Genomic DNA, 69,760 nt, shown 5'->3' on the forward strand with positions numbered 1-69,760 from the left:
TAGTTAAGGGCGCGCTCGCCTCATATGGGAAGGTAATTAAGGTGTTGGTACATACGGTCACATATAATAACCGCAAATTTAAAACTGGGTCTTACCGCGTCATAATGAAGACGAGAAAGCTACTCCCCAACTTTATTGAAATCTTAGGCAACAAAGTCGAGCTATTCTATAATGGTCGCAAAAAACAATGTTGGAGATGCGGCAGTCTAAAACATGAGATCAAAGATTGTCAAGTTAAGCTCTGTTTTAGATGCAAAAGCCCCGAGCATTTAATAAGAGACCGCCCGGTATGCTATAACTGCAACCAGCTGCATGACATGTTAGATAATTGCCCCAAACCCACGTTCTCTGAGATTTGTAAAAGAGGCGGAAGAAACAAAAATAGAGAAAAAAGACGGGAGAAAAGCGTGGAACGCCACAGAGCAACACGCGCTGAACAGGAAAATATTCCGGACGATCCCAAAAAGTATGATAATAACACCAAAAACACGAAAGAACAAAAATCAGAGGAAGAAGGAAATAATAAAGTTGATACTATAGAGGGGGAAAAAACAGATAGTAGAGGGGAAGAACAAACCACGAGTGAACCCCAACAAACTAGTCAAATAGAGCTAATCGATGAAAACATTAGTCTAGAGGAAAGAATAGAGGAGGAAACAAATGTGGCGGAGGTAAGAGAAAAAATATTATCAATTGGTCTAGACGCCAGTCTTTCCAAGAAGGAGATATTCGAAGAAGTTGAAAAAGTTATAACTAGAGGAGAAAAAAAGAAATTAAGAAAAAGTAAAAGAACCACAGCCCAACCCAATATAATTAAAATTCATTAACCCAACCATAGACATCAAATCCGTAAACATCACGGGTCTGAGAGATGAAAGAAAAAAAATCTATCTTCTTAATCTGGTCTTAACTAATAATACTGATGTCCTTCTCATACAGGACACGAATATGTATGACTTTAATGATCTTAGGAACCTACGAAAGCTGTTCACCAACTATAACATATACATCTCCTTCGCCCCCAGAAGGAGCTCAGGGGTAATAACAATGATTAAAAAAAGAATTAAAGTCGACGATTTTAGGACGGATAGCAATGGAAGGGTTCTTGCAGTAGATATCCAGATAAATAAAAAATTAATTAGAATCATTAACATATATGCTCAACCGTTACTCTCGGCTAGAAAGGAACTCTTTACTAATTTACCCAACTTTTTCATTGGAGGGAGAGACATCTTGTTGGCAGGCGACTTCAATTGTGTCCTCGATCCTCTCGACAAAAATAGCCAACTTTTACCAGACGGCTCACGCAAAATCCTAAGCAACATAATCAATGACTATGAATTATGCGATGTCTATCGTAAAACATACCCCCACTCCCATGGATTTACATGGGAAGGAAGAGGCATCTGTGAACGCCTGGATAGAATGTACATGAGCACAAACATAGGTAGCATCAACGAAGTGAACATTAACTACCTAATCAACAACGGAATCAAGATCTCCGACCACAAAATGCTCAATGCTATAATAAAAATCGACAACAACATCAATAGGAAGCCCAAACTTAAAGTCACCAATGAAATTTTAACCGACAATACCTTCCAACAGGAGATCAAAATATTACTTGATAGGAACAAAACCAACACCGACTGGACAATATGGCAGGAAGAAAAGAAAGAGATAAAGAAAATAATAAGAGACACATGGCACAACATCAAGCGCAACAATTTCAACAAAATCAAACAACTCCAAAGAGAACTCAGTCAAAAAATAATGGAAAATAACAATGAAGCCATAAACAAGATTGAGAAAGAAATAAGTCTGGAATACGAAAGAAAAACCAAAAACAACTATCTAAACTATAAAATAAGCAAAATGGGCATCAACAGAGAAGCAGAAAATATAATATTTAAGAAAAGAAACAAAGCTAAAACAGACATTAACCTCAACAGCTTAACCATAAATAATAAAACAATCTCCGACGATAAAATAATCAGTAAAGCCTTTCAAAGTTACTATGCCAATATATACAAAAAGCCCACCACCGATTGGAAAATTTGGGACGACATCAATCACTTAATCAACCCCATTAAAGATAATAAAGATAATTACATTAATTCTAAAATATCCAAAGAAGACATAAAAAAAGCCATCTCAGATCTCCACAACAGAAAAGCCCCAGGTACCGACGACCTTCCCGCTGAGTTATACCGCTACTTTAGAGATGATTTTGCAGACATCCTTTATGTACTGTTCAACAAAGACACATTTAATACCAGCTTCAATTGGGGCAAGATGATCTTTATCGGAAAAAAAGACAATGAAGGAAACAAGATTGAAGACTTTAGACCCATAACGCTTCTTAACGTAGAATATAAAATATACAGTATTATTATTGCCAAGAGACTAGAGAACATGTTCCAGCCTCACATCAGCCCCACCCAAAGTGCGGGCATCAAAAACAGAGCAATTCAAAATAACACCATGCTTCTGAACTTAGTTAAAGATATATACATTGCAAGAAATGTCCCTCTGTCCATCCTCTCAGTCGATGTCAAGAAGGCGTTCGACACAATCAACAGAGATGTACTCTGGAAAACCCTCGAAGCTTACGGCTTGAACAGCAATGAAATCGACAGAATTAAACTTCTTTATCATGCACCAAAGACCACAATCAGCATAAATAGCCACACCTCTAGCTTCATCGAATGCGAAGCGGGTGTAAGACAGGGCTGTCCATGCTCGATGATCCTGTTTACAATTTATATCGACACCCTTCTAAAAATGATCAATAATGACAAACTCATAGCACCAATCTACATCCCTGGTCACAATAGCAACACCAAGTTCATAGCACATGCTGACGACATCAACATATTCATAACTGACAATATCACCCTCAAAAGAGCAATACAGAAAATAAACAGTTTCAGCAATCTCACTGGAATGATAATTAACGAAAATAAAACCAAAATACTCAGAATCAACGGCGATATAAAGCACGACACCCAAGGCTTCAGGACTGTAGACAGCACCAAAATACTCGGTGTGTGGTATGGCAAAAACAGCAACCAAATTAATATGAACAATATGATAAAAAACATTAAAGAAGCTATATCCGAATGGGAAACTATATGGCTCTATCTTCCCGAACGGGTCACCATAGCCAACAAAGTCCTCTTTGCTAGAACCATGTACACCCTTTATACAACCAACCTCCGTAAGCACGAAACTAAAAAATTGGACAAGCTTATTTTTAAATTCATCTGGAATAGCGATTACGAGCCACTCAACAGGAAAATAATGAAAAACTGCAACAATAAAGGTGGATGGAAAATCTGGGACATCAAGAATCTCGAGTGCTCTCTACAAATCTCGAACATGATCAACGCCACTCTCCAACATAATCACCCATTGTACGAAGCAACCTATTACCTGATCGGCCCAACGATGAAACGTATCGACAAATCCACCAACAGCAAGCCCTTCCTTCTAAAAAACTCTAGCAAACTCAGCCTATGGCGTAAGACCATCTGCAAGCTCCTCAACGACAACCTCATCAATGACAACGTAAGACCCAGTACCGTCTACAGAAATATTCACATACAAGCTACCAACCCCAACCTCAATGATCCATCCATCAACTGGTCAGACACCTGGTTTAATATAGAAAGGCTCCCTGCCGAATGGCAAGAAACCTCATGGAGGATAATCAACAATATTGTGATGACTAAAGACTACCTTCATACTTATTGCCATATGCGTAGCGCAAAATGCCCTCGCTGCTCTAGGGACGAAACCATCTTTCACACTTTCTACGAATGCCCCACTGCAAAAAGTGTTTGGAACTGGATCAACAAGATCTTCAAGACCAACATCTCTTGGAGCTGTGCCAAATTCCACAATAATCTTCCGGTCAGGAATCAAAATAAATATTGTCTAAATTGGATGCTAGCACTAACTAAAAGACTAATATGGAAAGCAAGATGCGCACTCCTTTTTGACAACAAAAAGTGGAACGCATCCCTAATTGTAAATAAAATCCGTGACGCTGCTAATATCAAAATCAGTTACGACAAAAAGCTACTTAGTGATAAAGACTTCTACATTCACTATGTTGGAACTATTGATGTTATATTTAAGGAAATCAATAATATTTATGTCTTCAATGACCAATGGTAAACTTTGTTCAGCACTTGGCTAGCAACTCATATCCAGCGTTGTTTTATCACCATGTACATAATTGTAACATTTAGTTATAAGCACGTTTTATATGATGTTTAATCTCATTATAACCTATGTTGCTGCACTTCTGCAGAGTCTCTCTTAATACCACTCTGTATATAATCTGTACATACTACCCCCTTGTAAATAGCCTCATGGTATTATGAGTTTTATGTTATATCACAATACAATATTTGTCTATCCTCTTTCTTTATATAAAATGTACGGGCTCCAGTATATATGTGATTATGTTCTCTCAGCTTGTCGCTGACATGTAACAATTTATTGGAATTAATAAACTTTATTTAAACAGTATCTGTAGTATCTGTTCTTATCAGCTTGATGGCTCCTCTTTAAGCTGATCTACCCAGGATTATAGCTGGATTCCGAGCCCACTTTGCTCCCTGGTTTTAGAGCCTACTTTGCTCCCTGGATTTGGACCTGGACCACCAGTGCGTAAGTATCGTTTTAGTTACTCTCTCTTTCCTCACTCTTCTCTCTTCCGCCGGAAGAGCGGCCTGCACGGTTTAAACGCACCGTGTATTCGCTGCTCAACCGGCACCCTTTCCCACCCTGTGGCTAGCAGTCCCCTGGATCTGTGCCACCTCTCTCCCTTCTCCCTAGTACTGGGACACGTCCCTATACTATACCTTTCTCTTCCCACGCCCCTCCTTGGTTGGCTGCTCTGCACCCCAGGGGGCGCTTCCGACCTATCTTCTTGTCTGTCACTACTGCACATTTGATCATAATGCCAACCATAACAGTTCTTGTCCCGCTGCAACCCCCTCATGGTTGCGAGCTCTGTTTGCCCATACCAAGGGACTATATTGATCATGCCGGCCTTGTCCGGCATTTGAAGAGGGAGCATGGCACTTCCTTACACTTTGAGTGCCGCGCATGCGGCCTCATTTCTGAGAAGCTCAAGGCTCTTAAGGCCCATCAACGCCGTGCCGAAGCCTGCCGCACTAGCATTGAAGCCTGCTCCCCTCCGCATCCTGTTCCAGCCGATCGCCGCAGAAGGAATATCCCACTCAGGCCCCGTAGGACCTACAACAAGGCACGACCTCAACAAGACAACACCACTCCTTCTTCGGCCAGCGACCAGTCCTCGCACTCTGTCGCCATGTCCTCTCCGTCTCCCGGCGCCAGCGCTCCACGACGTAGAAGAGTCACACGGCCCGTTCAGAGTAGTACTGACGACACCCAGACGTCTCCTATTCCACAGCAGCCCTCGCCGCCCACGGCACCTACCCCCCCCCAGCACTGGGAGAGGGGGCAACCTGTCCTACAGCCAGGTTGCCAGTTTGCCACCGCCGAGTCATCCCTGCGTCAACCCGAGACGAGACACCGTCGACTCTACTGAAGGCAACGCTCATAGTCCAACGTGCACTCGCGCTCTCATCGAAGCCTGCAATCGCCACACCGTTGGGCCCCCCCTGGCCTCCTCCTCTACCAGCCCATCTTCTCCTCCCTCCGCTGCAAGAAGGCCCAGGAGACGCCGACGGGTGCCCCGCCAAGTCAATGGCCGCACCCCCAGCCCTGCCAACGCTTCATGTCAGCCTACTACAGGTCCCGTGTCAGCCCCTACCACTCACCAGGACTCTCAACAGCCATGCAGCGCCCCGCAGACTCCTGTCAGCGGAACCACCTCGCCACCCTCCTCCGCCGGAACCTCTTCCACCCCCAGCTGGATTATAAACTGGAAGCACCGGTTCGACATGGCCATCGATGGAGACATGCTCGAGGTAATGATAAATGATCTTGTTGCTTTAGCCCAAGACATCTGCGCCGTAGCTGACACCACTATCCAGCCCAATGTACCATCCACACCGCAACATCCCATTGCGGCGGATGCTAGACGGATCCAGAGACTCTACAAAGTCAACAAGAAGAAGGCCGTCAGCTTCATCACCGAAGGACGACCCAACTACTGCAGCATTGACCGCCGAGACCTGCAGACCCACTTCAAACGTATATATGCCTACAACCAACAACACCATCCGTCAGCCCCCCCTGTGGCTCCACCCGACCCCACCTTTGATCTTAACAACCCACTGGCCGAGCCGTTTACTCCTGGGGAGGTAAGTTTCCGCCTAAGGCGCTGTCACAACACGGCCCCTGGCCCTGATGGCCTCCGCTATCACCACTGGGCCCGGGTCGACCCACAAGGAATCATACTCTCCAGCGTATTCAACGCCGTTCTACGCACCTCCTACATCCCACCTTGCTGGCAATCCTCCAATACCATCCTGATGCACAAAAAGGGCAATGTCAACCACATTGGCAACTGGCGCCCCATTGCCCTTTCCAACACCCTCGGAAAGATCTTCGCCACCTGCCTTGCCAACAGGCTGCTCAACTGGTGCAAAACCCACGACATCCTCTCCTGTGCCCAAAAGGCAAAACCCACGACATCCTCTCCTGTGTCTCCAACACGAAGGATGTCTCGACCACAACTTCCTCCTACAGACCACCATACAAGACGCCAGGAGGAAGCGTAAGTCGTGTCACATCGCGTGGTTGGACATCCGCAACGCCTTTGGGTCTGTGCCTCATGGCACAATCACCCAATGCCTCCAATGGTGTAACCTGCACGAGGACAGCGTGGACATCGTGAACAATCTTCTTCAAAATTGCACTACGAGAATCCGCGCCAGCGACGGCTATACAGAAGAAATTCCCATCCACTCTGGGGTCAAGCAGGGGTGCCCCTTAAGCCCTCTGCTCTTCAACATCGTGGTGGAGACAGCGGTCAAAAGCGTCCATGCCCTCCAGCTCGGCTACACTCTTGAGGGGGAGTGCATCGACATTTTAGCCTATGCCGACGACCTCGTACTCGTCAGCTCTACGCCTGAGGGATTGCAGCGCCAACTAGACTGTATTTCTCGCTGGGCAGACTGGGCAGGCCTGGAGTTCAACCCAGGTAAGTGTGCATCTCTATCTGTTTTAGGGAAGCAGCACAACACCGGCGACAACACGTTCAAAGTCCAGAATGCCGACATCCCACTACTGCAGGCCACAGACTCCTATTCCTATCTTGGCATACCCACGGGGTTCTCCACCCACCACACCGATGACAGCGTGGTCTCCAACCTGGAGAAGAGCGTCCAGAAGATCGACGAATCTAAGCTCGCCCCATGGCAGAAGATCGACGCGGTCAACACGATGCTTCTGCCAAAACTCACTTACCATCTGCTGCTGGGCTCTAACCCCAAAGGGCGCCTCCGCACTCTCGACCGTGTCATCAAAAGATGCACTAAGAAGTGGCTGTATTTGCCCCAACGGGCTAGCCCCGAAGTGGTGCATCTTCCACATGACCGCGGGGGGGCCAACATTACCCCCTGTGGCACTCTGGCAGACATCTGCCAGATCACACACGCCGCACACCTATTCACCTCGAGGGACGAGCGGGTAAGTGCCATAGCTTTAAACTCTCTTCGCAGTGTCACCCGCAAGCGTATCCGCCGGGACCCCACACTGCAGGACTTATGCACCTACCTCAACGGATCCACTGAAGGCGAATTTGGAGTTGATCCGGCCGACTACACATCTACTTGGACACGCCTTCGTATGGCTACCCGCAGACTTCGGAGATCCATCGACATCGCCTGGGCTACAGCTGACGACTCCATTGTCATCACCGCTGCCAACAACCCAGTCCCGAGGCACGCCACAACCAAACTCCTCACATCTATGTCCAAGAACGCACTCCTAAACCACCTACTGCAGAAACCAGATCAAGGCAAGGCGATTAAGCTCACCGCCCTGCACCCGGCCAGCAACCACTACCTCAAGGAAGGCCGTTACACTTCCTTCGCCGACTGGAGGTTCATTCATAGGGCCCGCCTCAGTGTGGTCCCCTTGCGTGGCCTCCGTCGCTTCGGACAGTTCTCCACCAGATGCCGCCGCTGTGGTTTCGAGAAAGAGACTTTAGCCCACGTATTGAACCACTGCAACAGAAATCTGCACATCGCCACCGAACGTCACAATGCCATCCTAAACCGTCTTCGCCGTGCAATCAACGATAAGGACTTAACTATCCGGTGCAATCAACGCGTCCAGGGATACGACGGCAACTGCAGACCAGACCTCGTGGCCATAAGTGAAACAACTAAAACTGCCACCATAGTGGATGTTGTCATCCCGTTTGAAAACGGTTATGACGCGTTCACAAACGCCAGGAACAAAAAGGTAGACAAATACTCGTCCCTCACCCAGTATTTCCGCTCCAAAGGCTACGACACCTTCTGCGACGCCTTTGTCATCGGCTCACTGGGTGCTTACGACCCCAGTAACATCGCAGTCCTACAACGTCTAGGGATCGGTCGTAAGTACTCAAAGACCATGATCAAGCTAATGGTCAGTGATAGTATTCGCTGGAGTCGCGAAATCTACATACATCACTTGACCCACGGACACTCATCATACCAACGCAGCCAACCGCCAACTAGACCCAACGTTCAACGACAGCCACGGAGGTCAACATCACCTCAAATCACCCAGCAATTGGACTCTTACTAACCTCTGGCCATACGCCATTGTATTTTTCATGTATATACCTTACGCACCATTGTACATAACCCTCTCTTGGCAGGCTATGCGCCCTTGTCGTCGGACCACTTTACCAGCTGGCTATGAGCCCATGTCGCGAAACCATATCTTTGTATTTATCCTCTCCTTTTTATCACACCCCAACCTTGTATATATTTTAAGGAATTTGAATAAAATCGTTTAAATCTGTTCTTATCAGCTTGATATCTGATACGGTCTCCATCGGAGACCTTCGATATTAACCTGATTTTTGGAACGGGGCGGGAAAGGGGGCTTGCTCCCTCCCCGCCGCGGGTTGCTCTGGCCTGGCACTTATTGCCAGAGATAGCCCACCCCCCTTTGGGGGGAAATAAATAATAAAAGATAGAGAAATTAATTATTGAAGAAAAAAATTTTTTTTCTTTTTCCAGTTGGTTGTCATTCACGGAAGATGCCAGAGGAGCGATTACAGTAATTGCAAGACATTCTCCAAGCGAGGATTAGCAGGAAAAAGAAATGTGGCGAATTGCAGAAGAAAAGGTAAGAGAAAATGCGGATGGCGATAAACCGCCATCGCCGCATACTTCCGGTACGCTACGATGAATCTGAGCGATGCGAGAAAGACGTTCCCGTGCTGTTGGTCGTTATCGCTAATCGGCGATTCGAAGTTATTGAAGAAAAATGAAATGTGCAATTTTTTCAGAGTGTGACTACTGTGGACAACACGCACGGCCTGCACGTAGAAGACCCAGGCACCCCAGGAAAGGTAAGCCTCACTCTTTACATTGAAGAAATGAAGTAGCGCGACATTTTTCTAAAATAACGGATAAAAGCGAATTGTTTCAAAATTATTGCATGGAATATATTGTAATATCGAATCGGCAAATATTCTACGTTACATACAGAAATTTCTAATGTATTTTGCTAGCGAAAAAATATTTAGCATCGAAATGCTATCAGTATTCGACCGACGCAACGCTGGTACGGGCTGCGGCATAATTTCCTCCTGTGATGATTGGTGACCAACAGGAGTTTTATGCCGTTGTCAGGCAACACCCATGCAATACCTGACATTTCCTGTAGCCTTTAGCATCGTCTGCTATCGTTTCCTGACGTTCTTTCGTGTGTATTAACGGATATTTGCCGATCGACGTCACCTGGACACACCACACGTGTATTGTACGTTTCCAGACTTGGCCCGTCGGCACCTTTGATGTGTTTTTTATCGCTTCTCGGCCTTATGGCTAAGATCAAATGTGTAGTATCTGTTCTTATCAGCTTGATGTTTTAAATTAAGCCTGATTCTGCCCCATTTCGACGACTCCAGGATTCCGAGCCGGATGCTCCCCGCCGAGTCGGTAAGTAGTTTTTAGCGTTTTTCTCTTTCCTATCACTCTTCCTACTTCCGCTGGAAGGGCGGCCTGCACTGTTTAAACGCACAGTGTATTCGCTGCCTGACCAGCAACCACTTTCCTGTCGCGGCGTGATCACTGATCACGACGCAACGTGTACTTCTACTACTGCCTGGGCCAACCCAAGCAGCAGTTCTTTCTTCCCCTTCCCGCCCCTCCTTGGTTGGCTGCTACGCACCCCAGGGGGCGCTTCACCCGTCTTTCCTCTTCCTACCACTTCGACTACACATTTGATCTATGGAGCCAAGTGGCGGTCCATCTACGGTCACTCTGTTAGTCCCATTGCGACCTCCATACCACTGCCCGGCATGCCTTCCAGTCTATAGAGACTATGTTGATCACGGTGGCCTTTCTCGGCACCTCCGTCGTGTGCATGGCAAGCGCCTCGACTTCGAGTGCCGCGCCTGCAAAACGCGATCTGACAAACTGAAGGCCATCAAGCTCCACCAGGCAAAGTCCGCCAGCTGCTCGGCCCAATTCCCATCTCTATCCCCGGACTGTTCAAGAAGAGACCCCAAGTACCGTCCCAAGGTCTATAACGGCCCTTGGAACCCGAGAGTTCCACGCCCTGGCCTTGATGAAGCTTACCTAGCCTCCTTGAACGCCACTACTAGCAGCCAGCCGACGCCGAGCACCTGCTTCAACCAGTCCACTACGTCCACCACTAATCCTACTCCTGTGTCACCTACTCCTACCATCACCTCCAGAACCGATTCCCCCTGCAGGCCTGTCGATGAGCACCCCCGCCTTGATTCTGGCAACGACTCTTCCTCTCCGCCTCTAGTGAGACGGCCCCGCCGTCCCAGACGCCGTCGTAGAAGGAAATCCACGCCCTCGCCTATATCACCGCCTGCCACAGACTCAGCAGTGGATCCTGCGCCCCCTCCAACGGCACCTGAGCCTGGGATCACCGCCTCGGACCCTGCGCCTCCTCCAACGGCACCTGAGCCTGGGATCACCACCTCGGACCCACCCAGCCACCCTGCCCAGTGCAGACCCCAGGTAAGCGTCCAACCTGATCCTCCAGCTCCTAATATCTCCACAGAGCCCCCGCCGCCCTGGGTCATCGCTTGGAGAGATAGATTCGACTGTGCCCTCGACATAGATATGTTAGAGGTAATGGTCCAAGATCTCACCTCTCTCGCCGAAAGCATGGCACCACAGCAGCAGCCCAACAACCGGCTACGACAACCAAGGTCCCAACATCTACGTGAGCGGCGACACTGCAGGTACAACGCCGCCGAGGCCGGCAGAATACAGCGGCTCTACCGAGCCAACAAACGGAAGGCATTCGACGAAATCACCCGTGGCCCGAGCCGTTACTGCAATATTGACAAGTCTACCATAACCGACCACTTCACCAGCACCTCCAGCCGTCTCCAGGTTCCGCAAGAGCCCCTACGAACTCTTCTACCACCAGGCTTACATCCCACCACCAGCGACCCGATACTCGACATCTTTACTCCACTCGAGGTTGCTGCTAGACTCACCAAATGCCATAACACCGCCCCTGGCCCGGACGGCATCCGCTACTACATCTGGCGGAGGCTCGACCCGCAGGGACACATCCTGTCTGCACTATTTAATGCAGTCCAACGTATTGGTGCAGTCCCCAACGCCTGGAAAACCTCCATGACGGTGCTCATTCACAAAAAGGGCGATCACGATAATATCCATAATTGGAGACCCATCGCCCTCGCCAACACGCTGGGTAAGCTCTACTCTGCGTGTATCGCTAACCGCCTCCTGCGCTGGTGCGAGGAAAACCACATCATATCCACAGCGCAGAAAGGCTTCATGCGATATGAGGGCTGCTCCGACCATAACTTCACGCTACAAACAGCCATCCAAGACGCCCGCAGGAAAAACCGAGGCTGCCATGTGGGATGGCTCGACCTGACCAACGCCTTCGGCTCCATTCCCCACGAGACGATCTTCACCTGCCTCGAATGGTGTGGCCTTAGCGAATCTGCAATCAACTGCATCAGGACCCTCCTGGATGGATGCCACACTCGCGTCCGTACAAGCTCCGGTCTCACTGATGCCATCCCTATCCACGCTGGTGTTAAGCAGGGCTGCCCCCTCAGCCCGATCCTGTTTAACATCGTTATGGAACCCGCCCTCCGGCTCGTCACCAATCTCAAGGTAGGCTACGAATTACATAACCAATCTATATCTATTCTAGCCTACGCAGACGACATTACCATCATCAGTAGCTCGCCAGCCGGACTCCAATCACAGCTCGACCTCCTCTCTACGTGGGCACTCCACAGCGGCCTGAGGTTCAACCCCTCGAAATGCGCCACCCTGTCCGTAGTCAACAAATATCACTGCGCAGAAGGCGACCACTTCAACATACAGGGAACTGCGATACCGCAACTAAAAAAGGACGAGCACTACCACCATCTTGGGATCCCAACAGGATTCACACTGGGCCTCTCAGCTGAATCTGTCATCGAGGGTATCATTGGCGACCTCCAACACGTCGACAGATCCCTCCTAGCCCCCTGGCAAAAAATTGACTGTGTGTCAACATTTCTAACGCCAAGACTCACGTTCCACCTAATGTTGGGCACCGTACGCAAGAAACCGCTGGGTAAGTTAGACAGAGCAATTAAGCGCAGCGTTAAAAAGTGGATGTACCTCCCACAGCGGGCCAGCCCCGAGGTAATCCACATGCCGCACGCACAAGGCGGTGCCAACATCACCCCGTGCAGCATCCTGGCTGACATTGCTCAAATCAGCCATGCCATCAACCTGCTACACTCTAAGGACCCCACTGTTGCTACCTTGGCTGACTGCACCCTCCGCCACGTCGTTGAGAAGCGCATCAAACGGCCCCCAACGGATGCTGACGTATGCACCTATCTGGCTGGGTCCATGGAGAACGAGTTCGGGCTCGACCCCTATGACATCCCCTCCACTTGGACCCGCCTCAGGATGGCTACGAGACGCCTTAGAAAACATCTTGAGCTCGAGTGGCACACGAACGCCGAAGGCGCCTTCATCCCCTCCATCAACGGGAAGCCGATCTCCAAGAACACCGCTATGAAGACCATCTCCGACGCTGCTAAGACCACCCTCGTAAGTAGCCTGCTCCGTAAGCCCGACCAAGGGAAGACCTACAAACTGATTGCCAGTAACCCGTGCAGCAATCACTTCCTGCGGAACGGCGACTTCACCAGGTTCGCTGACTGGCGTTTTATTCACCGGGCCAGACTTAGCGTCGTCCCTCTACGCGGCCTGAGACGGTTCGGTAACGCCAGCCAGACTTGTCGCCGCTGTCAGCGTCACCGGGAGACATTGGCCCACGTTGTGAACCATTGTCCACCCAACTACCACCTGATCACCAAGCGACACAACGCAGTGCTGGACCGTTTATGCAACGCCTTCAATCGTAAAAACTTGACTGTGTACAAAAATCAACAGGTACCTGACTTTCCCAGCACCCTCCGCCCGGACCTCGTCGTCATCAATAACAGCCCAAAGACTGTCACCATTATCGACGTGGCCACCCCATTTGAAAACGGGGAGGACGCATTCAACCGCGTCCGCGACGAAAAAGTGGCTAAATACTCGGACCTTGCCAACCATTTCAAGCGCCAGGGCTACGACACCTTCATTGATGCATTCCTTGTCGGCGCCCTCGGCGGTTACGACGCCGCCAATGAAGGTGTCCTTCAGAGACTCGGAATTACACGAAACTACTCCAAGCTAATGAAACGCTTGATGGTAAGTGACTGCATTCGTTGGTCACGGGATATATACACCAACCATCTCAGCAGCAACCGTAACTCGGCCCATAGGCCCATGTAACCGCGTGTCCTCCTGTTCTCACTGGCCCAATGGCCCATGTAATCGCGATCCATACCTACACTGTTTTCTCGGCCCAACGGCCCATGTAACCGCGTATCTTCTCCTGGCCCCATGGCCCTTGTAACCGCGACACTTCTTCTCCCGGCCTAAGGGCCTTGTGTTTTTGCCCTATTTTGGCAACCTCCAACTGGCACACATGCCCATGTCATCGCGTCCAGAGGTTTATCTACCTCACTTTAATTCATCTCAACCTTTAACCCTTGTATCTCCACTAGCAGGCTTGAGCCCATGTCTTATCCATTCTCTGCCTCCATTGGCAACTTGTAAATATTTTTTCGATTAATAATAAATGGCTTTTAAATCTGTTCTTATCAGCTTAATATCTGATACGGCTTCCATCGGAGGCCATGATATTAAACTGATTTTTGGAAGGCGGCGGAGTGCTCGGAGCTTGCTCCACCTCTGCCACGGGTTGACCCGGTATTGCAGTACCTCCGGGAATGGCCCACTCCCCTTTGGGGGATCTTAATTTAATCAAAAATAGATCTGTTAAAACTTTACATATTCAAATTATCCACTACCAATGATACTGTCTTCTCTAAAGTCTGTAATTTTGTCTTCCAGCATCATTTCTTAATTGTCATTCAACAACTGTGAAAGAAGTGCATTTTGAATATTGATTGGGTAAGTTGATATGTTTATTAACATTTATTATTATATTTTATATTAAATTTTGTTAATAAATTACTTGAAATAGGATATTTTAAAATTTCCATCATTTATTGAATTTTAAGTTTGATTTCTTTATAGTGTACATTATTGGAAGCAATATTAAAAACAGTTACTTTTTAATATTGTTTTTAATTAAACTGAAACAGCTAAAATTAAATACATTTTGTCATATTAAAAATCGTAAAATTTTAGTATGTTACAGTTTAAACTTCTTTGTTAAGAAAGTTCATTTTTAAGACATTGATGTAAAAATTACATGATATGATGTTCAAATTTGAAATATATCTTTGATTATTAAAATATTATAATTTATTTCATGTACTAAATTACTAATGAAACAATAGAACAAATAAAAGAATCATTTTGGTATTCGAAATAAGTTTTTTAAAATTTAAAATTTTGAACATTTTTAAACTAGACAAAATCATGGAGAACATAATAGTAATAAATTAATTCTAGATTTGTCTTTTCATGAAATCTTAATCCGAAAATGTGTCTTAAAATAAGTTTTGATTTCTGTGAGAGAGTATTTCAAGAGGGAAAGTTTTCTGTGTAAAAATTATATAGATGTATGTATAAGATGGTATTTTTCCTAATCAGATTAAAGTAGAACTCAACTTCCATTATATTTCTAAAATTTACAAAGCTCTTTTGATTACAGTACTGTTTTTTTATTTTTGACAAATTTTTAAAAAATTTTGTCAAGCAACATTACACAAATCTGTTCTTTTTTTGAAATTCAATAAAAACAAAGTAATTGTAATAGAAACCCTTAAATAATCTTACATAAAACTGCATGTAGCAATTAAAATTAACAATGGAAAATTTAACATAATTACAATAGCTTTTATCAAACATATATCAAAAAATTCGGATAAGTAGAGAAAAAAGTAATCATTTTTTATGTAATGAATTTTATGTTCATTACAATAAAGTATTGGCTATTTTTAAAAGTACAATTAATGTCATTAAAAGCAGTGATATTTCCATTGATTGAGAATGTACCTAAAATATACCTAATACTACAATTTATTATGCAGGAATTGTGTCGATCATTCTGCAGACTGACTTTATATTACTGTAAAGTCATATTTAGTGTGTTGAATGTAACGGAAATTACTATATTTTACAGTAATGTAACAAATAATAAAGCTATAAACTTTATTGACATGAATTGTTTTGCTACATTAATGTTCAGTACATTATACAAAATAAAAAAGTAAAAACAGTTTACTGTTAACATTCTACTTTCATTAAGAAGAATATTCACTATGAAGCAATTATTAGTTTAGTTAGGCTTAACAATTAAGCTTTCTTTTAAAGACTTGTTTATTTCCTTTAAATCACCAAAAAAGAGTATTAGTTGAAACTTGTATATATTAACAGTTTGAGCTTTACCTTGAGGTATGTTGTTTTATTATTAATGTTATCACTTATTGCAATATATCAGTTTATGCATTATTGTACATATAGCATAGAAATTATTAAATGAGCTATTAATTTAATAAACTATTTGAAAAAGTTTTTAATACATTATATCCTCACTCTGTTGATAAAAGTTTGAAGTGTTTGACATGCTAAACATTTATTTTATATTTAAAGAATCTGTACTTCAGGAAAAAGACAAATTTTTTTCACTATAAAATAATAAAAAATATTTAACATAATTATAGCAGTTATGATTATGTTTGATAAAGATGATAAAATATTAGAATAAGTAAAATTAAAAGTTTTGTTTTTACATTTGCTATCATTTATGTTAAATGTAATCTGGCATTATTAATTTGCTTATATAATAATAATTTAAAGCCTTTTAAAAAAGAGGGATTATTTTAAAGGTTGTTATATTTCCCTAATTATTTTCAACCAATAAAGAAAATGTCTAACTATTTTAAAGATAATGTCATTAAACAGTCATATGTCATTGTAACAAATCAGTTTTCTGAATGTGAGATAAACAGAGCAAAACATTCAAGATAGAAACTTATATAGTTTTCTTTTTGAAATATTTTCAACATTACAAAAGTTTGTGCAAGAATGGAAATTTAAAATATCTGAATATTTTTCATTCAAAATTACTTTTACACTTGAACTTCACATTCACATTTACGGTTTGAAAATTACAAAAATTGGGATTAAAAAAAATTAAATACAGAGAATATTAAAAATAATTACAATAATTTCTGTGATGATGTATGGAATTAAAGTACCAAAAATGAGTTACTTAAATTTTGGGTTACAACAGTTTAAAGGAGAAAAATGTATTTCTATTCTGAATGTTGGTTTTGATCTGTTTATCTCAACCCAGAAAACTGATTTCTGTAAACAAGAAATTCATAAATATGGTGTATAGTACAGCCTTTTACAAATCAGTAAAGTCATATTTCCATCAGATTAAAATGGTTAATAAAACATGATAGTTCATGAATAATAATTTATTACTAGATATGTGTTCAATCATTCTACATACTGAATGACTTTAATCACATTACATTCTACACTAAATTTGATTTAAAGAAAGTATTGTGCTGCTGTTACTTTTCATCGTACAAAATATCTTTATACACAATCTCACAAAATATGTCACAGAAATTAGTAAGTAGTTTGCTATTGATATTGCACTTTATTATGAACACACTGTAATTATTAATTTAGGCTTAACAATTAAGCTTTTTCTAACTTACAGTAACAAAAGGGCTACCTAGTTTCTTGTTATACCATGCAAAAATGTAAATATCAGCAAATTGTGCATATAAATAGATTGAGTTTTGTCCAACATGAAGTATGGTATCATATTATTCATATTGTCACTTATATGCACAAATTGATAAGTTACAAACATTCAGTAAACATTTTAGCATACATACAAAAGGAACTATTAAATGAATAGTTAACTTGATAAACTATTTCAAAGATTTTTAATAGATTGTAATGCTTAACTTATAATGAAAATGTGATCTTTTAATTTTTTATATTTAAAGCATACATATATACAAATATATACAAAATATATACAAAACAAATAGCTTAATTACATTCAGAAATACTACAAAAATATTTTTGCTGTGTAGTGCTGCACTACTTTATTATTGTTGTTTTATGTATGCTTAAATATCAATATAATTTGTGTATATAAATTATCTTCCATTACCACATGGCGGGATCTACTTTTTGTATAATTGTCTGCGGAATAGTATGCTGTATTACCTTTCTTGCTACACCAACTGGTGTAGACTAATTGGTCAAGAACGGGGTCTCGTGTTAAGAGAGTATTCATGAATGAGGGGGGGAGTATAAATTGGACCGTCTCGTGTGTTGAAGGATCTTTTTTGGTTTTGCTGCATGGTTCGATATAGTTTGTCTGGTAGCAGGAGATAGAAGAGGCAGCCAAAGATTGAATACATCGAGTGGAGGTACTGTACTGTAATCTGTTTCCATCCTTAAGAACTTATCATCAACAGCTTCGTGGTGTGCATGTACAGACAGTTTATAGTTAATGGGCCCAAGTAATATTGATATTGTAAACGTATGATAGATATATATGAGATATGTGTACATATAGAAAGTGCATTAGTGGAGAGTCGTGAACTGTTGTCTGACGATTGATGAGATTTGGAAGTTTGTCTAGCGGAAGAACAAAGGAAAGTTGTGGCAGCACATGTTTATCGTCTTGTAAATAATTATATTTAGATTTAATGCAAATTAGTTTAGTATTTTAGTCATATCTCATATATATCTAACCTACGTTTACAATTAGAATTATATCGTGTCATCACTAAACTGTAGTACATTTGTACCTCGTCAGCCATACTGATAGTTGGCACTGATCCTTAGTTGTTATTAAAATCATCATTTTGTTCTAAGTAGAATTGTACATTCCTTAATTTGAATAACATACATTCAGACTCAATATATTCCGATATATTAGAGATTGAAATAGTTGGTATGAAAAAATAATCTTGCATTCATTCAAAAAAAGAAAGTCAGGACACTCTTTAAGGATTTCTAGAATAAGGAAGGAATTAAATAAAACTAGTTTTTTTAAACTTTTCCTATTTTAAAATTTACTATTTGTCTTTGTGGTTTTATATTTATTAATTTTTATTAATAAATATAAGAAATTATAAGAAATTTTTTTAATAAATAAAAGTGATTACTGTTAATAGTACTTTGATTGAAATACTTAAATAGAATATTATGCAATCCAGCAAAATCTATATTTAAAAATGCATATGTTTTTGCATATGTTTTTTAAAGAATTAAAAGCTATTTGCTTTTTCCTAGTAACACATCACACAAGGAGCATTTGTTGATATAGATTTTAAAATCTATATCAACAAATATAGATATTTCTTTGTAATATAAATAATATACTTTGTAAATAAATAATATAAATAACACCTTTAACTATCCAGCAATAAAAATACTTAATATGACAAAAATGTTTTCAACTGTTTTTTTAATGGCCATCATCAGTTGGACCAATATTAAAAAAGAACATTAAAATGGAATGTATGAAATACAAATTAAACAGAATCCAAAATACACATGCGCAGTTCATCTGACTTACGTCTTCAGATTATCTATAAATAACATACAAATACCATAAAAATAAGAGCCGCCAACGGGAAAATATACATTGATTACATCGTATTAATCTGCTTTATTGTAAAAAGATTTCCAGGCATAAGATAACCCTTCCACATTAATGCATCCGTTGCTTATGTACTCCTTGTGTATCTTTATCTTTTCAAGATGCTTCACTGCTTGTTTGGAATTTGTGGTTCTAATAATTGAGGCTTGATCCCAATATACCTTGACCTCCTGCTGTTTGGCAAATGCTGCAAGCACTGTGCTATCCATGTTCTTACTCAGAGTATTTGTGTTCATTGAGTCTTTGCTTTAACTACTGCATAGTTGCACCAACATAAACAAGGTCAGAGTTGAAATGCTGATCCTTTATAGGTATAGAATATATTCCTGGTAAATTATTTCACTTTTCCTTTCTCTTATCGTTTCTTAACATTCTGTAGATCATTGGATTACGTCGGTATACTATTCGTAGATTATTACTATTAGCAACACTCCTAATCATTTTGTTTAAAAAAGGAAAATAATTAAGTACTACTATTCTTTCCTGGGTCATTTTGGGAGGATGCCGATTCTGCTTCCGAAACTTCGTAATAAGCTCGTCCACCTCTCTTCTCCGGTAAGAGTAGTCTTACAGTATTCCAGTATAAGTTCTTGTTTTATTTATGATGTAATAAAGACAGAAATTTTTCCAGTTCAATAAGAGTGACTGAAAAGTTGTCAATTTTGGAAATTTCTGAGGACACTTGGTCCTAAAACGAATTAATTAGAAAACAAATGACTGTTAAGTTTAACATATTTAGATTTTTACAGCTATGGCGAGAAATGTTTAAAATCTACAACAACCCTGTCATGTCCTTTCAGTTATACTAGTGATGCAACAAAAGAGGTATTTGACATTGACCAGTATCAGCACCCTCGGGATTTGGCAGTCCACATTGTATGCACGCACTGCAACCTACTCTGATTCCATCCATTAGCCACTCGTAGGGATCTATTTGACTAAGTGGATTGTTTTAAGATTTAAAAAGTAAAGAATATTTTGTTATTTTTATGTACATTTCTTTACAAAGCTATATTTAATTATAATTTTGTTTAAAAGTATAATCATACAATTGAATAATATTTTGTATCAGGTTTGTATATGAACCACATATTTTATTTCACCAAGTAAGTTTTTATTATTTTATTTTTAATTTTAGCCCTTATATCATGGCTAGTGATTCAGAATGTAATTGTGATATTAAAAATACATTTAGAGAAGTCTATGGTTTTTACTGACTTATAACAAACAATACGAATGAACCCCAGACATCACTGACGCGCATTTAACTGATTGCCACTGGAAGTCGGCTTCTTACAGAAACACAGCTTCCCTATCATCAAATGTCACGGCATGCAACTGTAAACTAGCTGAATTATGTATGATAAAAATAGATCATATTATTAGGAACCTCAGTGGCATAATAAAATACAATAGATACATAGATGACTGCTTCTTAATTTACAATAATACTTCAACCAACCCTCAAACCGTACTTAACTCTGCTAATAATATAGTAATCAACATAGCCTTTGAATGTCTCATAACAGCTTAAATTTTAAAAATATTGTGTGTGTGGATTCCTTGTAATTCAAACAATAATTCTGATAGACAACCAAACAGCAATTAGTTAGAAAATGTTATGGTTTATTTAAAACAATTTTTTTAATTCAGATGCATTTCAGGTTGGCTTGTATTCCCAACCCCTCTTCAGTGCTGTTAAAATTACAGAAAACAAGGTAAGTTTTACGACATTGGTAAGTATGACGTAAAGAAAAGAGGGGTAAACAATAACATAAAAAAACTAACATGTCATATAATGGTACATCATAGAATTGTGTTACTATATTTTTATTACATAGATGTATGACTAGTTTCTATAATATGAAAAATGTATAAAACATTGCTGTTTAACACATCATTTATGTAAAAAATATAATACAGATTATTAATTCGTTTTCTAACTAATTGCTGTTTGGTCATCTACCAAAATTATTGTTTGGATTACAAGGATGCTACATACAGAATTTGAAGATACAGCAACCATACCTTCTACGTTTAAAAAATATATTAAACCGTGTATTGTAAGGAAAGTCGTTAACTATGATTCCAGTACACCTATGTATATCAAGAAATATTTTTAACATGTATATCACAAAAATTAAAATACGTATAAGCAATTACCTTGAACAAACTAAAGAAATAAAACATCTTTATAAAATCTTTCAACTAAACAACTATCCAAATAAGATACTACAAAACTGGCTTACCAACACCAACTACAACTCAAAATATAATACCAACTCAAATGACTTATGAAAAACTTACATCCCCATAGTATTCAAAAAAATAAAAATACTATTAAAACCACATAATATAACTCTAGCCCCAGTATTTACTAATAATAATAGAGTTACTATTAATTAAAGAAAATATTGATATCATTCAAAATATTGATATAATGCAACAAAATAACATTATATACAGTATAGAATATCCTGCAGCTGCCAACCAAATTATCAATATATAGATGAAACTGGAAGAACCCTAAAAATCAGGCTAAAAGAACATTCAAAGGTAGTATCTGCAAGTGATCCCATTTTGCTCCACCTTCCTCAGATGGCCCCATATAGATTCTGATGAAGTTATTCTGCCTTCCCATATAGAACTGCATTCTGTAAGTGCAATCATGAACTTAAGGATGATCCAAACTCAGCCTGATTCTACCCTATGTAACATTAAATACTTAGCTTACTCTTTTGGTATTTTAAACATCACCCACCTCATATCTTTTACCCATCTACAGGTAATAAGAATCTATACCATTTTATAACAACCGTCTTAAACTTTATTTACTTTATAACTGTTTTACTTATCCCCTCTATTTTATCTTATACAGAAAACCTTCTAAACAGATAATACTAGTCAATTACCCAATATTTTCTTTAATGTTATTGTTAATTTTTAACTAACAATCAACTCTATGTTATTTAAAAAAAATTTTTTAAATATTAGACTAGGATTACATGATACATAATAATACATATATCTTCCTTTTGTAAAGTCTAAGTACTGAAGAGGAGACATTAAGACTTGAAATGCATTTCCTCCAATAAAATCAATATCAAGAAATGCTCCTTGTGTGATGTGTTTTTGAAGAAAAAAGCCCATAGCTTTTAATTCTTTAAAATCCACAACAAAAAAACCAGTAATGGAACATTTACTGAACTATTTTCTTATTCAGTCTGCCCAAGCTGGAGAATTATTTAGTAAAACATGAATTGCAAAATTTCAGAATAATAATTATACATGTAGTTTGGTTACTTGTAATGTCAATANTCAGGTAATTGACAGTCAATTACCTAATATTTTCTTTGATGTTAATGTCAATTTGTAACCAACAACCAACCATGTAAGTTATAAATTAAAAATATATGTATTATTATGTATCATGTAATCCTTGTCTATCTTACTTTTGTAAAGTATAAGTACTGAGGAGGAGTCATTAAGACTTGAAATGCATTTCCTCCAATAAAATCAGTATCAACAAATGCTCCTTGTGTGATGTGTTACTGAAGAAAAAAAAAGCCCATAGCTTTTGTTACATTTGATATACAACTAGACAGAATTAAAAATAAAGATTCATTTAAAAGATAAACCAACAAAAATTGATTCTTTATATATATAGATAATTCTCAAGAAACTGTTTTCATGAACTACAGAATTGTCACACGTATCAGCTGTTTATGTAATTGTATGCTTAAGAATGTGGGGTGAGATTTTCCCACCTGAAGAGGGAGAAATTGTGTGCTTTCCTTTGGTGTGTCAGGTCAGTGCTGACCAGGGTGTGTAGCTGTGTGGTTGGTAAGGAACCAGTTTTGTGCTTATTAATTAATTGTCGGGTAGCCAGTGTTGCTCGCTTGTGGAAAAAATAAATTTCAAATACATTTTTGTTGTGTTATAAAGAATTTGTATACTGTGTTTAGAATGTGTAAATGTTCCCATTTACATGTTCTAAACACAGTACACAAATTTTGCAAATTTAAAAAAACTTTGCATTAATTTTAAAAGTTTTTAAATTTTGCATTATTTTCTGGTTTGTCAAGATGGTAGGGATAGTGTTGAGTGCAGTGGAGTAAATTGGATAGAGATGGACTTTCAGTTGGAGTGAAAGTGAAGGTCTTAAAGAGTTAGACGTTGGACTATTGCTTTAGTTAAAGGTGTTCAGGTACAATATTTCTAGTGTTTATTAAAAATGGATCTAAAAACATTGTGTATAAAAAAGAGTTGCCAAGAGTAGTCTTACTAGACTAAGGGAGAAAATTCTGGGGAATGTTGAAGATTCTGATAGTGTGCAAATAGATCTATACAGTTCGAAATTGGGTGCAATTGCTAATGACTTAAAAGGAAGTCTTTGATAGACTGTTTGATATTTGTAAGGAGGATGAAAGAGAACAATATATTGAGGAAAGTGAAATAGCACATGATTCGATTGATGAGTTGATATTAGTGATAGATAGAACAAATCTAAAATTGAAAAATAGTACAGCTCTCCCTTGATAGTCCATGTTTTTTAATCCGACATGCTCAGTAGTTTGACACACCTCCCGACAAGGTACCCGTCCCCGTTACATGTCTGCTTGCACAGAAGCATGTCGCGATGTGAATCTCCCCATCCAATTCTTACACGATGACACACATTTCATGTGTTTTCTGTGAGCAGTTCTGTTCTAACAGTTGGAGTAGGGAATATTGTAAGCTACTGCTAGCAAAACAATGCAAAATATGTAATTATTTTCGGTAGTCTGGACACTTTTGGTAATCCAACACCCCTTTGGTCCCATACCTGTCGGACTATTAAGGGAGAGCTGTAATAGTATCTCCAGTGCTGATAAAGCTAGTGAAATCTCAGATTTAAAATTACCTAAATTGACATTGTCTTCATTTAGTGGCAGTTTTGAGGAATGGCAGCCATTCAGTGACCTGTTTCAAGCAGCTATTATAAACAATGGAAAATTGTCAGGTGCTCAGAAACTACAGTATCTAAAGTGTTCATTAAGAGAAGCTTTAAAAATCATACAATCCGTATCCATTTGTGATTGAAATTGCATTTAAACTACTTTTCCAACTGTATTCTTGGAAAAGAGAATTGGTAGCTTCGTTAATTAAGAATATATTGAGTTTGCCAACATTAAAATATGAAAATGTGGTACAGATTTTAATAATTCAACTCCCCTAAAGCCTCAAATTTTGGTGGATTGTGGGAAACAGGGATTAAATCTTTCAAGTATCACTTAAAAAGAGTTGTAGATGGTACAATCTTGACATTGGAAGAGTTTCTCACCATCACCAATCAAATCGAGGGAATTTTAAACAATCTTGAGGTATTAACACCAGCTCGTTTTCTTATAGGTAGACCAATTGACACTATACCAGACATTGATCTCAAATATCTATCAGAGAACAGATTTTCACGTTGGCAACATGTAACAGAAATGACTCAAATCATTTGGAAATGATCGACTAATACATACTTAAATAATTTACAACAACAGAGTAAATGGATGATTGAGAGAGATAATATTAAAATAGGGACATTAGTCATTATCAAGGAAGATAATATACCTATCTTTAAGTGGTTAGTGAGAAGAATTACAGAAGTTTTTCCAGGCTCTATGGTAAAGTAAGAGTTGTAAGTGTTAGTGTTGCTCGTTTGTGGAGAAAATAAATTTCGAATACATTTTTGTTGTTATAAAAAATTTGTGTACTTTGTTTAGAATGTGTAAATGGGAACATTTAAAACATTTTACAGATTTTAGTTCTTTAAAATATACAACAAAACCAATAATGGAAAATTTATTTAACTATTTTCTTGCTCAGTCTGCCCAAGCTAGAGAATTATTTAGTAAAACATGAATTGAAAAATTTCAGAATAATAATTTATACATGTAGTTTGGTTATTTGTAATGTCAATATTTTATGATGGAATAGATTTTTTGAAAATTATTCTTATCCTACATTAATTCCAAATTGTAGTTTTTTTTTTTTTTTTAAGATTGCTCCTTGTTGTTTTAACATTTAATTCAAAATTAAATTCTAAAATTTAAATTAACTTAGAATTTATTAAAAAAAATTATTTAGGTATTTTTTTTAAAATAAAAATATTCCTATCATTCATACATATCTTGTTTTTTTACAGAAGAAAATCTTTGGAAGATTCTGAATATAGTACAACAAAACTATGGAATCTAAAATAAGATGCAGAATATCTGTAAGGAATTGCATCCTTATATGCAATTTATAAACTTCTAGTAGTACCCATCAGTGGCCAAGTGGTCTTCGTATCCCAAACACTGGGATACGAAGTGTTCCCAGTGTTTGGGATACAAACACTGGGGTCCAAGCAGGGCACAAACCTACGAGTTCAGTCGTAGGTTTGTGCCCTGCTTGGACGGGCTGGCCATGTGGAGTTTTATGGATTTTCTCCATGTCTGTAATGCCTAAATAAGGGCCAGTTTCCGTTATAAAAGACCTCCCGGAAGGCATCCTCCTAGGCAGATCACCCAAGTGTTGCATTGCCATAATAAACAAACAAACATCAAGTAGTACAAAATTCTTTTATTCAATCATTCATAATTTACACTTCAAAGAATCTGTGTTGGAATACTATAGAATTGGTAAAATTAATAGAATATGCAATATTTATATAAAACAAATTTTGATGGAGAGTCACAAATTTATAAAGGGAAATAAAGATAATAGTTGTGTAGGAGGAAATAAAATAAGCAAATACTGTAATGTTTCAACTCTGAATACTCAAAGGACATGGCTAAACTCTTCCAGTTGTCAGACTCGCTGTAGGAAAATCTTTGCCAAGTTTTCATATGATTTTATATTGGAACAAGTTGAGTAACGATTTAAGAGAAGTGTCAAGTTATAGAGTCTACAAAAATGTAAAAAATCGGTTTGTTATAATTATTGTTGTTAACTAATGATTTAATTTTTTTGTTTTCAATTGTTTGACACTTGTAAAAGACCCAACAGCCACAATGTCTTTTTTCAAATAAATAAAAACAAAAAACTTGTAATCACTCATTTTTTATCTGTTTCATCAAATGTGTTTAATAATTTTTAACAAAAATTCCTATTTTATCTTTTAAAAAAAATAAAGCTCATTAAAATAGTACCATATATAAACTTACTGTATACACGTGTGATATAATTCTTCAACTGAGAAATACTTAAGTCTTGAATTTTTTTATTCCAATACAGGTATACCTCGACTTATGTCATTTCGAGTTACGTCGTTCCCGATTATATGTCATTTGTCAAAAAAGTATATGGAAAAATAAAAATCAAGTTTAAGTAATTTTATTCGACTTTACATCTATCCGCCACAAATATTGAAAGTCGTAATATCACTAGAAAAGCACTTAAAGCACATAAAATCATATTAAAATATATACATTTACAAGTATGTACTGTATTTACAGTACATGCATTTGTAAATTTAGATTACTTTTTTCTATACAATATATACACATCTATTGCAATTCAGTTTCTTTTTCTGTTGATATATCAAAAAAATTATTAATTAAGAATTTTTATTATCTTCCATTGTGCTATCTAACTGCATACATACTGTTTTCTTTCTGAGTCAGGGATTTACAATTGAATTATTTATCTGGAAAAATTTTCATTCCCTTTAAGCAATGCATTGTTTTGCATTACCTTCCTTCTTCAACAGATTGTTCTTTTCTATAACCACATGCTTCCTTCAGCTAATCCATTTTTCATTATTCCACTCTCCACAAGTGCACAAACTCCACTGCCTTGTGTATTAATAAATGATTCCACAGTGAGAATGTTGTTGTTGCATTACCTGGAAGTGAAAAAATGCTTTGTTTCCAGGTTAGAGATTTTGTTCAATAGAATATTTTTAACATAAAAATCCTGTATTTCTAGCCAGTGGAAACAAAATTTCCTTAACAAGATTTCTGTTGAATGGAGTGTCCATTATATGACAGTGTTGTATTGGTTGCATCACATTTTCTATGTTGATTTTTAGAAAAGAAAATATTCTTCACAGTATACAATACACCTGGCTCACAAGATACATCCTGATTTAGGCTGTATATCAAATTGCAGACTTATACATTCTCACTGTCTTCGGTCTGTCTGTCTGTTCTTTGTTAATCTTGAGAACAGAGATAAAATTTGGACCAGGTACGAAAAGTTTTTTAAAATTATAATACAATTAAAAATTGCAGACTGACATTGTGATACTATCACAATAAGTAATTGTTCATGTGTCAAGATAAATTTATACATCTTACTAGGCAACAAAATATGGTAATTAATGTAATTAGCAATTCAATTTCTATGCATGATTAAGCTGATACCTTCCCTATCTTGGCCATCTATCTGAAAAACTAATTTAATCAAGTTAAATTATTAACTTAAGTTTTATTAATGTTACAATTTTCAAGTTCTTTCAGAAGGAACTGTTGATACTTATTAGATAACCATTTTAAAAATAGTAAACCCTTCATTTAACAAATTAATTGGAGGAAGGGGTAACTGCTATTGCCAAAAGTATGTTAAATCCAATGAATTATTGATGTGTTTTTAAAACAAGTCATGTGTATTTTCTTATTGTGTGAATAAAATTTATGCTGAATGATGTTTACTGATTGACTCACTGATCCAACCTTTTCACATGAAAAAAAAGTTTTAAATTTTTTCCTATGGGACAAAAATTTTTGTCCATTAAATTGACTGTATTTAAAAAACTTATACATGTATAGGTTATCTGGAAATCTGAAAAACTGAGTAAACTATTTTATATTTGCAACTCGATATTTAATTTTACTGTTTTCATTGTTTATATCAGAATTCATATACTGGTACTCTGTTCTAATGTTCCTTATATTATAATTTAGTTTTTTTTATTTTTTATTTTTGCAATGTGTATAATTTTTAATAAAAGATATAACATATAAAACAAGAGATGTTTAAATATTTAATTTCTACTCCACAATGTACAATGATGGCTTACTTTCTTCTTCATTACTTAACAATTGTCAATCCTTTGAAAAATTCAACCATATCGATGATATCTTCTTGAACAGAAGTCCCTAATTGGCGAATTAGTTCTGACAATGTCTTTTCTGCACACTTGGAAATATTTTTGGCTTCCAATCGACTCGAGATGGCATATACCACTTCATTAACTTCTTCGGCAATGGATTTTGAAAACATTACATTAAATATTGAAGAAAGATTCGAATACACATTCTTTTTAATTTGCTGATTACGACAAGCCAAATTCAAAATTAAAATTCCTATTGGAAAAGAAATATATTTTATTGAGTTGCATTTGGATCTTGAAAAAGACTTCTATACAAAATGGAAATAGATAAAATATTAGTACAGTGTGCTCAGAAAGTCTCTCCAGTGATTGTATGCTTTTAGTTCTGCATAAATCCATCATGTGAGATACTCTTGTTTTTGAAAAGAAGGCAAGAATAATTGTTTTGTGTCTGGAGAATGATAGGTTATGATGGTAGTATAACAGTATTAGTTTTCTGTTACATTTATATTATTAAAGCACTAAAATCATTGTGGAGGGACTTTCCAATCACTCTGTTATAAATGAATCAGTTCAATAATGCACAAATATAGCTTTTATGTATAGTTGTGATACTAGAAATTTATAAATATTTTTAAAGAAAATAAGATTATTAGATCACAACTAGGAGAGCTCTGCCATCCTGACTGTGGCAGCCCAACTTCCCACTTGTTTCCAATAGAAAAGGTGTACATATTGAAATTTTTATATCTGATTTTGAGCAAGGATTCTGTAACATAAATTCAGTCTGTTTCGAAATGTACAGTACCTCCACACTCAAATTAATTAGGAAAAAAAAATTTTTTATTCAAATCGCAAAAATTTTTCAGACTCCATTAAATCAAAGAATAACCTTCAGATTCTTGAACAAAAAAATGAATTTTTTAAAATTGGTTGAACATATGACTAACTTCTCACAAAAAAAGTTCCAATTCTGTGGTTGCATGGTTCTCTTTGCTTGTTTGCCCCACTTGTTTCAATACAGACTATTCATAATAATAATTTTGTGATGATCAACTCACTAAAGGCTAACCAATCACCACTCACACTTTGCTCAACCTTCCTTGGTCAATCCCAAACCTTGCTTTTGCTTGCTTGTTCAAAAATTTTGTGAGGGTTTGTCAATTTCCAGTGTCACTATTTCTATTTTATTTTTTGATGATGTTTTTAACCTAAGTATATATCTACTCTATATATATATATTCTTGAATCCCTCCATATTTTTAAAAAAAATCTTAGCTTGGTGCTTCTATAAATTGGATTTCAATCAGTGATGTTTCTCTAAACATCTCATTTCACTCCTAGACACATTTCCAAGAAACCACATATTTACCAAACAGGATTGAAAATGAATAAAACTTTTATTTCATTATTGAACCTGTCTCATAAATGATTTCCAAATTCAACTCATATTACATATGATTCTATATTGCCTGGACCACTTCCATTCCTGTCTATACGAGATAACTGAACATGATGCATATGAAATAAATGATTATTTGTAAGTTATATCATTAGATTTACAATTTATGGAAAATTATGTTAGAGATTTTTTAAATTTTAAATAATTATTTCCAATGAGATACCTACCTTTTGAATCAATCAATTTCCTGATTTGTTGTAGGAAATGTTCTTGAACAAAAGATAATGGTGGACAACTTATACCAGCACTGGTATCCTTGTTATCAACATCTAACATCACTATGTCATATTTTTCTTCTGCAAAAATTATTACATGTCAAATTTTCAATAAATATTTAAGAATTATATTATTAACTAACCTCTCTGGGCACAGTTATTAATAAAGTCTATTCCATCAGCAATATGAACTTTCAGCTTTTCACTTAGTTCTAATCCAAACCACTCGACTGCAATTTTTAAAATTTCTTCATCTAATTCGACAACATCTATATAAATCTGAAATTAGGAAATTATCCTGATTTAACAATTTATAATACAAATCAAAACATTTCTATAAAATAATTAACTGATAATATTTTACAGTTTATTATTAACTCTTGATATATATAAATATTTGAATGCTATTTCTAGGTATCAGGAAGATTTGATGCTATCCCAGCACACTAGTTGGTTGCAAAGGTTAATGTATCAAACAGCCATTTCAATTTCTTGATGCATTTCAGTTTCTTCATTTTGGAAACCTCCTTGGCCAAGGAAATAACAGATTAGGATCCTCTTGTACCTGGAGAATCCTAATCTGACATATTATTGTCTGAGGCAGACCATAATGCAAACTACTGACCCTGCTCAGGATTGGACTGGACAATCCCCTTAAAAGTGAAGGACACAGACTCCCAGACAATTTTTTGAAGTCTCTTGACCAAGTTGGAAGATGTGTGCGTGATTAGGTCTAGACTCAAACAGCAGCCATCCAATCATTTGAAACCAGCATCAAGAGCTGACAGATTCTACAGATGATCTCGCCAAAGTGGCCCATCTCCAAGTAAAGGAAACTGTGCTCAAAGAAAGACCATAAGGTGGCTTTTGAATGAACTTTGAATGAACACATTCTAACTGAAAAGGGAGAAAGAGAAGATCATTCAATTAGAAACAGTCAACCCTTATGTATGTCATTACTAATATTTGGCAACACTAGCATTTTGTAGATTTCAGTATGGTGGCACCCAGTTTACAAGTCTATGTGGTATTAAAAGATGAAAATACTGCAGGAAAAAATTAATTATTTGTATATCCAATACGGATACTTTATCTGCAAATTACAGTAATGTATTTTATAATGAATTAACCTAATAATTAAGTGAAAGTAAGACTTCAAGTTGTTTAATTCAAATTGAAGGTGAAACAGCTTAAACTAAGAGTAATTTAGATACAAAAGTTATGTAATGTTGGTCTCAGTTCTATACAATAACTTATTTATAATGTTTTCATGCATTGATTTCATGAAAATGAGTATATCATGTTGTGTTAAAGGTGTCAAGGTGTGTTAAAATGTTAAGTCTGTTATTAATATATGTTTTTAAAACATTTGATTAAATCAAGGGTTTACTGTATTGCCATTAACAGTATTATGGCAAGAATAAGATGTTTGTTTTGGGTGCAGTAATGTTAAAAGTGCAAAAAAATGCTTTTTAAAGACAAAAAATGCTTTTTAAAGACAAAAGTGGATTTTACATTCTGAAACTTAAATGTATATTTCAATAAATATTTTGTAAAATTAATAAAAATACTGTTTACTGTTACTCTGAGAGCTACAGAGAGAACTTGATAATCTAGAAACTCACTTTTGTATTTTGTGTACATCAAGCACTGTGCATTTAAAGTTTCACAAACAACAAATACTGTAGGCGACTACTGTACCTGAAGTTAAATTAATTTACTCAAAATCTAATGTAATGTTATACGAACAACCTAATTTTGTGATACTACAATTGTCAGATGACTTAGTGATTTCCAGTTACGTGGTGAGTTTGATCTCTGTGGTATGTACAGTACAACGCTACACATTCTGGGTTTCAATAAGATGTTTTAGATAATAGAGTTTCCACTATACATAGTGATAGTTTAATAGTTTACTCAAAGTACATAAAATCCTAGTTATGGCAATGATAACTGAACTGCCAAATTAGTTTGCCATTTATAATTAATTCATGATAAAAATAATCTATAACATAATATAAATAATGTCAAAATTTTTTAATTTTTTCAAGTTAATTATTGATAGAAGACTACCCGTAATTGCTTTTAAATTTAATTTAGACATTGTATATACTGAAATATCTTCTGTTTTCTGTATTTAATTGAGAACACACATATGTAAAAATTTTTTTTTAAAGTGTACAAATGTGCATATAAATGCATGTTACAATTTGAATAACTTATAGAAAAAAAATTTACTTACTTGCTAGATTAATATGTTTTATAAAATTGTTCTTTTTTATATTTAAATTAAATAAAAAAATTATTTAATAAATACCTGTTTTATGTGGCTTGTCATGAACATAGGCAATAAACCTCCTCCTAATCCAACCATTAAAACACGAATTTTTTCTAAAATAAAGATTTTAAAATCCAATTATTTAATACATATCTTATTTAAAAGTGTGATTCGAAAATTCATAATGTCACCTTACCAGTAATTTGAGACGAAAGAAATGATAAACCAGAAAACATGTAAATGTGGTGTTGACATGATAAATAATTGAAATCAATATTCTTCGTGACTTTACCTTTCTTTGTCTTCTTATTTTTCTTTACTATTTCTGAAATAAAACTTACAGCTTGCCATCTACAAACAATTTATATAAACTGAAATTTTTTTAATAATTAAAATATTATTTTCTTGGATACTAGTTGCCAGGCTTTATCCTTACAGACCAAATTGCTATTTTCAAAAGTAAATAAAAAGTTCTTGTTGAAGCCATAAATGATTAAAATATGTTTTAAAAATCAAAATCCATTCAGACTCGTTGTGTTAACTTCTAAAAATTCTACATTTGTTATAATTTGTTTATAAAATTTAACTTTTAAATTTTTAAAAATTTTTTATTTTGTTAATAAGAATATATTTTGAATATGCAATTTACCGATGGTTAATCGTGCTTCCGACTGAATCACATATTGATTCTGAAGAAACACGAGTCTCCGAAAAGTCTGTTTTCCTTCACCCTGAACATCTTCAATAATGTACTCTCCACTTAGTTCACTTTTACCATTATAACAAATCGTTCTATGTCCGATATCCGGACCAACAGACATGAATGGTACCTAAAAATATTAATATTTTAATTATATAAAGTAAATAATGATAAAGATTTAATAGTCTAATCTGACTATTTTATGTATAAAAAGTTGCAAAAATTAACAGCAAAATTTATACATTTTTAGAATTATAAAACACATTGTAGCTCCATAAATATAAAGTTATTTTCTTAGAGTTTGAAGCAAAAGATTCTCATGTTCAGAAATGCTACTATATTCTTGTGAAAATAAGAGCAAGCTCTAACAGGTGAAAATTTCTTGTTTTTGCAGTTTTGAAACATAGAACATGCTCTTGTGTTTACCAGCTTGTCTTGGCACTGTATTACCATGTCAATGTAAATTAAATGTAAATGTAACTATTTTGCAACATCTCTGAAGTAACCATTATTAAAAATAAAAAAATTATTCCAATACTGTAAAACTTTTTTAAAATAGCGAGTTTTTTAGATACTTCAGAATATATTGTCGATTTTGTATTCAAATTTCTACATTAATAATGATTGTAATGGATTAATAGTTTTAGATATTTCTTATATCTCACCTTNTTAAAATTTCTTCATCTAATTCGACAACATCTATATAAATCTGAAATTAGGAAATTATCCTGATTTAACAATTTATAATACAAATCAAAACATTTCTATAAAATAATTAACTGATAATATTTTACAGTTTATTATTAACTCTTGATATATATAAATATTTTTTCTTTATGAACTTTTCAAAGTTTTCTTCTAGATTATTGAAATAATTTTAAATTTAAAACATTTGGCAATGTTAAAAAAAAGGCAAAATGCTTATGTTCATGAACAATGCTTCTAGATAAAAATAATAAAGTACCGAATTACTTATTTTGTATATAATGCAAATATAGTGTATATTCTTGCATAGCTTTAATACTTTTAAGAACTTCATCACTAGTTTCTACTCGAATCAGCTCTCCATCCATATCTAATTCAATTAGCTGTAAAAAAAAAGTATAATAAAATATTTAATAAATTAAAAAAATTAAATGTGTAAAATAACCTTACTGATTTCATTGTTTTAGATGATTTCATTTTAGTGCAAATAACAAAAAATGTTGGAAATGCATAAGCTGAATTCGGTTCCTCGGGATCACGTTCAATTTCTGTACACTTGTGAATGCGAATCATCCAGCCCCTACAAAATCAATTCTTTTATATATTTCAAAAATAAATAAATAAAGAATTAAGTTATATTCAATAAAATAAATATGTGAATTAAGAACAATATGACAAAATAAAGAATACTTCTGGTAACAACTTTCATTCTTAATCTTTAAGTATATACATAACAAACCAATGCAATATCAAAATGGATAAAATTAATATAAAAACAAAAAATCTTTATAATCCAGCATTTAATTTTGGATAAACAGACTTTTTCAGCTCACTTAACTAGCCATCACCAGTTTGAATCACATGAAACTACAGGATTTTAGAACACGGCTGAAAATTTTTGGAATGTAGTATATATTCCAGTATATTTTTTAATGTTGTTATTAATACTGTTGTAATTTTTATTGTCACTGTTATAATCCTGTAGTTTCAATGCTAATATTTTATTATAGAACAGCTTAAATGTACTGTAATATATACTATGTTTGAATAATTTTCAACCAATGTTCTAGAATCCTGTATTAATGTGTGGTTCAAATCTGACAATGACTAGTTAAGCTAGCCAAATAAATTTGTTTATCCTAAATTAAATGCTGGATTGTAAAGACTTTGTTGTTATTTTTATTATTATATAATTTCAATAAAAATAGAATAATCTGATTAATGCAGTTGATTAGAATAGTTTTCTTTTAAAAAACATACTGATTATATCTTATTCATTTGTATTTTTATTTTGTTTTATAAGAAATATGCTATTTATGAAAAATGACCAACTTTTATCTTGTCTTAATTTATATAAATTTATTGTCATTTTTATAAATACAGTAATTACATTAAATTATATATGAAAAATATAATTTAATGTAATTACTGTATTTATTCAAATATAAGACACCATTGAGTCTAAGATGCATCTTAATTTCTATATATTCATCACAGACTTTTTAAAAATGGCAATTTGATGCAAATTTATTGTAAACTAAACTATATATTGATGTCTTCACAGAAACCTCTTCATTGTGTTAAGTTCTTCTGGATTTGACAAGCTGATTAACTTAGCTTTTAGTTTTTGTGGTAAACAAAATGAATAGTATTAGAGGGTATGATAATTATTTCATACTAAATTATATGCAAATATTCTATGTGGAAAATATTATTAAACAAAAAACACTGGAACATAGAAAATATAACTTAAATAATTTAAGTTATATAATATATAATTGAAAACAGAATTTTATATATATGTATAGGTAGTATGTATAATATAAGAATGAACTGTCCACTGTGGTTACTCAACTGAATTAATGCATCTTTTACAATGGGTAAAGTTTAAAGAACACTAACAGTAAAATGTTAGTGTTCTTTAAACTCCACCCATTGTTAGGGTGATTGGTCAAAAAATGACCCCCAAGAATTTTACATTTTTTGGACTTAGGACACCTTGAAACATTGTGAAATGCAAAAAAGTTTGAGGGTAATTTCCGTATGTATGGATGTTAATGTAGGGAGGGCACAATTTTGTTCATTCTCTTTGAAGCTTAATTAATACTACTTTTGTGCTTTTTGTCAAAAATTTCTGAAATTTTGCAGATAGGTTTATTTATTAGAGGGATTGGTGCTATTGAACTTTGGTGGTTAAAGGTCAAGGGAGTAGAGAGATAATGGGAGCCGTATGTATCTCCAGTAGGGTTGGACTTAATGAGAATTTTACTAGTTATTAGCATTTACAATTTTTTATAAAACTCATCCTCAAAATTAAGCTTTTTGCCATTTTATAATAGTTAAAAATATAAAAAGCTTTTAAAATTTTGGTCGCATATTTTATATAAGCTACCAAAATTTTAAATGTTACCAGGAAAATTGAGCAACTTGTTGCTGGTTTATTTGATCTAGTTAACAGACAATCTTTAGAAGTAGAGTTGAAAATGGAATGCCAGGGCATATGGACATTTTACTTTCAGCTGGAAAAAGTAAATTTTTATCTGATGAATTTATAAATTCAACTTACTCATTTGTGAACCAATTCAACATTTTCTTTAATATAAAATCTTGAAGAAGAGAAACACAAATGTAACGGCCACAAGGTCTCAAAACTCTCTTAATTTCAGAAAACATTGCTTCAGCTCGTCTGTTAACTTCTTCAGTGTCTTCGCTCAATAATGCATCCAAAGTTCCTTTATCCAATACAACACTAAATTCTTCATCATCAAATGTCATCTTTTCATGAAAAATTTAAAACTATAATTCATAATATGAATTAATACCAAAATATATTTTTATTTTGATTTAATATTATCAAATTTCTTTAGTCATAGTCTATTGTAATATCAAACAAACAGTCAGATTGTTTATAGAGCTGTAAGGCTAAATAATTACAGATCAATTTGGTAAGAAGCAGCCTATCGGCCATGTCATCTCTTCTTAAATATAATTAATGAATTAAATTTAAGAATATTTTAGAAAAGACCTGAACCAGAATGGGACTTGAACCTGCAACTCCTACTTACTGTGAAGATAGGTTGCCTGTCACACTATCCAGACTAATTTTATTATATTTAAGAAGAGACAGTGACCTGCCTCCTGCCAAATTATTTAGTAATTATTTAGCCTTATAGCCCAATAAAAAATCTGGCCATAATGTCACAAATGTGATATTATGGTCACAAATGTGATATTATGGTCACAAGTTATAAATATAGTCATAAGTTAATTTATTTGAATGTGTAAAACTGGAATTTGTTAATTATGACTAATACCTGAAGCATATCCATTTTTTTGAATTCTAGACCTTTCCTGCCAGGAACGTGCTTGTCATTCATCTGTTTGATAACAATGCTACTAATGTCAATATTAACATTATTGTGAAAACCAACATCATACAGGTCCACACTTAACTGTGAATTTCCACATCCAATGTTTAATAGCTTGTCTTTTGGACGAATGTACTTATGTAAAAGACCACAAAGCTGTGGATATTCTCCATACCTAAAAAAATATATAACACATAGAAAGTTAGTAACATTATATTGGTATTTACATGACATGAGGAGAAGTCAGTAATTATGTTAAAGATAGTTATGATAATACGATATATATACACGTGTGTGTATGAGGTGTTCAAAAAGTTCTCAGAAAGTAATTATTATTTGTAAACAGAATTTTACATTTATAATTAATTGATGCAAGCATAAACTTGTTAAGACTTCAATTAAAATGGCTAATGGTATTTATACATTAAAAATACTTGGAAGAAACTAAAATATTCTCATATGTTTATCTTGTCCAAGTACCAGAAACAATCAGCCCTCTGTTATGGGCTGTCTGTAAATTATGTCTGTATTTTCTTAAAAGTTTTACTCTCTTCCCTTGTCTGTTTCCATAACCTCTCAAAACCTTTATCACTTTAAAAATGATAGATACCATAAGTAGAAACAAAAAAATCTAGAAATGAGTTGCATAACTTTCCTGGCTTTTGAGATTTTATTTTAAAAATAACATTTGTAATGTGATGACTGTACATAGCATCATCTGTTATGAGATTTTGTTATAAAAACTTTATATATTTTTAACTATTATAAAACAGCAAAAGACTTAATTTTGAGGGTAGAGATAAGTTTTATAAAACACTGTAAATGCTAATAAGTAAAATCTTTATTAAGTCTGACTCTTNTGGCACTGTATTACCATGTCAATGTAAATTAAATGTAAATGTAACTATTTTGCAACATCTCTGAAGTAACCATTATTAAAAATAAAAAAATTATTCCAATACTGTAAAACTTTTTTAAAATAGCGAGTTTTTTAGATACTTCAGAATATATTGTCGATTTTGTATTCAAATTTCTACATTAATAATGATTGTAATGGATTAATAGTTTTAGATATTTCTTATATCTCACCTTTTTTTTTATTGTAAGTGTGGATTTTAAATATATGCAGACTAGACATTGGTCTGCTATAGGATCCTAGCCAATACTGGATCAATACTGAGTGTCTTGATGTGCATGTTGACACTCAGACTTGATCCTAGATCTTCTATAATATCACACATTATCTGATACAAATCTTTATATAATATAAAGTTATATAAAGGGTCTCATAAGTCTGTGCTTGTCAAGTGTCTCACACTCACACAATGTAAAACTGCCATTAAATTCAGTATTGTATAAATACAGTAAATCCCTACTATCTCAGACTAATAGGGGGGGTGAAGGTTGTCCAAGTTAGAAGGATATTTTCTCCAATGACCAAAGGATTTTTGAGATACCTTGTATCTAACTCTTAAATGTAGATTTTTTCCACATAAATTTTATTTAACTTTTATATAAAAAGTTTTTGAACAAAGTCAAAAACATTATTCACTCACCTTTACATTCTTTGTAAAATCACTCTGTGCAAATTCCATTACTTTAGAAGACAATTCCCTTTTAACTTCATCCAGATTAGTATAATTATGATTTCGATTCAAATGAACAACAACCAATCTTTCACATCCTGCATTTTCAATTAACTGCTTTCTACCAGCCGTAGTTGCAAACATCCACTCCATTTCTCTACAGACCATAAGAAAATCATCATCATATAAGAAAAATTTCATTTATTTATTTAAAAATTGATACATTACCTGCCTTGAGGAACTATGAAGACTGCAAACTTTACGGGTGCATATGATTTTTGATCAATAATATAAAATACATAACGTGGATTTGGATTTTTTGAATCGTACAATTCTAGATTAACGTCTTCGTCCACAAATTTTCTAAGATTAAAAAATTAGAAAATAAAGATTTATATGTATTTATTATTTATAAAACTTTTAACAAAAATTATTTTTTCTATGTTAATTTTTTCATATTGATATAGCAAGTAATTGTAATTAAAGTATCTCTATTCAATGCTATTTAGAGAGATATATATCGATCCAAATGCAAACAAATCTAGTACAATTATATCTCAGAGTATGCAGAACACATTTCTACATACTCTGAGATATAATTGTAAAAAATCAGTACCAAAACTCAGCACTATGGCTCTTTTGGTCATACAGGCAATGCAGTGCAAAAATGCCATAAAGGAATCCACTTAAAGTGTAGTTTATCAAGGGCATGTTGCAAATTTGGCAGCCTGATAGACAGTATCATACTGCGTTTAGGAAGCATTACAGAAAATCTATGATGCTTCTCACAATTATGGCCATCTGTTGAACATACTGTTCATTACTTTCAGATTTTACATCTTTGGAGAAGAGACCACACAGAGCAGTATATCTCCTGCATTGCTAAGGTCTCTATATAGCAAGAGTGTCTTGTGCAAATAAATTGTTTGTTGCTTGCAGTGCCAAAAGTGCCATAGTTGGCAACTTTGATACTAATTTTTTTTTTACAGAAATGACTTTCACATACCCAGAAATGTTACTATACTAGATTTGATTGTATTTGGGCTGCTAAATGTATAGTTATAATAAACTTTCACTTTAGATTACCTGTAAAAATCATAAAAAGAGGATATATTCCAATAAATATATTGAAAGTATTATTTAAATGATAAGAGTAAGCTTTGTTCATACATAATTAATATATTTTTCTAGTATATTGTATCATTGTTCGAGAAGTACTATGGCATAATACTTACTACAATGTAATACAATATACATTGCATTCAATTATTGTAAAGTTGAAAATAAAGTTTGAAAAGTAAATCAAGGTATAAAAACATTGAGAGCAAGTAAAATGGCAAGGCCGATTTTTGGGACAAGACTATGTCTCAGAGACTCAGGGCTTGATACGATCATTCAAACTTCACTGACCTCAGCCACGAAAAAGGCTCATGGACGACTCCATGAGCCATTTTCGGTTAAATTTACCTACCCAATGTTGAAATTTCTGCCTGTTGCATGTCGCCCCGGATGGAATTTTTACTGATGCCTAATGTAAATTTCCTGTTTTTGAATAAAATAATTGTGGCTATTGTACCATCTGAAATTATTTTTTTATTTTGCACAAACAAAATAAATATGTTAGTAAATGTAAAAACAAAACAATTATATTTTGGAAGTTACTTTTAATATAAAATTATAACAATTAGCGCCATCTAATTTCAAAAACATTCTGATACTGAAACGAAATATCCTGGGTCAAGTGGTCAAGGTCAGCAGGTCACAACCAGAGAAGTAAATGTGTTTTTTCAAAGATTTGTTTGTCAAAATTCAATTTCACAATGTTCAGATTTCCAACTTCCCAACGATTTGCATGTGCAAATCTTGCACTCTTGCCTGTTTGTAGAAAAATGTTGCCATTTTGTATTTTATTTTGACTCGGTTCTTGGTTCCCAGAGTACCTACAAGTCTGATTTTTTTGTGTGTGCATGATTTGGGCACCTAATACTCTGTGCCAAATTGCAACTCCAGACATGTTTCCCTTATAACTCTAAGGTGTGCACTCGTAATGGCACCACGATTTTATAAACAAGATAGTCTTGTCAAAAAATTATGCCATATATTATTATAATGTTTTGGAAAAAAAGAATCAGCCCGGAGCAGGGCTGAACCAGTAATTCCTGCTTATCGTATAGATGCATTGCCAGTTATAAGAGTATTACTCAGATTTCCATTCAATCTTCATTTTTAGAACTATTTGTTCATTTAAATATAACTGTAATCGTCAGTTACACACTATACAGCAGAACTAGCAAAACCTGGTATCAGAGAGGAACCATATATTGCATATCAGAAATACAAGAGCCACATTCTCTATTGAAGCTTTATTTTATATAATGGATATGTATTCCTATATATTTAATTACAATAATTAAATATNTTTTAGATAATTTAATAATTTTTATAATTCTATATCCTTATTTTAGCCATGCAAACTACTCGGATAAGTAAAGATACAGCTACGAACTCACAGAGTTAATAGGTTAAAGTGAACGAATTATGAATGTTTTTTAAGATTAAGTTCGTTTATTATTATTTTAAATTGAGTTAATTTGAAAAAAAAAATAGCGAATAAGCTTAAAATATCTAAAATTTAGGTCGGAATTTTTCTGTATAAATTTTTAAAATCGTCAACGAAGCTAGAACCGTGCGATGTGGTGGAGTAAAATATTCGGTCTATGAAATTTACAAGAGGAAAAAAAAGACTTATAATTCGAATTTATAATAAAAATATGTATTTAAATAATCCTGAATAATGAATGATTATTTTAACATCCTATTTTGTACTAGAAACGAAAGATCAAACCTTGAACTTTGGAAGAAGGTAAGTAAAATGCCAAGTCGATGTGAACAGATAAGATTTACCAATGGAATTTTTATCTACACAGCTATAAAAATATTTATATATTAACATATTACTAATATATATATACTGTATATATTTTTAATATATGAAATAATTCTATACATTTTTATAAAAATTAAGCCAGTTTACTACGCGTATTAACAGACACGGGGTGGCTCAAAAATCGGTTAACCATTGTAAAAACTAAATTTCTGTCTTATTCAAATACTTAAGCGAGACATAAATAGCTAGAGTAGACCTCCCCCCAAAAAAAACACGAAGTTAACTGACTTTTGGGCAATCCTGTAAAAAAATATGTGTATATATATATATATATATTAATAGTTAAATTCGATGTCTCTCTCTTCACACGTCTTCTCCCCGCCAGTTTATAAATTTTAAAATACAAATAAATAAAATTAATTATTAAATTTGATAATAAAAAAATCTATTTTAATAATTCGTAAATGTTTCTAAATTAATTTTATTTATTCTTCTTCTTCTTTTTTTTTAATATATAAAGAAGCATTAATGAATAATGTGACTAACAAAGCTAAAGTATAATTTTGCAATCAACTGACTTTTGGGCCACCTTATGATCAAACCCATACGATGGCCCAAAAGTCAGTTGATCGCAGATTTCTACATAGTTTATGTACAGTGCGAGCGTAGATATTTTACGTGCACATGCAGGGTGGCCTAAAAGTCAGTTAACCGCGCGTTGTCTTCCGTGTTTCGCGCGTATTTGTGAACGTGGATCTTAAAATAGACTTAGAGCGACCGTATTTTTATGTAATTAGTAGAAAAGTTATTTTTAAAACTATTAAATAAGATATAAATTTAGATTTTTACAACGGTTAACTGACTTTTGGGCCACCTTGTATACTCATATGATTTGTGTGGATATATTCTACACATAATAGTTGGCTTAAATAAGCTTAAATAAGAAAAAAAAAACGAGGGGAAGGTCAAAATTAATAAACAGATTAAATAGGATTTAAACTTTTCCCTGTATAATCATAATTAACGTTATATGCTGTATAATTAACTTCTATAGAAAAATTTGGAGTTTATTTTTTTTTATTAAAATTCGCTCCCCTGCTAGCAATTCACTGCTCATTAATTGAATAAAGAGTTCAAATTGGATGGGAGTTGCCCAATTGCTGATAGTCTATAATTATGGGTAGGAGAAGTTAGCGGCAATTACATGCAAATATATGTCATTTGTGCTTCCGCTTTACAGTATAGAATTACAGTTATCAATTTTTAATGCTTTCTATCCGTACATCAACACACTTTTCCCTTATTTTTATTATTTATTTAAACATATAATGACTAATTATCCATAAAAATGCTTACAAGAGAGCACATACCGTGTACATTAGTAGTAAACGTGGTAAAAGATTAATAAAAATTGTCACATGCATTCCAATATGTTACACCTCTCTGAGGCTTTAAGTACTTGGGACTGATTCTCTAGTGTTACGGTATGGGAAAGATGACCTGCTAAATGATATCTCCATACATAAAGAACGTGAGTGGCAGAGATGCCTCAATGAGATAGAACCACACAAGTATAAATTGTGAGTGCATCATGCATACAAAACACATGAATGGAACAACATATGCCCCATTAGGAGAGTTAATTTAAAGTTCTGCAATGTTCTAGTTCAATGAAAAATAATCATTTAGTTTGATGAAGCATGCAGTAATAGGATAAGTTGCCCAAAGTAATGTTATGTACAGTACAATGCAGTCAATAACATTAAGCACAACTAACAGAAGAAGAAAACAGTATCATCGGGCTAAGGAAAGCATTATGGTAGTTTCGCCAAATTTCCTGCCTTCTGGGATGTTCTGATCTGAGTGTGATGAAGTGCTGAAGAAATGCAAACGTCATGGCGCAGGCCGAACGTACACGGCAGCCAGGCTATGTACTGTACAGTACGTCCTAGATAGGTCACCATGAAAGATAAATTCTGATCACAAACAGCTGCAACAGCGTCTTTCTCCACTATTCAGAGCAGTGTCGTAATTAGATAGGTGCAACGGGTGCACAGACCTAGAGGGGGGTGAACTCTGAAATGAAGTATCAAAAATTATCAATATTATATTATATATATTATCAATAATATATATTATATATATATATATTACACGAAAAGCTACTATCGGCACTGATCCACAGACAGGTAGAAACCTTGCTACAGAACATGTCCCCTTCCGTAACATTGGCTGGTGACTACAAATTTATATGGCATTCTGCCATTGGCATCCCAACATTGTCGGCTTCCTTTGCAGTGGTGCCGTGACAGCGAAGCATGAAGTGCTACGAAATGGCAGAGTATCGGCTTTAGCAATGAATCCCAATTCCGCTCGGACGACCACCATGTTAATGTGGAGGAACGCTTCAATCCCGCCTTTATTGAATGACAACTGCCCCCACTGCTGACTTGCACTGGTCTGGATTGCTATCTCGTATGATAGTCAGTCCCTGTAGCAGTGGTGCGAGAGATAATTAATTCCTCGCACCACTTGATGGCACAGCGGAAATCCAGCAACCTCTTTGCTGCCTTCCACCGAAGGGCTGCAAACAACCATTTTCAGCCGCTCATAATGCTTGGCCGCACTCAACTAGAATTTCTTAAGAATTTCTCCGTCACGTTTTCAAACTTCTTTGGCTTAATTTGTCTCCAGATTTGTTGTCCGTCGAGCATTTGTGGAACAAATGGAATGCCGGCTTTCGGCCACCTTCATGTGTAGTAGCAGAAGCAACATCTGTGGAAAAATCTATCATGGAATACCATACGTTATCTGTATACCTCTATGCCCAATCTTATTGCCGTATACTGTATATCCAAGCGAGAAGAGGTCCTACAAAGTATTATACATTTCTTTAAATTATACACCATTGTTGAACAGGAAATTGCCCGTTTGCTAGAATATCGTAATCACTCATTATCATAGTCACTGCATTTACACTAATAAAGTTTCATTCGATTCCAACGCTGCCTTCTTGGTGCGTAACTTTTTATTGTTAATGAATGTATATTGTCTATTAGAAAGTGAGGAGGAATCTATTCCATTGTAAAAATATATTGCGCATTTAGTGGACAGTTACTAGAATCGTAGGATTGGGAGAATTCTTTTGTTCATTATAAAATATATTGCTAAACAGTAAAGTCATAGAAACGAAACCACATACTCTAGAGCAGTCACGAGCAAACCCCGGCCTTTGTAACATGATTTCATTTTCCTGTTTTCTGTCTCGTGTCATTATGCAACCCTAATTAAGCGACACTCATGATGAAAAATATTCAAAACTTAACGTGACCAATGAAAAGACAATAAACTATATATTACTAATTTGCTACGTCGGTTTAAAGCATGCAACTTCGTAAGGAAAAAAAATCCAGAAACGAGTTGCTTAACTTTCCCGGCGACATTTGGTGTCGTCATCTGTTATCAATTTTTAAAACTTTATATATTTTTAACTATTATAAAATGGCAGAAAGCTTGATTTTGTGAGTTGGAATGAAAAAAAATCCAGAAACGAGTTGCTTAACTTTCCCGGCGACATTTGGTGTCGTCATCTGTTATCAATTATAAAAACTTTATATATTTTTAACTATTATAAAACAGCAAAAGACTTAATTTTGAGGGTAGAGATAAGTTTTATAAAACACTGTAAATGCTAATAAGTAAAATCTTTATTAAGTCTGACTCTTTGTGAGATATGGCACATGACCACCCTCCATCTATCCATCCGCTTGACCTTTTACAACCAAAATTTAATAGCAACAATACCCCTTACATACAAGCTGCCATGCCAAATTTTGTTTCTTTATCTTCACCCTGTCCTGTAATATTAAGCGAAATAGATGCTAAAACACACACACATTCATGAAATTTTTTTGCCCCCTCCCTTTTTTTTATTTTTTTGGGTTCAGGAGTCTCAAAATGTAAAGATTTGCAAAAGCTCAGAGGGTCAAATTTGACACAATTCCAATACTTTCCTTGTTATTTATACATAACAGCTGGAAAAGTAATATAGAAGAAATTTTGAAATAAATATAACAAAATGCATAAATTGTATAAAATGTAATGAAACAAAACAGATGTCAACTGAAGCTCAACCCCTCCACTCTTCCTTCTCCAACCTTATCTGATTTGTCATAACCCCTTTCTCCCTTCCAGTGTGGAAATGATTTATGGATAGCCCCTTACAGAACAACTTCCTGTAATGGAATACTGATTATAACAGAAGACATATTATTCTTGTAACAAGACTATTATGTTCGATCACCAGACCAATCAAGACTACCAATTCCCAGAAAAAACTTTATTCCTGATGACTGGTTGAGTGTCATCTACAAATAAAATTGTTGTTGTTTGTAGTGCCAAAAGTGCCATAATAGTGAGTTTTAATATCTTCCACACCCTGAAATGTCACCATACTAAATATGGTCACATTTGGACTGCTATATATCTCTCTAGACTGCATTGAATAGAGTATATTTTAATTACAATCACCTGGTTTATGTAGTATACAAATTATAATATTCCTTTTAAAAATGGCCAATGAATTTACATTATATGGAAGACTCTTGTTCCTGGTGATTGGACATGGCAAAAGTGTAGACATTTTAGTCGTTCTATGTATTTTATTAATGTAAATTCATCAGCCAATTTTTAAAAAAATATTGTAATTTTTAATTGTTTGACTGCTTTGCATGTTTTTTGCAGAAGCGTAGCCTCTAATAAAAATTGTTTCTGCAATGGAAGACTGTTGTTCCTGATGATTGGACATGGTGAAAGTGTAATTTTAGTCTTTCTACATATTTTACAAGATTTATCTTAGAAACACTTGAGAGAAAACTTTAAAACTCAAAAAAATATTTTTTGTGTGTGTCTCGCAAAAGAGAAAGGATATAAGAAAAATTTCTTTGGTATCTTTTGGTGTTTTTCCTGTTTAGACATGGACTAAACATACAGAGATAAAATCTTGTCCTGAAATGATTACTAGTTTGTCACTATGGTACAAAGAAGCACTAAAGGAGGTAGTTGGGATCTTATCAGAGCTGTACACTATACTCATAGGAGCAAAAAAAGTCAAAGGAGCCATACCTCTACATGTGACCCTTTGAGAGATATAGTCCCCCAAAATCAGGTTGCATGCAATTGTAATTGTAAGATTATCACATTTAACTATTTAGCCCATGTGATGGCTTTGAGTGACTCATTTGACTGTTCATTGAGTACTTGATGTTATCTAGTTTTAGGGGGTCTGGGAACAGAGTGTGAACATTAGTGAGCACTGAAGCACATGAGTATTCAAGACAAGCAATAGCTTGACTTCACTGACACTCTGCACGGTAAGGAGCTCTGCATGGCAAGATGCACTGTAGGCAAGGCAAGGAAGGCAAGGACATTCCATGCAGAGCATGGGTGAAGGCTCTGCATGGAGAATAGACAGTATACTGATACATGGTAAAAACTGACATTTGGAGGAGAATATCTCGCAAAGAGTCACATATACAGGTATGGTTCCATTGACTTTTTTGCTCATACAGGGAGTCTACAACTCTGGGGGTGGGGAAATCACTCATTTAGAGTTCACATCTTACCAATTTTACCGTCACAATTTTCGGTCTGCCATTATATTTGTGATATTACTGTGCCTACCTAAATAAAACTTCAGTTATTAGACACTATACGAGTATTAACATAGATTATTTAATTACTACTTTAAAAAAAATCAACGCTAATAAAATCACCATTCAAAAGCTCGATTTCCTCGTTTCGTAAAAAATTTATTCCAGTAATCTTCTTTAGAAAAGTTCGATATACTTTTCGGTAATAAACTCATTTCTTTAACTTAATTAGCGAAACACGTTTAAAAAGTCAGAAATTATCATTTTAAAAACTAAAATAACCATTTCTTCCCAGTGTAAACATTCGCAACACCATAGCTAAGCACATGGTCGCACAACGCGAATCCTAGCGACGAAAACATTTACGAATTAATACTAAAACTTTGTTTCTTCTAATTGAATACATTTTAATATCACAATTTAAACATAAATTAATAATAAAGTATTACAGAAAGTAATATTTTTCATAATCATTTCGGCACATGTATAGGCGGAGGTACTCGTTTCAAAATGGCGTTTATTTTGTATTTGACGTTCGAGTCGTCGGCTTAATTTGTTTTTTTCTTTATGGTAAGTTTATATGTTGGTTAAAGGTAAATATATATATTAAATATGATGACCGAACAGCCACTAGTTACACCGGAAGTTTCGGGGACATCCACAACTGAGGACAGAGACGACGTCTCGCAGGTAAGTTCACTTATAATTTATCGCGTAAAATCTAATTTATCTTTATTTTTAATACTCGAGAAGCCGTTTTACGTAAGAAATGCGCTTTGAAAAGAGATGGTAAATGCAGTATAAAGTTAAAAAAATGGGAACGGCGACATTGGCGCTAATTGCGCCACCTGCTGGATTGATGTAAAGAGATGATGCGGATGGAGCAGCTTCCTGCATCCGAGAAGAACATCTTTATCGATATTGGCTGTTTCAATCGATTTAAACAATTATTAAGCCAATTAATCACAAAAAGAATTAAATTGAATAAAAAAAGAAGATAGATTTTGTTTATATCTAAGAAGTAGATTTAATTGATAATTATGTGGATGGGTATGAAATTCTATAGTTAAAATCCATTTCTATATCACTTACGTGACCTACAAAGTAAAAACAACTTTTCATTATTTTGTGGGTCAAATTCTTAGTCTGCAGAACTCCTGACATATATTCGAAACTTGCATTATCATGCTGATTTTAGAAGAGGTTTTTATCATTGGCCGTGTTCAGCAGAGTCAACAGTTGTAACCAAGCAAAGGTGTTTCAATTGGTAGCTGTTACATAGTTACATCTGATAAACGATGAGTGACATAGGCATTGGAACAAAAAGCAGACAATCATTGGTCAGTTTCAGGTAAGCAATAGGTAGCATAAATGAAAGACACTACTAAATATGATATCAAAATACCAGTGTTCCAGAACAGTGCTACTGTAGAGGGCATTTGGCAAAACATACTCAACAGCTCTGGAACTGTTGAATCTGCTGAACACAGCCATTGTTTTCCCTTGATGGTTTATTAAAGTAGCTAATTTTTTGAATAATTTTGTGGCCATGCATAATTTTGCTGTCGTTTCATGTACAGAAATGTACACAAAATTAGCTACGTTAATAAACCGTGAAAGCATTAAGTGTATTAAGTGGAAGCATTGTTATTTTTATTAAAACCAGATGACCTTTTAAATTCTGTGTAATGTATAAATAACTTCAATGAAACTGATCTGCTTAATGAATTATTTATATTAGATTAGTAAAAACAAAGATGGATTTCTGAAATGAGAATATATCAATTACAATAATACCCCAAACTTACGCAATAGGTGGCACCGAGCGATAACCGCATAAGTCGAGGTATAATTTCATATATAAATACAAATTACATACAAATACAAATAATTTTTAATTGGGGCCAAAGACTAAAGAAAACAATAATTTAGAAAAAAATGTTTAATAAAATCTTAGATAATATATATGTGTGACAAATTATATTATTATACAATTTTTCACATTTACTTGATTATCACACCATAATTTTAACATTGTTTCCATCTCAGGGATAATACTGTGACATTTATGAATGATGCTTGAACTTAAAGATTGAGCATTTTTTACAGCTTTGAGAATTTTTTCTTTACCTTTTATAATTGTTCTGACCATCGATTCCAGTAGATCAAACTTCTTTGCCAATTCACAAATTTTCATTTTTGTATCGAAGTCTTTAATAATGTTAACTTTACATTCTAAAGATAAAGTTTTTCTTTTCTTGTTTGATGCAGAAGAATCAGTTCTACTTCNCCTTGCAGACGTGTGTAGTAACACCTCGTGTTTTAACTTGTACAGTCGCGCCATAATTCATATAGAGAATAAATGATAATCTTTTATTGTATGTGGCCCTGTTTGTAATGAGTAATTTCACACGAACTGGTGACCACACCGAACAATAGTGTGGGGGGAGTGAGTAATCAAGAGTTGCGTGGCACTCAAACAAAAGATGAATCAAAGAGATTTGAAAATTGCGTAACTCCAGGTTTGCACAAGTCAGGGTAGTGTAAGTCGAGGTACTACTGTATTAAAAAATGCTTAAATTGTACTATAATACAAACACAGAATGACTTTAATGCTAATAAAATTAAAATTATCTAAGTTTTTTTTTCAAGGTTAAATGAAATGTTTTAATTCTCTATTCACAATATATAAAATAAATAAGGAATATTTTGATGTAAGATTTTTATAATTTTAAATGTAATAAGGAATGGCTTCAATAAAATTTGATTGTATAGTTGATTAATGGGTTGACAGTATGCTTCTCTACAGTTATTTTTACACTAGCTGCATTTGGGCTTTTGAGGGGGTGGGGGATTGGTGAGGTTGAGTTGGGAGAGAATGAAAAAACAATGGTCTTAGTAACTAAAATGTACATTTAATGAACTGAGAACAATAATGAAACTACAAAGCATAAAAAGATTGCTCGGGCTAAAATTAACCTGACACATTGTTCTGTCGACTTGACATTGTACATTTTCCACTTCGTCACACCTGAACCATTGCACCTTTCTCAAATCTCTTTACAAGCATCATTTACAGAATAAGAGCTTTAACTTGATACCTGAACTGTATTTTTTAGCCCCAGCCATTTGACTGGTTGGGGCTAAAAAATACAGTTCACCCCCACCCCGGGTCCCCCTTTATATTTTTAAATATGTATTTTACCTCATTTCTTCGATTTATCGCAACTTCGACCTTTTTTTTTTCAATGGCCGAGTGTGAAAAAAAAAAAATATATAGAAGAGTTCGTCCACTCAAGCTTCGTGTTTTTTATATATATGAATATATATAAAAAAATTTATAAATATATGAATATAAATATGTAAAAGCAAAATAAACACATGTCAAGTCTGTCCCTAACATCGGGGTTTTTTTTAAAGAAGAAAAGAAACCGAGAAAAGTTTCTCCACTCCCCCCGAAACTACGAAACTTGTATTTATTCGCTACCCCCCCATTTTTATATGAGATCTCTCAATCTTGAATCGGGTTGTGTTCGTTTATATTCATAATGTAGTCAATTGTTAGACAGTAGGCAACCAGTCAGATCCATCCATGAACTATCCGAATTCGTCATAACAAAATGGCGAAGTTCTGTGCTCACACAACAACCGATATATCCCTCAGGTGTTTTTTTACGTAAGTCTTTTTTAAAACACTAATTTATATATATATTGTGTGAGATTATAAGCAATAGAAAAAAATGGAAAAAATATATAAAAAATAATTTTTTGNGATCTTCTCTGGCTTCCGAAAATTCGCCTTCTTCTATACCTTCTCCCACGTACCAATGAACAAAGGCACGTTTGGCATACATGAGATCAAATTTGTGGTCCAATCTAGCCCAAGCTTCTGCAATAGCAGTAGTGTTGGAGAGCATGCAAACAGCTCTAGGAACTTTTGCCAAGTCACCTCCAGGAACAGTGGTTGGAGGCTGATAAATAAAACTCAAAACTAAGTTGGACAAATTGAAACAATATCTATATATTAATATTAGTTGAAAGATTGTAAGTTTTTTATAATTCTGGAAAGTGATTTAAGTTGAATTTCCTAAAATGTCTTCTTGTAGCAAAATTAAAAATTCTCTATGACCTAAGTGAAATATGATTTTTATAGAAAAAGTTTGAATTATTTTCTCATTTCATTTCTGAGGACGTTTTATGTGTTTGGCTGTTGAAAAAAAATGAAAATATGGATATAAAAGTAGCAAAAGCACCGTCTTGCTTGACTTGCATTTGAGTCAGGATCAGATCTTCAGGACATTTTCACAAGTACCGGTAGTTTGATCTTTTAATTGCTACCAAGTTATCTCATTGTGGGCTTGACCAAATTCTTAATAGGTATTGTAACTGATCTGTTGTAACTTGATCTGGGCATCAAGTCAAAGATGGAAATTCCAACATGCTTTCGTTTGTCTGACAGAGTCTTTGTGTAGTCGTCACCCCAGTCAGTTGTATCTGAGAGTGAATAAAGTTAATTGTTAATTAACTGTGTTTTTATGTGAAACAGTGTCAAAAACAAAATCGATATAAAAATAGGCACAGGAAAAAAATCTCTTAACTTGCAGGCTCTAAGAATGATGAGCAAGTATCCTTAAATTAGTAAGGATTCTCTTTTCATTAAATAATATTTCAAATATTACAGTTAATCTTGTCAGAATTTAACTTGATTTAGCATGATATACTATTGTACATAACAAACCTCAAACTTACACATCATTCAACTTTGTAGTTGTGTTAATAGACTACATGATTTCTGGTCAAATAAATTAGATAAGATGGAAGCAGTACATCTAAATAGTTTGAGACTTTATCACATACAGACTTATTTTTTCATAGATATTTTGTTAAAACATTCATTAGTTGTATATATCTATAGTCTATTGTATAGTGGAATCATACATAGAACTTCATCACTGCAACTCCAGCTTCATTTATGCTATAATCAAAATTCAGAAAATCGCTTTAAATATATTAGATAAATAAATGCTTTAAGAAATCATAATTTTGTCTTATTTATTATTACAGAACATGTTAAGATTTTAATGGATTCTTACTTCCAATTACAGAGTTTATCAGAAATTTTTTATTTATTTTATTAATAAAAATTGTTTTGATTAACAGTGTTTCATCTTGTGGGTTTTCTTATGATATAAATACTTATCTAGCTCGAATAAATGGCACTTATTGCATTATATTTTTATGTTTCTTTCAAATTTTGACTAATTATTCTTCTGTGTAAAGATGGCTCCATTCATTCAGTATTTGTTGATTACTTAATAATTGACTTTCACCAAAATATCAAGCACATATATACATATGATGATTTGCCAAGCATCAGTTTATTACAGGAATTAAATGTTTGTTCGAGATTCATCCCCTTTGGTTCAGCAAAGCATACCAACAAGTTGTGGGAAATGGTGAATACTGAATATTTGTCTATCAAATTCACAAGTAAATCATTCACACTACTTAGAATTGGCTAAGTGTTTGCTCAGCATTTTGAAAATATCAAATGTTTGGCGTCATCTTAAAGTATATGAATTATTGGAACTAAATATAATTTGAAACATCATAATCTTTATATTAGAAAAATTATTATAGAATCAATTAATTAATTTTTTTTTTTTAGAATTTACAAGTTGTTAGATTAAAACTAAAAAAACCCTCGACTCAGAAGAAAGTAAAATGGTCGGAAGAAACTGTAGATAATGAAAATCTGAACAAGAAAAAATCCAAATGTAAATATAAATATTGTATTTCATGATCAAATGAAAAGTTTATTTTGTAAGAAATAGATCTGGCAATACTGTAAGCTGGCCTGGCTTGTTACTGCCTTGCTAAGTTATCACAAAAACATTTAAATCTTGACCATTCATTGACCAAGATTTACCGATTCTAGTCGGGTCTCATACTTATAAGGTAACTTTTCATACGATCAACCTAAATATACATAAACTAAAACCATTTTTATTAAAAACAAAATATATTTTAGGTTGCTGTATATACGTGAAACCACTTGAATTTGCAGAAAGTTCTTCTGACACGGATGATGAATGCGATCACTGCAGGGGGCACGTAGAGATAAAACGCAAAGGTGAACCCAAGAAAGAATTGCCTTCTGATGATCCAAACTCTGACAAGAGCGAAGATGACAGTATGGATGGAAAAGACGACTTTGCCAATAATATATCAGTACAAAACGGAAAAATTTAAATATATTTATTATAAAAGATATAACGTTTTTGTAATAATGCACATTGATTTATAGATAACTTAGAAAACATTTTAATTGTTGGGTAATAAACAAACATGACATTGTTTTGTTAAAATTATTTATTTTTGTTTTTTAATATATCTGTATTTGATTGTATATAATAACTGTTTCTCTATAAGTTAGATGATAAAAGTTGGCACACAATTGTAATCAGAATGCAGTAAATTAAATATATTTACAGAATAATTTCTCAGCTCTGTTTTGGAACAGTTTATGCTTGATATTTATTAAAATATAATTGTCACAATTTTATTATAGTTTTAACTTTTACTAATCCTATTTTTTAAAAAATCTTGTTTACTTACTTTTATTTTGTAATTAATGTAAATTCAGTTTAATTATTTATTTGTAACCGTAGTTACAAATAAATAATTAACGTTCATCAGTCTCTAAATGATTTTTCAATAGTGTATAATGAGTCCTAGCAAGAACGACTTACTTATAGTGTTCAGATAATTAATATTATGCTTTTTGTCTGACTATTATTAATTTACAAGAATATTATTTATGTAAATTCAAAATATAATAATTTGAAAGTTCTTGTGAATACAAGAGAACAAAATAACATTTTTCATTTTCATACCTTTCTTCTGCTTTCTTAAGACATTCATATTATTATTATTAAGTTATTTCATTAATTAAACATTTAATTAAATCGAGTTATACAGTGATGTATTTCATGTTTTCATGGGAAGTGCTTGCACACAGCCTCCATATTCATGGTAATTAAGTGTGAATATTTCTCATAAAAACATGAAATTCTGCACATATCTTGAAATCTTGTCCAAATAGCTCCAGATGATTTTTACATTTACAATTAACAGAAGAAATATTTAAAGGATTTTATTATTATTTAATGTAAAACATTTTAAATCTATTTAATATGTCATAATTTTATTACATAGTTAAGAACAGTGTTCACCAGGATATTCATCAGATACAAGACAAACACATAAATCACAAGCTGTCCTACTTCTATTGCATGCCTTATCACTCAAGATGAATGCAGGAATAGCTACTTAAGTTTAATACAAAAGTGAGCTCTATATTTATGGGAGTTATGCTCTGCAAAATTGTCATAAATACAGAAAAGAAAAATACATATAAAAAAATATAACCATATGTTTGTACAAATAAATTGTTCATTCACTTTATTTCAGAGAAAAGGTTTAATTATTACAGCTTACAAATATTTATTTTATTTATTTGTTTTTATACGAATAAATAAATAAATAATGNTATAAATTATTAAATGAAAATATTACTGTATTTTCAGTTCTGTTTAAAATGTTTCTCACGAAAATTTTTTTAAATCAATCCCTTGAAAAACGTAACAGAGTTCTACTATAACGCAGAAACAAAAATGAAATACTTTCCATCTCTGCAGCTTAAAAACTCCTCAGAAAATGAAATTAAAAAATACTTTAACTCAGTCATAAGCAGAAACAAGAAGTCAATAGCCAATAGAAATGACAATGTTAATTGTTTACAAAAATAAATGAACATGCTATTATATTAGAAAGCTTTCTCATTGATATTTAACTTTCAAAAAGATGCAGAAATGGTTTGGAATCAAATCATAATGCATAAAAAAAGTATATGATATATATAACTGGCAAATACATTTATAAAGGCCAAAACAAGTGTACTAAAACAAAAACTTTTGAATCCAAACAATATGGCATTTGCTAATGGCACAGTACAATTATTAAATGCTAAATATAACATAGTTTTGGACAATAAATACATTATATAATTATAATACTCCTTCAGTATAATTTTTGGTTTCTTTGAAGGAAATTTCCATGCTTGCATTTCCATGAATCTTTGTTAATAAAAAAACCCAATTAATTAAAATATTAAACAGTGGTTTGAAATTCAAAACATCTAAACACTTTAGCTGTATTGTATTGATGTTATGATATGTATGTTATAGTAACTGATTACAATATGTAAAATTATATGCAACATTTACAACTGTATTCAATTAATTTATTATTTTTATATTTGACTTACAATAATTTTATTGTAATCACCCATACTACCATCCATCTTAGAATTCATTTCAATGGCACCAATATTGACATTATTCAGGACAATCTATATTTTCAGAAAACAGAACTGACGTGTAACTAGTTTAATAAATAGAAACAGTATTTCAAAGTCCTTGCAAAGTATATAATACTTTGCAAGGATATAATACTAGATGTATACACTCTCAGTGTTAAAATCTTTATAACCCAAGTACTTTCAACAATGTAAAATCATCATCATCAGATCAGGATAATGAATGTAGAATGGAATGTCACTATGTAAAGTAAAAAGTGCAATTCACAAGGGGTGGACTCAAACCATCCTCCTTGGGGGTTGCACCGATCATAGAGCATTACTTATTTGGGAAACTCTCCTCACTCCCTGTGAAATACATCCATGATGGAGCTTCCTATCTTTGGATCACACTTTTTAAAATTTTCAACCATAATGCCACACTACCCTACTTGTCTCATGTTATAACACATCATGAACAAATTTAAAAAATTAATAGATTGCTATTTATTTTAAAAAGAGATGTATCTTTCTTATGTACATAGAATTTATAGTATACAAGTTTAAAGTTTATTTAAATACTCTTATTGTAGTCATTAACATATTCAATAAAATAAGATGATATAATTCAACAAAAATTACTAACAAAATGTGTACCAATGCCAGAAATATCTCAATATAAAATCAATTATAATAAACAAAAAAATAAAATTCATTAAAAATGTCTTCTAAAAGTTAAACTTGTTTATAACAATCGGCATTTAAGAAAAGTCTTCTAAATATCTGGAGCAAACTTTCATCCAAAAATTAAGAGTTCTGTCAAACCTTTAGTTTTTGTTTTCATTTTATTTCAAATTCTGTTCTTTCTTATAGTCATGAGTGTTGTTGAATCCTGTTGTGAAATTTAAATGTTTGGAATATTTAAATTTTAAGAATGTTATATGCTACTACATGTAATGACATTCCATTCTACATTCATTAGATTGATGATGACAATTTTGTATCACTGAAAGTACTTGTGTTATCAAAAAGATTTTAATGCTGTTTGACAATACTGTATATACCTCTAGTATTAATAATTCTATGTTTTCAAGTTAAAGCAGAAAACATTCATTAGTTATTTTAAGAACTAATAAGCAGGCAGTGAAGACATCAAATGATCAAATGAACAATAGAATCATGAATTACCAGTAGTTTTACAATAGCTTTCTCTATATTATTACCATATTTTATGGCATATAAGATGCAACGTTTGTCAAACAACCAAACAAAAAAATCCTGTTTCCCTGTGTCTTATACGTGAAGTTGCAACCTTCCATAGGCTAATGAGTTGTCCAAATGGCCTTCAGTAGGCTACAGGTAATTTCTACCTCATCCAGCTCTTGAATAAAAATGCCATTGTTTAATTAATACTGTATATTATTAGCTTTAGATAAGCATGTATTCATGTCAAATATTTTAATGATAAATTTTCATTACAAAATATTTTTTTTTAAATTCTTTTTCTCTCTAATAAATAAAAGTGTGTATATTAATTTTACCAAAAATTTTACTTAAAAAGTTTTGGGCCAAGTGACAAAGGCAAAGGATGGCTTAATATACTATAGCAATATATTACTAGTCAATCATATGTCTATGCTGTAGACAATTTCATCAAAAATATAGAGCTGTTCTTGCAAGAATTTTTCTTTAGTAACTTAACTGCTCATTTCTAAAGAATTGTATTCCCCAACATCACCAGCATTTTACCTCAAGTTGTGTAAAATAAGCTAGGTAACAAAATCCACAATGCTGGATAACCATAAGAGAAGAGAAACACTATGCAGACCATTTATAACATTACCCTACTAGTGCTTGCAAGGTGACATCATAATAAAGACACTTCACATCCTAGACCAGTGTTTCTCAAACTTTTTTGTCAGGTGGCACACTTGAAATTATTAAACAAAATTCACGGCACCCCTATTATTATTATTTATTATTTTGCTTTTTACGGTTAGTAAAGATATGAAGGATGAGAAGACTTTGAAAAAAATAAAAGTTTTTTATTAAAGTAAGTTTATTTCCAAACAACACAAAAGCATTCAAAACAAAAGTTATTATTATAAAGGTATCTTTTAATTATTTATTTAATTTAATACTTTAATTCAATTATTTTAAGTAATTTTAATTTAATTATTTAAAAATTTCGCGGCACCCTTGTGGCGTTCTTGCGGCACCCTANAGATTAGGAGTGGGGGAAGGGGATGTGACACCAATACGTAATTAAATTCTACATTTGGTTGTTTACCTGGTTTTGGTAGGAAGGAGTGGAAGAATATGGGAATCTAAAACATTATTAATCACTCAGCAGTGAGCAATGACTATAGTCATCAACTTGCAAAATAACTATTTTGATATGCACATTTCTTTATCACAGTTTTATACACATGAATATTTTAATTCATTTAACAGTTGACAATTACATAATTTATTCTTATTAATTTTAAATTTGTCAACATCCTGTCCAAAATAACCATTTAAATTTATTTGTATAGAATTTATACATATACATATAAGGCTAATAAAATTATACTACATCTTTTTTTAACATAAGAAATGAATGATGAGTGGAGACATTTTCATTTATGTTCATTTTTTAAGATATGATAAATCATGTTTTATTAAATACTGACAGTTTTAGTTCAATTTCATTTGGTTCAATCAAGGAAAATTTTATGGCTCTTGAACAATTATAATTAGCAGTTATTGTAATCGTTACTGATGCAACTAAAAATTACAAAAAATAATCAATGCTTGCAGATTGAGCATGAATGCTCAATCTGCAAGCATTCTCATATCCATTCTAAATTTAAATGTGTTTTTACTATCAACCCATGAGAACCTTATTATATCCCAGTAACAACAAATTTTAATTAAAACTAGCATTTTCGACCATAATCATGTTGCGAGTTTTAATACTTTAATCGAAATACAAAAGCATGGAAATTTGCCATTCTAGCAAATTATATTTCAAAATGCATTTAGTATTCCTCCCCCTCTTCTTCACCTCCTTCCAGAGAATCCATGCCCACTTCTTCATAATCTTTCTCCAGAGCAGCCAGATCTTCTCTGGCTTCCGAAAATTCGCCTTCTTCCATACCTTCTCCCACGTACCAATGAACAAAGGCACGTTTGGCATACATGAGATCAAATTTATGGTCCAATCTAGCCCAAGCTTCTGCAATAGCAGTAGTGTTGGAGAGCATGCAAACAGCTCTAGGAACTTTTGCCAAGTCACCTCCAGGAACAGTGGTTGGAGGCTGATAATTTATTCCAACCTTGAAACCCGTAGGGCACCAGTCTACAAACTTGATTGATCTTTTGGTTTTAATGGCAGCAATGGCTGCATTTACATCCTTCTCCTCTGTAAAGCATACAACACGCCATGTATTTGCCGTGGCGAGGATCACATTTAACCATTTGATTTGCGGGCTCGAAACAAGCATTGGTAATTTCTGCAACCGTCAATTGTTCGTGGTAGGCCTTTTCGGCAGAGATAACGGGAGCGTAGGTAACTAAAGGAAAGTGGATTCTGGGATACGGTACTAAATTAGTCTGGAACTCTGTCAAATCAACGTTCAACGCCCCATCAAAACGGAGAGATGCGGTTATGGAAGACACTATCTGACTAATAAGTCTGTTCAGATTAGTGTACGAAGGTCTTTCTATGTCCAAGTTGCGTCGACATATATCGTAAATTGCTTCGTTATCAACCATGAAGGCACAATCAGAATGTTCTAACGTAGTGTGAGTCGTTAAGATGGAGTTATACGGTTCAACTACCGCAGTGGATACCTGAGGTGCGGGGTAAATAGAAAATTCTAGCTTAGACTTCTTTCCGTAATCCACAGATAGCCTTTCCATCAATAAGGAGGTGAAACCGGAATCATGGTCTTAATAATCATGGTCTTCATATTCATAACATAATCATGGTCTTCCTCAGAAATCATTTGACCAGGCTTTTGACCAGTGTAATTAGAATATGGAACATGTCGAATAATATGTTTTAATAGAAATAGATAAATAAATAAAACTCATGCCAAAATTGTATAGCTTCTTGATAACAAGCACTGAGTTCAGCATTAACACAACATAAGAAAATTGTCTTAACACTGAACTCAGTGCTTGTTATCAAGAAGCAATATGTTTTAAGTTATTGTCATGTCAAGTTGAGCACCTTTGCAACCTGGAAGCTTTAGAAATTTAAAGAGCTAGACTGGCCAGCAACTGTATTAACACAAAGAATGTCGCTAATGTTTCCTATGCATGGAGGTATTGCTATGAGAAAAAAACGAGAGCAACATTAGATACCTATTCTACACCATTAAGTACAGTACATATTATTTATTTGTTGTAATGTAAGGATGTTTTTATCACTATTGTAACATATACAGCTAAAAATTATCTTCTAACTTTTAAATGTTCGGAATTTTAAAATAATTTAAATATATTGTTCGATGCGTTCCATATTTGAATTGAACTGATCAAAAGCCTGGTCAAATGATTTCTGAGGAATACCATGATTATGGTCAAAAACATTACTTTTAATTAAAATTTGTCGTTACTGGAATATAATAAGGTTCTCATGGGTTGATTATCCTTTCCAGTGATTCTGAGAGAAGTTGTTTTATGTTTTTACTAGTCGTGTTTTCTGAGATTAGGAGTGGGGGAAGGGGATGTGACACCAATACGTAATTAAATTCTACATTTGGTTGTTTACCTGGTTTTGGTAGGAAGGAGTGGAAGAATATGGGAATCTAAAACATTATTAATCACTCAGCAGTGAGCAATGACTATAGTCATCAAGGGCGATCGTGTGGCAGTGGTGAGGGACAACTATATTCATCAAATTCTTTTGAGGGGTATCGCAAAAAACTAGCCTAAAACTATTGCAAAAAAAAATTCACACGAAAAATGAATTATGTAACAATAAAAAAAGACTTTTCTTTACTAGACATAACTGTTTACAAAATCTTTTTTTGAAACAGTAATGAAAAATAACATGTGAAAAAATACCCTAAAAATTTCGCACATTTATTCTCAGTGGTGATATTCAGCGGGTTCGCACAGGTTCGGCCGAACCCGTTGTTAACATTTTCAAAGTTTTCAGAACCTTGTTAAACACATGTAACATTTCTCAATGGTTTGATTCTTTTGAAAATATTAAAATATACGTATTATACTCTGTAACACTACTAAACTAGAGGCTTCCGATGCACCATTTGAGCAAAAAAAAAATTGTTAAGGAAAAATTTTCTGTTAGCGAACCCTTTGTTAAATATTTCGAATGTCATCACTGTTTATTCTCCACTACTAAGCGGTAGCACCATACCTGACTATTCCACTGTTGAAAGGTTAAAAAACATTGAAAACGTATCTAAGTATAATGACAAAGTTTCAGCCCCTATATTAATTAGAATTGGATGAAATTTGAGTTCCAAGATTTGAGGAAACGATAGAGTAAGTTAAATAAAAGCATTCAATATCTCTACAAAATACAAGTAATCTTGACAAATACATTAGAAATAACAAATTCATTGCCCACACTGTTACTTATGCAACCAATTTTAATAAAACTGACAAATTTATTGATAATTACCTTTCTTGTTTTATATGAGAATATTAAAACAAGTGGATATCTTATGTACAAAATATTTAGTATATACAAATACTAAATGTTTACATGCAAAAATTGATTTTATTATTCAATAAAATACACAATAGAAAATAAAGCGTGTTCAATATAAAGTTACATAAAATGTATTGTGTAAGTCTAAATATAGGAGTACCAAAAAATGATTAAATTTAAAGTTAAACATACAAACATTAATTTTGAACAGATCTTAAACTTTCATTATTACTCAACAAATTAATAGAATTATATTAACGTATCGATTAAAAACATTTTACGTTATAATAAGTTTAATCTTTAATCCATTATATATGATTAAACTGTAACAAAAACCATGTATCATGAAATTTTTTAAGTTTAGTTATTTAGTATACAATTGGTTCATTTAATTATTTGAAACCTACTTGAATCAGTATACCAACTTCCAGCATGCGTTGCTCTACGAACAGATCTTGATGCAGACATAACAGCTCCAATCTTGCTAGAAAAACTAAACTAAAATACTAATAAAAGAAAAAATTTCATACAGTTAAAACCCAACCCAAACAATAGGTAAAAACAACCATCCAAACAACGTTTCCATCCAATGTTGCCAGCCTCTAGAAGACGCATCTTTATATACAAAGCGAATGTCTTATCAGATACAGTATTTGATGGGGTCTTTAAATTCGCAATTTGGGAAGCAAAATAAATTTTGATTTTATAAGATTTTAGCTTTAAAAATAGTTTGATTATATAATTTTAATTAAATTTATACCATAATTTATTAATTATTTAAATTGAATTATAATAATTACAGTTATTTATTATAGATGAAAGTTTCATAGCGAGAATTTTTGAAATTGAAATCTATTTTTATAAAATTCTATTTATTAATACAGTTTTAAAATTCTCTAGCATCATTTAATTTCGTTTAATCTTCAGGTTTTGTCAAATGAACATTACATATATACTGTACTGTATTCAATTTTTGATTCTTTCTCCTGTAGGCACTGAGAGGGTTTTTTCCAAATCCATCGTGGATTCGGTCTAGGCCCGCGATGGAAACATCTAGTTTGCTCAGTATATCAAAATCAATCCACTCTTAAAAATGTCTAAGCTGATACGGACTCCAAGCCGACTTCGTCTAGAGCGGCGGCAGGCTACCGTTTATTGTTTTGGAGTATGGTGTCCATATTTCCCAGTCTTCGATATATAACAAAGGTTTAGAAAGAAAAAAACGTGCAATACCGTCACCCAAAAGCCATAAAAATAACCCATTACAGGAGTGATTCCCAATTGACTGTCTACGAATTTTTTGTCGGCCCGTGAGAATGAATTAGTCTATTAATTTACATTGGAAATTCAATCAAAATATAAGATTTGCTGTTTTGTATCTGCCTTTCAAGTATTGTACTGTACTGTACTGTACTGTACAGTACAGTACAGTACATGGCTACCAATTTCCGATATTTTCAGTATAAAAGTTATTTCGTATTCTTTTAATAAATATATTTGAATTAATATTCGAAATAAAGTTTTCGTCATTAATCTATAAATTAAAGTATTTTTCAATTATTAATGTTTGGACAATTTGAGTTTTATTTCTGTAACTGTAATATCTGGCATCACTGAATTAGTTAGGCTTAATTTATGTCGCTGGGGTGTATGTTTGTTTGCATTGTTCTTGTTGAAAACAAATATGAGTATTTTCAGATTGTCAACATAGTATCAACTCTGTTATAATGTCTAAGAGAGGTGGTCGTTCTCGTGGATCCAGAATAGTTTCACGATTTAGAGGAAGAGGTCGTGGTCGAATACGAACGCCGAGATCAGGACGTGGTCGTGAGAGGGGTCGTTCAAGTCGTTCTCTTACTCCTCGTCATTCAAAGGACTATGACAGTGAACATTCTAAAAGAGAACTTTCTCGGGATGCATATTATTCTAAGGATTATCCCGATAAATATTATGAACATAAACGGCACAATTCACGAGAAAGACATTTTCATAGATCTAGATCCAGAACAAGATCTAGAACTTATTCAAGATCTAGATCCCGTTCACGTTCACGATCTAGATCTAGATCTAGATCACGTCGTTATTATCCAGAATATCATTCGCGCTCCAGAAGCAGATCTTACTCACCATTACCACCATCATCATTACATCATCACCACCACCACCACCATCATCATCAGCCTAGATCACGTTCCCGCTCAAGATCATATTCCCCTCATACGCCTTCTGAAAGAAACAGTTCTAATTTATCTAGGAAATATAGTAATCAAGAGAAAGGAAATGTGGAAATATTGAGAAAACCAATATTGCAAAATAGACAAGAAGAATATTCTGAAAATCAAGAATCTAGAAAATTTTCCAATAATTCAAATAGTCCTGAATTAGTTAGAAAATCATTTCAAGATAAGAGTGATTTAGAAATATTTAGGAAAACAGAAATAAATAGGAAAAGATCAATTGAAATTAAGCCACCTAGTATCTGTCCAGAAAGATTTAGCATGGAAAAGGTATATTATGTTTTAAAGCATAATTTTTAGATTTTACATATGTAGAATATATATATATATATTTTTTCTGACTTGAGAGAAATTATTTAGTTAATTTATTTATAACTAAATGACCTAAAAGTAACTTCTGCCTTTGCATCACATCTTTGTCACAATATATATCAGGGGTTGCCAAAGTGGTTGATATAACATTATTGGGGGTTGATTGAAAAATTGAAACTAAAAACCACAAATATAACTATACATATTATTATGTTTTTGAATATTGTTTCAATGAATATAATAGCACAGTTACCCGTCAATGTATAAAATGGCTACAGATCAAGTCACACAGGATAAATGGAAATTGCAGAATCCGTGCTGTGGTTCTTACTTACTTGTCAAGCATCCACAGCATTGGTAAGCTTGTGTCTGATTCTCAGTACGCTGATGTTATTAGCACCTCTACAGCTGTTTTTAAGTCGCTGATCGTTTAATTTTAGTATTTCACACATATAGACAATAAATGTAAAAAATTAAAATTAAAAGAAATGTATTAAAATAGTAAAAGTTTCTTTTACTATTGATTTTTTGGTGGGGGTCAATGTGAGGTTTCAAAAAGTTGTAAGGGGTCGACAATCAAAAAAGTTTGGAGACCCTGGATATATATCATATTTCCAGACTAAAAAAATTGAAATTATACTATTCCCCAGAATAAAAATTTAACCAATGTGCTGGATCTGGAATATGTATCGCTGCATTTTCATAGCTAAGCAATGAAAATTCTTTGAAACATTATGTTTACAGTTTTTTTTATTAAAAAATTCAAATATCCAGTCATATGACATCAACATTTGACACTGTAACGAAAACATTATAGTGTCATATGACTGATCTTTTTTGTTTTTTTGTTTTTTTTTTTAATCTCAAATTTCTTGATACCGTATACAGTATATATAATCTATTTTATAATGAACATGGAACTATTTTGCCTGTGTAGACTAATGAACATTAGCTTTATTTCTATTCTGGAAAAGACTATAGCTAAATTTGTTCTTTATAAATATTTTCATTAATAATCAAATTACATTTTCTAATTTTTGCTATAAATAAATAAACAAACAAAATCTCTCAGCATAAAAACTTTAATATATAGGGTGATTTTTTTAGAGGTATACAAATTAAAAATGAAATAAAACACACAAAAATAATGTTAATGGCCATGGTGTTGGATTTATTTAAAAGCTAATTTTATGCCATTAGTGTTTAAACATGATTTCGGGCATATGGACGCTACGTCTGGCTCAAATGAAGCACAATCAGGAAGAACAATTTTTGACCACTTTATCGAGCAACTGGGGCTGTATATTGGCAATAAGGCGGCGAATGTTGAGTAACTTACATCCATTAAAAGTCACTGTTTGGTGTGCTTTATGGGCAGGTGGAATCATAGGCCTATATTTCTTTAAAGATGATGCCAGCCAGAATGTTACCATCAATGGAGAGCGCTTTTGGAGCCATGATTACTGACTTCATTCTTCAGTTGAATGGTATTGATGTGGCAGAGCTTTGGTTTCAACAAGATGGTGCAACATGCCACACAATGCGCGACACCATCAATTTATTGCAGGAAACATCTGATGAACGCCTAATTTCACGTAATAGACCTGTGAACTGGCCTTCATGATCGTGTGATCTCACACCTATGGATTACTTTCTTTGAGGATATGTGAAGTCACTAGTCTACGCTGATAAACCACAGACGTTGGACCACTTGGAAGTCAACATTTGCTGCATTATTGCCGATATACGGCCCCAGTTGCTCGATAAAGTGGTCAAAAATTGTTCTTCCCGATTGCGCTTCATTTGAGCAAGCCGTGGCACCCATATGCCCAAAATCATGTTTAAACACTAATGGCATAAAATTAGCTTTTAAATAAATCAAACACCATGGCCATTAACATTATTTTTACGTGTTTTATTTCATTTTAAATTTGTATACTACCTCTAAAAAAAAACACCCTGTACAAACTTAATTGTATACTAAGGTGTTCATGCCATGGGATTTTTGGTGTTTGTTTATTTGAAATTCATTTAGCTGTATGAGCTATTTATTTATATAAACAGCTCTTACAGCTGCTATATACTTTATATACTATTCTGTAAAAATTAAAAAAAATATTATTATAAAACTTTATATACACATATTCCTTGATTAATGTGATTCATTAATCTTTTGATGCTACTGCATATATCAAAATCGCATTAATCAATGATCAAATATAGAGGTATCTTAGTACTTGACTGAGCAATCATGACTTACTAGAACAAATTTTTGGTTAATAACAAATATTTATATTTTAACTTTAATTTTGTCATCTGTAAAAAGTTTCCTATGGTAAAAATAAGTAACTAATTTAAAAATAAAATGAAACTTTAAGGCTTTCTATCTTTGTCAGACAAAATTATACTTGATCCAGATTTTTTATTTTTCACTTAATGTGTATGGAACACAGTTATCATTTTTCGCAACTATTCCAAGTGGATGAAGTGTTTAACAATTTGTCTGTGACACACTAAGTTTTGCTGCAAGTTCATGAGTTGTTCATTATTTTTTAACAATTTCTTCCTGCAATTTCTCTTCTTAAACAGCTTTTGATTACCACATATGTTTGTATCCTATAGTTCAAAATTTTCCAAATGAAACTTTCAAAATCACATTTGACATGTTTGATACTTAGGAACATCTTCCCCATACACATTACATTGTAATGCTTTACAAACACTATTTTTTACTACAGAAATTGCTTTTAGCCCTAAGTATAATTAAATTAATTAAAATATCTATAACCGTAAATCAGATAATAGTAAGGGTTTATCACACCAATGATAATGGGCACAAACGCTCAAGAATCAAAGTAAAAACATTTAATATAACAAAAAAGAGTGTACAATAAGATGATTACATAAGTATAAAATTTTGGATTTTTACGGTTTTTATACTTATGTAATCGTCTTATTGTACACTCTTTTTTGTTTTATTAAATGTTTTTACTTTGATTCTTGAGCGTTTGTGCCCATTATCATTGGTGTGATAAATCCTTACTGTTATCTGCCTTACGGTTATAGATATTTTAATTAATTATTTTTACTGTTTGTATAGCATTTTATCCTTTATGAAGCTTAAAAAGCATAATATGTCTGATATGTATTTTATCTGTAGATATTTTGATTTGATTTTACATAAACGAAATATGAAGTAAAAAGTTTTAAAATAAGCATCTAAACAAAGAATACAATATCACATTAGCAATAATGTGTTAAATTTCACAACTGTTATAATTAAATCACATATCTATGTTAAGTAAAGACAGCTGTTAAAGATGCATTAATTAAAACTTCTGCCTTGTGTATAAAGGGATTGTCACAATTAATTTTGCAGTGTTAATCAGATTTCAGCTTTAAGCAAGGGTAAGGGATACCTGTTATTTTGCTACAAAACTGTTAGAAAAGAATATTATGGTTCATTAGATATTTTTATAATTTAGATCAAAGAATAAAGTGATCAGTACTTTGAAAACATTTGATATAAATAGATTTAATTGAATTCCATTATTTAAATTGAATATTTGCAAAATATTGTATGTATACTAATTTATATTGATAAACATTCAATTATTAATAGACTGGATGTATATTTAAATATACTAGACTTGCTAACCCAGCCATTTTTTGCACAGAAGGGTGCCTGATTAGCAAGAGACCCCAATTACTGAATGTATATGCCTAAAGGCAGTAAATGATGTAACCTATTGTCCTTTGGTACTTATTCTTTTTGAAGGCAAGTGGACACATAATACAGCATGTTGACATGCACATAGAAATGAAACTTTGAGTAAACAGGAAAACATGATGTGGGACAGGGCTAACATTTTCATGGATATTGAGGTACATAAGCAATCACACTTGGGGGTATGCTGGATAAGCAAGAATGCACTTTAATATTATAACATGAAGGCAAGAATAACAGGTAGTGCTCTAAACCAGTTTTTCTTTGGTCAAGGTTGAAGCCAGCTAAATTTAGTAGTGACTTTGCCCAGTATATCAAAACATAAATGACATATAATCACCATCTGCTATCTTGAAGCCAAAAATGTTCAGCACTTGAACAGGGTTTTATATATATTACACTTTAATGTACTCTCATTATCCTGTGCATAAATATTGTCCCTATTTATTAATATGATTATTTTAAGTGTAAACAAATGAAAGTTCAACTGAGACTGTGGACGGTAAGATTACTTTTGAATTTTATTTTTTTCTGTCAGGCATGTGAAGTTGTCTCCTTAAACTAAACAAAATCTTCAAAATAAATAACTAAACAAAATAAATGATAAAGAATGAAAAGAATTGAGTTTCCCCCTCACAAGAGAACAAAGTATTAAATCAATCATTAAACATTTATTGAATTAAATTTTTTCATGTTCTTTGACATTGAAAATGTATATTTTAAATTTTCTCAAACGTTCAAAAATTTTCCAAAAACATAATTTATATATATATATTTATTTATTTATTTATTCAGCGCTTTAAAATAAAAATCAAAACCCATAATAAAACATGAACATAAAATTCATAAGACTTCAGAAGCTTGAAAAAGCTTCGTGAAGTCTTATCTTTGGATATAAATAATAAGTTATATAATTTAATAAAAAGTGGGAAAGCTGCTAGTTTCTTTTTTTCAGGCTAAAATATAATAACAAATTATTGATGATAATCATTTTCATTAATATAATGAATATTACAAAATATAGATATAGTTCAGTATTTAAATCTTTTAAATCCAAATTCTCATTATAATGAATGATATTTTTTTAATACCCACATTACAATATCCAAATTGATAATTAACATTTATTTGAAGTGTATTTGTGAAAAATTGAAAATTATTATTATTATTATTATTATTCTGATATACAACAGTATTGTCTATAAAATGTATCATTACATTTTCATTGCTACCTATTGTATATATATTAAAGAAAATACAGTTCCTAAGGAGTACAGTACTATAAAAACTTATTTATTGAATTACTGCTTAGAAATACATCATTTAATTAATGAATTTGCTAATTGTTTAGTAATAAGATGATTGGAGTTTGTGATGTTTAAAACGTCCATTGACTTTATTATGTTTAAATTCATACAAAGAAAAATACTAGTCTCAAAAAGTTAAAAAATATTTAATGTACTGTACTAACATTTTTACAATAGATTCACCCCATCTTCAGACCACAAACAAAAATCAACACTGAACATTTTAAAATGCAAAATCTTTCAAAATTTTTAAAAATAGAACAAATAGTATGCCTCAAACAGATTAAATTCAAATATAATACAACTCTTAAGTATCAAATAGGGTTTCTCATTTCCCTGTCTTTTGCATGTCCCAGGATTCTGGGATAAAAGTGAACTGTTTCCCAGTGTCCCGGGAAATCCTGGGATAGAATTAATTATTTTTAAGGTATACAAAATATCTAAATTAAATGATATAATTATTTTTCATTTTTTAAAGTAATTTTAAAGTTCTGTATCATCCAAAATCATATTAATAATGCTGTGTAAGATATATAATAAAAATTACCTTTGAATTATGTAGAAATTTTCACAAATAGAAAAAAATTTATTAAAGTTTGCTAGCAACTGCAAACAACAACAAAAACAACAAAAATGCTTTGAATTGAGTTAAAAATAAAAAATTGAACTTAGATCAAACTTATAACTTAGAAGGTAATTTTCGTTTTTTAAATAAAATATAATACAAAATATTGTAAACTTTTATAAGATTTTAAAAAGCAAAGATGATCAATACTCCGATCACTCACTCTAATTCTTATTTTAGTAATGAAAAGTCTTGCTACCGAGAATGCCCTTTCCGATTCAATTGATGTGAT

At 33.5% G+C, this 69,760-nt stretch overlaps 3 protein-coding genes, 2 non-coding genes and 2 pseudogenes across 5 annotated transcripts in view; 5 read left to right on the forward strand and 2 right to left on the reverse strand.

The window, feature by feature from the left end:
• The first annotated feature begins 8,925 nt into the window (after positions 1–8,925).
• Positions 8,926–9,113, forward strand: LOC111625263. The gene has a single exon (XR_002756700.1). It is a non-coding gene; the product is annotated as a U2 spliceosomal RNA (small nuclear RNA).
• An 865-nt stretch (positions 9,114–9,978) lies between these two features.
• LOC111625264 lies at positions 9,979–10,153 on the forward strand (annotated as a pseudogene).
• Positions 10,154–14,309: 4,156 nt separating this feature from the next.
• Positions 14,310–14,496, forward strand: LOC111625262. The gene has a single exon (XR_002756699.1). It is a non-coding gene; the product is annotated as a U2 spliceosomal RNA (small nuclear RNA).
• A 13,860-nt stretch (positions 14,497–28,356) lies between these two features.
• On the reverse strand, positions 28,357–47,648 carry LOC111625255 (methyltransferase-like protein 13). The gene is made up of 12 exons (XM_023368360.1): positions 47,414–47,648; positions 37,113–37,341; positions 36,365–36,573; positions 34,249–34,378; positions 34,066–34,181; positions 33,669–33,702; positions 33,043–33,223; positions 32,590–32,718; positions 32,433–32,506; positions 30,259–30,394; positions 30,068–30,196; positions 28,357–28,691 (listed from the first exon to the last, which is right to left on the reverse strand). The coding sequence occupies exons 1-12, from the start codon at positions 47,503–47,505 to the stop codon at positions 28,417–28,419; spliced, it is 1,734 nt and encodes a 577-aa protein (XP_023224128.1). The 5' UTR covers positions 47,506–47,648; the 3' UTR covers positions 28,357–28,416.
• Positions 47,649–47,790: 142 nt separating this feature from the next.
• On the forward strand, positions 47,791–53,786 carry LOC111625250 (protein phosphatase 1 regulatory subunit 11-like). Its single transcript, XM_023368346.1, has 3 exons — positions 47,791–47,980; positions 52,959–53,067; positions 53,322–53,786. The coding sequence occupies exons 1-3, from the start codon at positions 47,903–47,905 to the stop codon at positions 53,540–53,542; spliced, it is 408 nt and encodes a 135-aa protein (XP_023224114.1). The 5' UTR covers positions 47,791–47,902; the 3' UTR covers positions 53,543–53,786.
• A 4,808-nt stretch (positions 53,787–58,594) lies between these two features.
• Positions 58,595–59,595, reverse strand: LOC111625249 (annotated as a pseudogene).
• Positions 59,596–62,929: 3,334 nt separating this feature from the next.
• LOC111625256 overlaps positions 62,930–69,760 on the forward strand; it is a 73,731-nt gene continuing 66,900 nt past the window's right edge. Inside the window, exon 1 of the mRNA XM_023368361.1 lies at positions 62,930–63,827. Within this exon, the coding sequence (XP_023224129.1) occupies positions 63,048–63,827 (780 nt within the window). The 5' untranslated portion in view covers positions 62,930–63,047. The remainder of the gene's footprint in view (positions 63,828–69,760) is intronic.

The sequence above is a fragment of the Centruroides sculpturatus genome, unplaced genomic scaffold, assembly GCF_000671375.1.
Source record: "Centruroides sculpturatus isolate CEXI.00-Female unplaced genomic scaffold, Cexi_2.0 scaffold393, whole genome shotgun sequence".
Taxonomy (NCBI): domain Eukaryota; kingdom Metazoa; phylum Arthropoda; class Arachnida; order Scorpiones; family Buthidae; genus Centruroides; species Centruroides sculpturatus.

Bases quoted from the DNA above. Each gene is read 5' to 3' on its own strand.
- LOC111625255 (XM_023368360.1), bottom strand. From the start codon at position 47,505: ATGAGTTTATTACCGAAAAGTATATCGAACTTTTCTAAAGAAGATTAC. The intron at 37,342-47,413 runs GTGATTTTATTA...ATATTTTTTTAG, and splicing joins GGAAATCGAGCTTTTGAATG to GTATGGAGAATATCCACAGC. The intron at 34,379-36,364 runs GTAAGTTGAATT...TTGATTTTGTAG, and splicing joins TTGAATTGGTTCACAAATGA to GGGCTGGATGATTCGCATTC.
- LOC111625250 (XM_023368346.1), top strand. From the start codon at position 47,903: ATGATGACCGAACAGCCACTAGTTACACCGGAAGTTTCGGGGACATCC. The intron at 47,981-52,958 runs GTAAGTTCACTT...TTTTTTTTTTAG, and splicing joins ACAGAGACGACGTCTCGCAG to AATTTACAAGTTGTTAGATT. The intron at 53,068-53,321 runs GTAAATATAAAT...AATATATTTTAG, and splicing joins GAACAAGAAAAAATCCAAAT to GTTGCTGTATATACGTGAAA.